Below are 72,089 nucleotides of genomic sequence, written 5' to 3' on the forward strand. Positions count from 1 at the left end.
GGCACCTACTTCAGTTGGACGGGACACTTAAAAGTGCTGTAGGGAATCAACCAATGACCACCTACAGAAAATGTCCGGCCTTGAAAGATGTGCTTTGCAGCAACATGGTAAAGGATAAAGAAGATACTAAGGGAGTAAAAGGCTTCTTTACCTGTCGCTCGTGCAAAGCCTGTAAAAACAGTGTTAACAGGAAAGAAATAACCCTATCCAAAAATAACAAACCTTTCAGGATTCAAAAACATTTGACGTGCAAATCTGACCATTGTGTCTACGCACTGCAATGTCCATGCCCCTTGACGTACATTGGAAGTACAAAACACCCATGCAAAAAACGTGTACTAGAATATCTAAAAGATATTTTCTTTCCCTACTCTCCCGGACGTGCTCTGCGTTCCAGCAACACCATGTTGCTACATGTACCTAAAATTACCAAAGCGAGAAAGGGTGGCCGAGCACCCTCTCTTAAAGGCCCCTTGTTGTGGAATTCCCTCCCACCTCAGCTGAGACAAATTTCCAACCTCTTTTCCTTTAGGAAGAAACTAAAAACTCACCTGTTCACACAAGATTAATTTGGCCTTTCTCTCTGTCACCCCCCTCATTAAAGTTTGTCCAACTTATACGGAAGCTACGCGCGGAGATACCCCTTCGGGGCTGATTTCAGGCGCGCTATAAGACTATAAATAAATAAATAAATAAATAGAACACATGAGGGCCATAACCAATGAGGACAAAAATTACCCCATTGCAAAACACTTTAAAGACTTCCATGGCAAGAATCTAAGTTTATTCAAGTTTTGTGCTTTGGACAGGGTCTCACCATCGGAGCGTGGTGGTGATAGACTCAGACAATTAAGACAACTTGAATCAAGGTTCATAATTAAATACGACACTGTGCAACCTCTGGGGTTGAATAAGGACGAGGAGTTAGCTGTCCACCTAACTTAGGAGCCCATCTAAACGCATTCACCCTACTGTAATACTCTAATGAAGGAATCCCTTATAAATCATTAACTTGAAGCTGTCTTCGAAGTTGTTTTAAATATTTGTGTATACTTTAAAGTGACTATACTTTTTTATGTTTGTAGGAGACACACATGTCGCCGCACAGTGAGGATGTGAAACCACTGGTTGCTGCTGATTTAATTTGATGGAATCACAGGAAAATGCATCTTGTTTACTTAAGAAAAACTTTTTGAGTTTAAGGACACTTTAATGGAAGTATTGTGGGGCCTTCATGCCCACTGGGGCTCAACTTAGCGTATCGAATCAATGCCCACTGGGGCGGAATTGTAAAGCAAAAAGCATCTGAGCAAGGCATACTTGCCCACTTGGGCTAAAATAGATAGCTAGAGACTTGGCTAATCGGAACTGAACGTTTTTGGCACTCAAATGTAACAAATTTACTAATTGTAAATAGTTACAACACTTTGTTTATGATTTTCAGGATTTAAGTTGTCCTTATAAGTTTTGTACATATACGATGTATATTACGCTTGTGGTCGGAAACACATTCAAATATGGCCGCCAAACTGTGGTATAACAAACACTTGTGTGAGGACGAGTAGTCCTACGTTTATGTTGTTTAAATGTAACTTTACTTTAAAAACTGTGATGGGAAAAAACACTGTTACCCGTGACCAAGGTGCGGCTGCACCGAAACGCGTCGGGTGTTGCTTGACATTCTGTGTTGAAATAAAACTTCATGCAAAAAGGATCTGGGCTCGAGTCAACTTCTTTGAAGGTAAAGTTGTTTTGTGGAAATAGTACGAGGGTCGCCTCCTCACTCGAGCCCGCCGCCGCGTGTGGCTGGGAGACTGGCGGACTTTTGTTGATCAAATATATATATATATATATATATATATATATATATAAAAATCCACTCTCCACGCCATATCTCCGGCGCTCACCGCAAATGAGAGAAACGGACACCTTGTTTCAATCAGCAGCCGCTGGTAAATTTCTTTATTTATATTTTAAGTGCATTGCGGTGCTGAATACCAAACGCGTTTCGGCGATTCCGGTCGCCTTGCTCGCTGGTAATTCGTGCAAAAAACCCTCCACATATTTAAATTGTAAACTACCCAGTGATTGGTCGCAATCAAAAAGTAAACATAGACAAAGTACTTCATAACACAAATCGACTATAAGGACGTATCTTTGTAAGAAACAGACTTTACAAATAAACAGTACTCATTCATTTTTTGATCTTCACTATCATTTGTACTCAAGTCACACAATGAATACATTTATATAAATGAACTTATATAAATATAGAACTCATGATAAAATGAATCATTTCATTTTCTGTGCAAATACGCATATGTGTGGCTTACTGCTTATTAAGACAAAGATACAATATTATCCATTTAGTATTCAATTCCTATGTTTAAAATCACTCAGATCGCGCTCACCCTGTCATGTGCAAAGTGCAATCTTTAAAGTGCTACCAGTAAATGCTATTTCATATAGTGCAAACAGTTGATCTCCCAGCCGGGAGTTTAACAACCAACATACACTAAGTCAAAATTGATGTATTTACAAAAAAAAGGGGAGGGAATCAGGGAAATTGGGCAAATAAAAAATTTCATTGGCTTGGTTAATATCTGTACAAATACTTTTCAACTTATGGCATCCGATTTTCCAGTTCATAATTCTATGTTTCTCTACTAAACCTCGACTTGTGATTGTTCTTACACCTCAATAGAGTTCAAATTACCCTCTTATTCTATTTCATGGGATAAACATGTTAGCCAAAACTTAACTTGCAAAGGGGCCTATATTTATCTGTACATATTATGCAATATGTTATACTGTTGTGTTAAACCCATCCATTCTTTACACAGTTTCCAGCAACCTGGTACTTTGCATAAAACAATAAATAGATACAAAAACATTCAGTACAGATAAAATCCAGATTAAAAGCCTTACTACAAATCTATCCTGCTTAAAATTGATATAACAGGCTGGTATTTCATAACTTCATTTTCCTATTAGAATGTGAATTTCGTTGTGTAAAGACTAGTTAAAACGAGATATACAGTTTGTTCGCTCTTTACAAGAAATGGTACAGGTCTTCACAAATATTAAGGCCCCGCGGGCTCTTAGTATCCAAATTTACTATGTAGCTCGTTTCTAGGCGACAAAGTTGTTTTTCTCTGTTGCCTCCCCTTTTGGTATTTGGAACACTGTCTATGACAAAATATCTGAGCACGTTTAAGTTGTTGCCATGTTCTGTTTTGACATGCCTAGCTACCGGGTACGTAGGGTCAGAGTTTACTGTAGCCCTTAGATGTTGTAATATTCTTGCTTGTACTGGTAGCTTCGTGCTCCCGACATATTTTAATCCGCATGTACAGGTTAACACGTGCACCGCGTATTCAGTTTTACATGTGAATTGTCCTTTTATCTTAATTGGACGTTCTGAAAATGCATTTGTGTACTCTGCGGTATTAATACCAAATTTGCACGCCCGGCATGAGCTGCATTTAAAAAAACCATTCCGAGAGGGAAACCAGTTTGCTTTATTGTATACTTCAGGGCAGGTTTTGACTAAATCCGACCTCATAGAATGAGCTTTTCTAAAAGTAAAGTTGGGTTTATGCACATAGATTTCATTGAGAACGCTGTCAGTCATCACTATAGGCCATTCTCTATTCATTATCCTTCTGATGCTCTGTGATTGTCTGCTGTAGGTGGATACAAATCTACAGGATTTAACTGAACTTTCCTTATCTACAATCTCATTAAGTGGAATGGTATCTGCTTGGGTGGTAGTGTCTTGTTTCCTCTCCAATAATGTACTTCTCCCTACCATATTGGCCTTGAGTAGGGCTTTGTTCAGATTTTTCTCACTGTAGCCTCTCTCTACTAGCCTCTGTTTTGCTATTGAGATTGCCTCCTCGTAAGCGACATCTGTACTACAGGCTCTCTTAATTCTTAGAAATTCACCATAAGGTAAACTTGCTATGGTGTGGTGCGGGTGAAAGCTACTTGCGTGGAGTAGGGTATTCCCTGCTGTGGGTTTTTGAAACAGGCTGGTTTCAATATTATTCTCCCTAATAGAAACCAAAATGTCAAGGAAGCTGATGGAAGTGGAATCTATATGATGGGTAAATTCCAGATTTAGGGCCTCATTAGGATCGCGGACGGACTTGCGTCCGTCCGCGACCCCAGAGCAGGAGGGAACCTCCGCATGGCATGCGGAGTTCCCTCCTGTGCAATTAGGATGTGACCGCCACCCTGGCGGTCACATCCTCTATTTTTAACATTGCGGCGGGTGCGGCTTCAAGCTGCACCCGCGGCAATGTTAAAAATGCACGCATTGCATTTGCATGCAGTAAGAGGCAGGCACTGCGCGGTGCCTGCCGCTTTCTGCATGCAAATGCAGGGGGGTACCATAGGTACCCCCCATGTGCACCCCCAACCCCCTTCACCTAGGGAGCCCGCAACGGGCCACCGCAGGGAAGTTCCGTATGCTTTTCCACGGCGGAAAACCCGCCGCGGAAAAGCATAATTTACAGGCCATCCTAATATGGTGGACGGTGTCTGGAAGACACCGTCACCATATTAGAGCTTTTCCGCCGCGGTTGTAAGCCGACCGCGGTGGAAAAGCTGCGGACGGAAACCAGGACCCACCAGCCATCCTAATGTGGCGGTGGGTCTTTGGTCAGTCCGCTACGGTTTTTCCGCATCCTCTGGGACGGCGGTGGCTTCCGCCGGCCCCGAGGATGCGGAAAAACCGCAATCATAATGACCCCCTTAGTGTGTTAATATTGATAGTGTCAACAAACGTTTCTGCTTCCAATACCGTACCCTTCCAGACGATAAAAATGTCGTCTATATATCTCCACATTTGTATAACATGTCTATCAAACATAGCTTTATGTTCCCCCTTTAGGACATGCTCCTCCCACCAGCCAACATGTAAACATGCATAGCTGGGGGAGAAGCATGCCCCCATAGCTACACCTTGTTTTTGTCTATATACTTTTCCGTCAAAAAGGAACCTGTTATTGTGGAGGCACCAGTGAATCATTTTCAATAACATTTTGTTATGGCTATAACAATCAACATTGCGCAGTTTCAGATAATGTTCTACTTCCGCCAGGCCATCATTGTGCCTGATACTTGTATAAAGAGATTTGATATCCAATATCAACAGCAGATACTCATTTTCCCAGTGCACTTCCTTCAGTTTGACCAGAAAGTCACGGGAATCCTGTATATATGAGGGCAACCTTGTAACAAAGTCCTGTAGGAAAAAGTCTACATATTGCGAAGTCTTTTCAAAGGTACTATTTATGGCTGAGATTATTGGACGTCCTTGTAGAGGGTCAATACCTTTATGTACCTTTGGGATGAGGTAAAAGGTGGGCAAAGTGGGGTGAACATTTAATAGAAACTTATTTTCATCCTTTGTGATTAACCCCTCTCTTACCCACTTATTCAGTTATTTTTTATATTCCTCATTTACTTTGTGGACAGCTGCTCCATTTGACATTTCATAGCATTCCTCATCATTTAGATGCCTAAATTCTTCATCTCTATATACCTTTTTGTCCCAAAGGACAATATTTCCTCCTTTGTCCGCTTTGTTGATGACAACAGTGCCATTGTTCTTCAGTTTGTCCATAAGTTGAAAGTATCTTTTGTCTTTATCCTTGTTTTTTAATTTGATGGTGCACGTTTTTTTATGGAGTATTTTCAGTTCATCAATAACCCTTTCGTGGTAAACGTCTATTGCGTCCCTTGGCATTACCGGGACGAAGGTGGAAGGTGCTTTAAATGGACTGTGACCTCCCCTCCTCATCTGGATATTTTCTTCTTCCAATAACTCTTGAGTACTGGGGATACTGTCTTCCGATTCCTCCATTCTCAAATTATGCAATGTCCGCACTAGGGGGATTTCTTTAACTGCAATAGTTGTTGATACGCTAGATTTTTGCGCTACCACCCGTGATTCCACCCCGCCAGGGTTTTTGATGGCAAAGTATTTACTCAATTTCAGTTTTCTTATGAATTTGTAGACATCTACCCTTGTTTTAATGAAGTTAAAATTGCTTTCAGGGCAATAACTTAAACCCAATGCTAATAATTGTTTTTCAGCTTCATTGAGTTCTATATTAGTGAGGTTGACAATTGTCCGGTCTACATTGGTGTTCTTTTTTACTTCTTCCAATTGCGTCTTCTCTGCTGCCAGTTTCCGCGTCCTCTTGTTGCATTTCCTGCGTTGGCGGCGGCTCCTGTTCCTTTCGGTGTTTGTGGGTTTGGTTTTTGTTGATAACGCGGTCTTAGGGACTGGATTCTTTGTTCCCTGATGTCTTCCAGTTCCTCCGCGTAAGATAAAGGGCCCAACAATTTACTTGCTTGTCCTGTGCTTCCTCTATCGGAATCCTCATCACTGGAGATTAGACTTCCTTCTGAGCTGGCATTCTCTGGTAAGGCTGTTGATGTAGATGCCTGATTAGTCTTATCACCGCCACCTTGTGCAGCAGGGGCCATTTTATTCAATTTTTGCAGTTTCACCTGATCATACTTTCTCGCAAATGTGAACACCTGACCCCTGTCATAATCGTTCTTGTCCCTGGCAAATGTCCACACTTTTCTTTTTTTGATAGTGTCTTCCAATTTATTTACCTTCCGTGCATATCTTTTAAAAGTTTATCTACAGTTTCTTTATTATTGGTATCAGTGAGGGCATTCACTTCTTCTTGCAATCTTTTGATTTCCTTAAGGTCAGCTTCTCTGTCTATACGTGCATATTCTATCAACAGACATACCAGGCGCATCGATGCATCCAGATTAGATTCTGCCCACTCTTTCAATAACATTGGGTTAGGCTTTTCGAAGCTGGGTGCTAGGATTATGCGAAGTCCCCGGGGTATACGGCCTGCTTCATGATATTTTTCTAACGATGTAGCCTCCCACCATTTGGTGACCTCGCTCTTATGGTGTTTTTCTAATTGCTTTAGCACATTTTTAAGGTTCGGATTTTGGTCCTCTTTATTCGAAATTGCCCCTTCATTTGATTCCACTGTAGGTAAATTACCAAACAAATCCTCTGCCGCTTTTTCCCTGTCTCCGTCGGAAAATTCCATTCTTGCACAGCAATGTGTTTTTACACTTTGGTTAATTTAAAGACTCCCCCGCTGTACCCGCGCGGGAAACCGCTGACTGCTCGATACCTTCCCTCCTGCTCTAAATAGTGTCGTTATCACGTTTTGCGGAAAGAACAAATCACTGTTCGGTGTAGCCAGCACCTCCTCGTCTCGTCCTCCGACTCGCCGGGCTGTGTTGGTCGACCAAATCCTCGAGCCGCTTTCCACAATTTCCTTCAATCCAAGCAGGGGGCTGTGTAGCAGCCTAAAATCGTTTGCCTTAGTCCACAAGCCCGAGCCTCTGATGAAGTAGAGATACGAAACGCGTCAGGCTGGACTTCTATGCTGTTGCTGAAATTTGCATCCATTTCACTGCTGCTTCCAACAAGGTTATTAAAAGGCTGAACGTTACCTTGCTTGTGGGCCCCTCCTTTCCTGCAGGCAAACTTGTTGGTATTTTGGCGGCATGCCTGAGCCATGGAGGGAGCCCTGGGGCTGTGCTAGCCCACCATGGAGATGCCTTAACAGCGCCACCGAGAAGGAGCAAGGGGCCACTGTTGGTAGATAAAGGACAGCTGCGTTTTGTGATGTGATGCAGCACACCCCACTGTGGATTAATTTTGACAATTTGTGTGCTCAAGGGCAGGCTACCCACTGGGGAGGACAGGTAACTACAAATACCAGGATGCCATCTGGCTGGTCACGCCCTCTGAGGCGGGAGTTATAATGCTGTGTAGCTGCCTAAAATCGTCTGCCTTTGAACACAAGCCCGAGCCTCTGATGAAGTAGAGATACGAAACGCGTCAGGCTGGTCTTCTATGCTGTTGCTGAAATTTGCATCCATTTCACTGCTGCTTCCAACAAGGTTATTAAAAGGCTGAAATATATATATATATATATATATATATATATATATATATATATATATATATATATATATATATATATATATATATATATATATAATGTGAGCAAGACGGTTGTATCCGTCGAAACGCGTCAATCTAAGCACCTAAGAAAAAAAACTTGTTTCTGAACAAGACCCCACGGAGTCAGCGCCTGTTTACTGAAGTAAAAGGACAGGATTGGAGAAAATATATATAATATATGTATATATATATATGCCCTTTCTGGATGAGATGAGAGTGCAGCATTAATTATGCAAAAAAGGAAGCAGAGAAACCTGGATAATTCTTATGATCTACATGGAGAGCAGATCTGCTCACAAATGTCGTTTTTTCTAGCAGAGTTCTGTGTGGATCAGACACACTGCAATGCTTGTCATGAACAGCTCTGTTGAACTGTAGTGGGGCACAAGCTAATAGAACTGGGCAATGCAGAAGAAATCTGATGGTGTTGTTGTTATCTTCCCTATCTCCTCTATGGCTGGAGAGCATAATTTGATCATTTAGTTAATAGTGGGTGACCTGTTTGGTCTTCGTTTGCACCAGATGGGGAGTGATTTTCATTAACAGCGGATAGGCAATGCAAATACCATCTTCATCACAGGCCGGTGATATTTCAGTAGTGACATTGGTGGATGTGACCAAAATAGTTGAGCGGATCTTGGTGCACTTTAGAACTTGTTGGACAATTCTGTGTTGGTGTGCATTCAAAAGGACGGTCTTGATCCATCAAGGATGGGAAAACACAGAAGTGGTAAGGGGGCCATTAGGGATTGGCTTTGCACTTTGAGCCTTCCGGCCTTTGTACTAGAGTTCTCAAGAGAGCACCACAAGGAACAATTTCACTTTTTCTTGCTTTCATATCAAGCAGTCCCCATGTCAGTCTCTTAAATGACTTTATAATACTTTTTGCTACTTTTTGTTAAAAGACAATCGCCCTGGGATGGTCAGTTGGATAGTTTGAACATTTTAGCTGAAGTGTCATTCAGGGAGTTGCCTGTGCTGTGAAACTGAAGGAGGGGCAGACAACTAAGCAAGCATTCTTGCCAGGATGCCTGCTTCTTTGAAAGAAATGTAAATGCTCATAACTGGCTAATGTGCAAATGTAAAGGGGGTCTGGAAGCTGGTTTTGGTTTTAATTAATGGAATCACCTGAAGCTTCTTGATGACACACACTTATTCTTTTTGACAAGTATTGTAAGGGAGCTAACAGCTAAGCTGTGAAGTGTTTGCTTTTAAAAGACAGTTATATTTAAAAAATTGCTTTCCGAAGTCATACTCTTATTCTTTATGAGAGGTATTGTAAGGGAGCTTCGGTTAAGCTGTGAAGTGTATGAGTTTAAAAGTTGATTATAAAAAGGTTGCACTATGTACAGTCTGGGTATTACTAACATCTATATTTTGGAATTACTTTTACATCTTAACCGTTTTTGGGCATTTTGTAGCAGCCTATCTTATACTGTGTGTAATGCAAGTTTAAAATAATGGCTTACATGTTCACAGTGCTCTCTGCCACAGACTGGGACCTTGTAGCACTACACATAAACAAATTGACATTCTTCAACACCAATCAGGATTGAGGGGCACATTTATCATAGAGTTGAGTCTCCCTTGTGCCAGGCAATGGGGAGCAAGAGCGACAAATCTCTAAAGTTTGATTCATCAAACCACCTAAGACCACCTTGCATGGCCTTGCGTGGTTTGATAAATCCAGAGTAACACAATGCAGCGCAAATAGCTGCATTGCATTAATCAGCCCCAGGGAGGCGTTTTATAGGTCGAGAGTGGGTGCTCCCACGCAACACCCATGGAAGTTGGTGCATTTCTGGATTTACAATCAGTGGTAAACCTGGGAATGCGTCCAAAATGCTATGTCTCCCCAGGTGAGGAGAAATATCTTTATTTCTCCTTGTTTTTCCTCTTCTAATGTGTGCTACATTCTGCAGCACACATAGAAAGAGGAAATTACCTCAAAGGAGTGTTTTTGAGCAGAGAGTTGTCAATTCCTGCAGAAAAACAATCCAGTTTACAGCACAGTCCCTTTGCACCATGGCGCAAGAGTGCCTGCATTGGCTCTAGGTAGCACATTGTGCGCCAGCTCTGGGAAATGACAGGAATGCTGCGCTACGTGATTTCTTAATAAATATGCCCCTAAATTCTGTGGCTCTTTGGTGCTGCGCATTTATTAATAGAGGTTTTATAATGTACAATAGTGTATTCCCCACTGATTATCATAAGTTGCCTTTCATTTCTATGTAGACTGTGCATTATATGTAGTCACCTTAAGGTGAAAGACGCCAAAAGTTACAGAATATTTCATTTTTGAGCCATGCCTTTGACCATATCCTCACCCCCACACTCACTCACCCCACCCCCGTTGCACACAGTATCACAGTTTCCATACATTTTTATGCACTTCGACCATTGGTTTCGTATGACTTTCCTAAGACTTGCTAATTCTCTCCTGTTGTGACTTCTCACAATAGCCTTATTTATATGCATGTTTTTATGCATTATCAGTGCTGTTTAGAATCTTACCAACCAGCTACTTTTTGCCTTTTGTAATGATTCCTAATTGTGAATAAACCTTTATAAGTTTTATTTTGACTATTGTATTGTGAAGATTTTCTTTATTTGTACTAGGGCCCCGGTCCTTTGGGACTCACACGGCCCGATCCTATGCATTGGCCTTTTGAATTTATTAGTGCAAAGTTCTAACACCATCACTTCATACTTTAGCTACCACACTCAACATGACATCTAACATCTAATACTGCATCATTGTATATTGCTCACCAGATAGGATATTGACCTCCTTTTACCGTCTCCATGCCCAGTCTTTGACTAAAGGTTGGTGGCATCTAATAGATAGTCATGTGATATTGGTGTTTTTGCTCGCGCCAAAAGGTAGGGGGGCTGCTTAGAACATCATTGAAGAGAGCATGAGCAGATGGGGTGCGCTCACTGGGGTTCTGCTCTGCATGTGTTGACTCAAGAAAGTAGGATGATTTGGGAGATGATAAAGACTGAGATGGCTGTCTCCTCTATCCTTTGGATCTCCTATGGATCGCTTCTGTACATGATACATTGTAATCAGGTTGATGTGTGTCTGGTGTAGATCCAGATACTGTCAATGAAGCACAGAAGCATCACTTGTGCTCACCTGGCTGTATCTTGCGAGACTGGGTAGATCAGTTTGTGGCCTTCATAGAAATAAGTTATTTTCAATTACTGTTACCACAGATGTGGCCTCAACTAACACCTAAACAAGGAAAATATGCTAAGTGCCAATCCTCTACGATTAGCTCTGGCAAATGAGGGCTGAAGCCCAGCAACAGGTACCTATCTGGCTGAAAGACTTTTTTTTTTTAAAACCTTTATTTGACATTTTCAACCAGATACAGACACGGGCCTACAACCCCCAGGGCTGGCCGCTAAGCAATTGCAACACAATACTACGATCAAAACTTCAGACCCAGCCTCCCGGGGAGCATAGTCGCTACATCCACAATGCGTACTGGTTGGAAGACATATCAAATTGGAAACAGGATACAAAATGTTTCATTTTATAATATAAGATAGAAGGGTCAGGTGCCATACAATATCTCAAGCTACGAAGTGGGGGCGAGCAAATTAGCAGTGTGTCCACAGTTAATTGGTGTCATGTAGGTCAGTGGCGTTTAGGCAGACGACACCCGGATAAAAAAGCATACGATTACTGTTCGCGCCAACATTTATGCCCGCCCGGTGGCCCCGAAACATCGCGAGAGTTGAGGTACAGACGTGAAAGCAAAGATGGACCAAACAATGAACCCACTACACTGACCCGGAAAAGGAGAAAAGAAAAGGCCAAAGAGAGATAAGAAGGAAAAAAAAAGGCCATAGAAACAAATAAAAAACAAAACACCCATCCCCCAACCCCCCACCCTGCACCCCTGCAGATGACTACGGCCTACCCCCCTAGCAGCGTGCCTGTCGCCCAAAAACCAAAACCCGAAATATAGAAGAAACAGGGAAAAAAGGAAAAGAAATTAAGCCCCACCCGAAGAGGGGAAATGGAGGAGGGCTTTATTCAACGCACTCCCGGTCTCTCGCCCCCATCCTAACCAACCCCGCCCCGGACTCCGTTAATTCAATAAAACAATCCCGTAAACCATATTACCACAATGAACAACCCAGACAACAATCTCAGCCTTGGCCCCGTCGATGAAATTCGCTGAGTCCGTAAGGGGAAGAAAGCCCTGTCCTCAAAATGTCGAATGGTACACAAAAGTTGGCAGAACAGGGGTCCACAGATGAAAAAAGAATGGCAGGTCCCAAATTAATCGGCTGGTACCAGAGATGCCCTTCCCCGTCTCCGAAGCCAGGCTTTATCCCATCTGCCATCTTGATAGACCGACTGGGGAGGGGGGTCGACACAGTCCAAAACAGTTCACAGTACCAATTAAAAGGAACCAAAGTGGGGACAGCATGTAAATGTTCCGACAGTTGCAAAACCGGGGATTCCAATGGATTAATTGAGTCACCAAGCACAGTACTTTCGGGTAACTCCACTGCGATAGGGGCAAATACAGCTTCCAGCGCCGGGTCTAAGTACGCCACAGGGGCGTCAATCGAAAGGCGAGCTGGCCGCCGGGTCTCGGGCGTCAAGTCAGAATCCAGTCTCAATCCTTTGATTCCATCCGCCGCCAACAACAGGCTGCAGGTCTGAGCTTTAACTGTCTCCTGCAGTGCCACAAGGGCCTCTAGCACCGTCCGCAATGACGGGCCACTTTGAGCCTGCTCCGTCAGCCTCCATTTTTCCGTCTGGCATGGTGGTCCCCACGGAGAGGCGCCTTCTCCGGGGAAAGATTAGGCGGAGCAGGAATGAGCCATGAGGGACAGACTGTTAGCGTGCAGTAGCGCGTAGTGAGATTCCAGCCCAAGGGGCACCGGCGATATGGAAGCCGGACCCCCGGTCTGGGACCCCCGCAACACAGCACCGTGCGTCACTCGTCACCTCACCTCCTATAGAGCACCAGGCAGCAGATGGTAGCAGAGCAATCCCAAAATTCCGAATGTTCCAGAGACCGGACCCAACCGCATTCAACAGTCCGTTGTTGTTCAACTCGGACCCGGCTAGGCCAGTACTCGAGACCCCGGCTTCTCGGCTGTGTTAGGCCTCAAATCGGTCCTCGACGTTACTCCGCTCCACAATGTCGGAGAAACTTCGGGATCACATCATCGGAGTGCAAATCGGGTCACACACACGGATCCGGGGCAGGAAATCAGGATAAGTGGCAGGATAGTAGAGCGTAGGACGGAGGTCAGCAGAGCCGGGAGACTATGCGGCCATCTTGGTTGGTGTCGTAGCTCCTCCCGAATTCCCAATTCTTGATAAAAAAATGGGATGTTTGCCTTCATCTTGAAGTCAATTATATCATTATGAGGTGTTTACTGCTAAAATCCTGAGCTGAACTTTGAGGAATCCTGCACACAGAACAAGGTGGAACTGCAAGAAGAGCATCAAGATTGGTTGACCTCCCCTGAGTCAATACCAGATGCAATTGACTTAGGAAAAAGCTGTGTTTGTGCTGCCTGGGGAATCCTTGGCCTAGCATGGTGTTCCGTCAATACCAAAGAATGTTTTGACTGCCCTGCTTGACTCTAAGTATGACTTACTTGAGAGTGAAGATCTTGCTCAACGTACACCAAGAGAGAATGAAGAGGAGATCCTTTGTGTCTTTTACCAAGAGTGAAAGGAAGGAGGTGTTGAATCTCCATGGTTCGACACAGTGACATGCAACTTTACCAAAGTTCTCTTACTTACTCCAAATGAAATATTGATGACCTAGTCATGAATTGTCAGACCCATCCAACGCTGAACATCTCTCCACTCTCTGGAGGTTCCACCCCAATTCCACTACAAGGAATATGGTGTGTCCTAACAGCCAAGGACTCAGGTGTAAAGGGTCAAATTTGCAGGGCGCTTCTTCTGACCGTGAGCTTGCTGCATACCACACCTGTTTACCGCAGATTGAATTAGTTTACGACACACTGGCATAATCTGGTGTAATTCCTGGCATATCATGTTATGCAGAATAACTGAAATTATGCCAAGCCATGTAATTTCAAGTTTAATAGAGTAAAAAATCCTATCATGGGAACAAGACAAATTAACAGAACGTGAGCAGCTGATGTCCACAACAATTATTATTATAATATTTGTGCTAATGACTTGAGCATGCTTTCAGCCTAAAAGAAAGCGCTAGGGGCCCGATGTAGGTAAATCCCATTTACCGATTTAGAAATACCGAATCTTACCGATTCGGTATTTCAAAATCGGTAAATGGGATGTAGGTCCCAACATCTGGATTCGTTACCGAATCCTTAACAATTCTCTAATTACCGATTCGGTAAATACCGAATCGGTAATGCCCATTCATTCCTATGGGCTTTGAAGTCCATAGGAATGATTAGGCATTACCGATTCAGTATTTACCGAATCGGTAATCAAAGAATTCACAAGGGTGCAGGGGGTGTCACTTTGACACCCTCTAGCACCCCCAAAACGGGCATGTGTGCAATGTGGCACACAGACATGCCCTAAGGCTGTCTGTCACATGGCACATGTGTACATGCACAGATGTGCATGTACACAGGAATCTGTATTTTAACATGGATTTGTATTCCATAGTAAAATACCGATTCTGTAAGCCATGTGCCAAAGGTAAATTTTCTACCTACATTGCTTTTTCGGTAATTTTAACGAATCAGTAAATATTACCGAATCGGTAATTATTTTACCGATTCGGTACATATTACCGAATCGGTAAATATACCGATTCGGTAATGATACCGATTCGGTAAAATTACCGAAAATGTGCCCCTACATCTCGGTAGCCCTTTACCGATCGGAAACGGCAGAAAATCGGTATTTTCGGCCGATTCGGATCGGTAAAGGGCTACCTACATCGGGCCCTAAATGCTGGGTTTGTGTTCCACTTAATGTTTACAAACTTTTTCATAACTATGCTAAAGGAAACTATGCATAGTTTGCACACGCCTAGATTTAATCTCTTAATGACTGCAAAAATGTTCCCTGAACTGTAAGCCTTTACCGGTGTGGTTGTACACTGGGATGAGTGAATGTATGTCACAAAGAGTACTAACAAAACATAGGGCCCACCTGCATCCCACATTGAAGTGTGATGACCAAATGTACTATGGTGCTAAATGAAACATTGCTCCAATGCTGTAAAACCTTTAAATGTGAATAAAAGTCATGTAGCTTTATTTAAAGTTATAACCCAGCCTGGACATTATAAAGATTCTATACCATTCTAGTGATAACTGTGCCTGGGCATTCAACCCACAGCGCCCTTCACTAGTTATCCATTGCTGCTCTTCTAAACAAACCTTTAGAGAATTAAAGACTAAAAGGTATAACCTTGGAAGTTAGTGAGTTCTCATTAGTAAATAGTTTCTGAGGGTCTATGGACAACCATCAATACTTGCTAAAAGGGCTGTCTATTTGTTCATAAGTTCCATAGCCCCTGGTGGGCAGGTATGACATACTAGATGAATTGTTGGAGTTCCCAGTCTATCCACCAATTTAGAGGCGGGAGAACCTTTGTATTTCCGCCTGCAAAACCTTACACAAGCTGCCCATGGAGTTCAGGACGTACATCTGAGTATCCACCCATTAATACTTATCAAGGTACTTTTTTTTCTTTTCTTGACCCCATTAAAAGCCTGGAGATCCCGAAAAGAAACAAATACAAAATGACCCTACCCTGGAAGAAGACTCCAATGGTGTCAGGGTCCAAAGTTTTTTATTTTTGAAAAAAACAACCAAGCTTGCTGAGGAGCAGCATGAAACATGATCACTGTTCTGCAAACTTTCAATGAAACCACCATGACAGCAGCTCCTCAGAAGGTTTGGAGATCTCTGCCAGGCAGGTGGAGTCTTTAACTATGGCAGTCTGTAATCTCCCAGGGCAGTGAAGTACATCTCTTCGCTGCCCAGCCAGGGTCCATATGACCCCCTAAGTCGCTATTTGAAAACAAATCCTTTTTTCACTGTGCACATTTCCAGTGCTACAGAAAGCCTTTTTAACTCTCCATAGAATTAAATTCAGAAATGTAAAATGATCAAAGGTCTCTGTTAATGTGTGCAAAATCAATGTTTATCCAAGCATAATTGTCTTTCAAATGTAGTGATGAAATACTTATTTGTCTCATACCACTGGGAAACTGCACCCGGGAAGTTATGTGTGGATGGAAAGGTCATGGTCCAACAGAAGGGTTGGTGAGACGTATGGGCCAGGTTTACATGTGAGTGACCACATACTAACATGTTTGAGAACTAGCGTGTTTATTTATCTCTCAGTAGCATCCTTAGGACCAGATGTATCAAAAGTTTTTACCCAGTCTGTGTCTATGGGAAAATGTGTTCATACATGTGGGGCCCGATTCACAGAATGAACTTAAGACTAAATCCTAAACTTACTACTATTTTGGTATTCACAGAATGCACTTACTACTTTTGGTATTCACAGAATGAACTTACTACTTTCGGTATTCACAGAATGAACTTACTATTTTTGGTATTCATAGAATATACTTACGACTACTAACTTTACGTCCGCACCCGGGTCGTAATTTCCGCCTCCGGGCCGTAATTTACAGCCCTGCAGCGGGATTTAGGATTCCGGGCCGGAATTTACAGCTCTATGTCAGAATTTCTGATTTTAAGCCGGAATTTCCGATTCTGGGCTGGAAGATATGAATTTTGGCAGTTGGTCATATTAGCCACGGGTAAACGCCTGTCCAAGTGCCTACCATCCCCCACCATGGATCAGCTGGCACACTGCAGCCAATCGTAGCCAATGGCTCCATTTTGCCATGATGAATGTTGCAAGTGCCTACCATCCCCCACCACGCTCCAGCTGAAGCCAATTAATACTAACTGACCAGCACCACAAAACACATAAAAGCAGCATACATTGAAGGAACAGGTTTGGTCACAACGCTCACACTGCCAGAGAAAAATGGAACTAATGAGGAGAAAGAGGAACTTCACTGCAGAGGAGACCACCATGCTTGTGGAGTTCATAGTCAGGCACCACAAACGCCTATATGGACTCCCACCCTATTGCACCAGTGGGACACAGAAGGCAGCCCTATGGCAGCAATTAGCCACTGCTGTCTCAGCATTGGGGGAGGAGAGGCGCACAGTACAGGACATCAAGAAAAAGTGTCAGGATGAAAGGCAGAGGGTGAAGGAGAAGTACTTCAGAATTGAATTAAGCAAGATCCTCCCTGCTACATACCCTGGACCCCGCATCTGTCTTTCCCGACTGGAGGAGGATATCCTTATCACAATCCACCCCCACTTGGTCCATGGGCTGCCTGTCATTGAGGTCCGCTACGTGGTACCAGGTAAATGGAATGAAAAGAAAAAGTGCATGAAAAGATTGTCTGTGTTGCACTGTCATTGTGAGTAAGGAACTTGTCCAAAGTGTATATAAAAATATAGTCAGTCAGAGACTCATGTGTCACCCTCTGTATGTAGCACCACAAGTCCCAGAATCCTTTGCATTAGAAATGGCTAATCCCTCTCCCACTTTCTTTTGAAAACATGGGCACAGTACTGCTGCCGTACATACACAACCCTGCTGAGTAGCAATTGACAAATATTAGCAGGGAAGCGCCAGTACCAATGTGACATGCAATTCAACCCTTGCGCAACCAGGGATGCGTCGCATTTACATTGCTGTGCACTGTGGTGCAGGAATAGACATATGTGTGTTGCATCTGATGGTGTTTAGGGGGGTGCTTTGCTACAGTCATGTCGCAAGTGCGATGCAACTCCAACAATGCCCATGGACCGCACAGTCTTAACGTGCTGAGCCACTTCTTACGTCTGCTTCAAGCAGGCATAATGTTGCGTCGCAGCGGCCTCTGAAAAGTGACTCTATGAAATCTTGTAGATTTCACTGCATCACTTTTATGGGGCATATGCCAAATGAATGCCCACCCTGCTTACATCAAAGCTGACGCAGGTTCAATCTTGTGCAGGGTCTCACAACGTGACGCTTCACCATAGATGCGTCACGTTGCGAATAATTCAAAATGTGTCGTCTGTTATACACCACCGCTGTGTCACAGAAGTGACCTAACAGCAGTGTAAATCTTTTTCAAGGGGCATATAAAACTGCCACAAATTCTCCAAGAAGTACATCTCCCTGTGCCAGCCTAAATCACAAAGCAGAAGGTGAGAGAATCATCAGATCAAAATATGTCATACACATATTCTGATGTCCATTTCTCACTCTGCCATGCCATTACAAGCCCCAACACACAACTGCTCCTACCTGCCCCGTCTGCCGCAGTACTTCACATCACTGTTAGCACGCAGAAGACATGGGGAAATCCCTGAAAAGTTCCACAAGCACATTTCCCATTTGGTTACTTTTCTCTCTTCTCACCCATTGACACATCCAGCCAGAGCACAGACAACTGCAGTAGCAGAGGTCACCGCATCTACTCGGAGGAATTGACGACGTACAGAGGAAGGCATTACAACCTCACTAGCTGGTAAGTCAAACTGGCCAGGAGATGGTCAAAATGCATACAAATAGTGCCCACCTATGAAAGTCAAACAGAGATGCAAAAAGTGCTTCATTACAATTGGAGTTGTCAATGGACATTCACCATTACCATATGACATTTGTGAACATGTGAACAGCGAAAGACAAAATATAACATGTCTTGGCTCATCATACCTTTGTAATTGTGGTACATAACATGTATTTCACCAACAGTCCCAGACCGGGGAATCCAATCCTATAATCGAGTGTCAAAGGGGTGTGCCCACTATATTGTAATAGTGTCTGTAGACCTAATCAAGAAATCCTATTTACACAGATATGGTAATGATAAGAAGCAGTGAGATACCCGTCTCAGTAGTATTGGCAATGCATCCACTGTCCAACTTCACATCTTTCCAATATACATTAAATTGCACAGTCCACACAGCTGGTCATGTACTTCTTACATTGGATGGATTATTTCTTGGGCATCAACAAAACACGATAGTGGACCTTAACTCTGGATTCGTAAAACCTTAACTCTGGATTCGTAGGCATGTAATTGTGATACAGGTTGCATCTAGGTAGTGGGCCCATTCTAAGTCATATGTGGGAGCACTCATGACATTATGTATGACACACTTCTGCAACAGTGGTGCCCACAACTGCTTGTGCTCGTCCTTTGTGCCACAAATTGAGTGCATCACATCTGGCAGCAGAAATGTAAAGTTACAAAACACACTTATCATTGTAGGTACAATGCGGTCCTACCAGAATCAAAGACACACACTGACTTCTGCTACAAGGTTGGACGTGACATCTGTGCAGGGACCACACACTGTTCCGGTGCTGGGCCAAGGTAAGTCAACCCTAGAATAAATCTGGCAGAATGCTCATTAATTGGGCCTTTCACCTCCACCGTATGTTGTATGTGTTGTACAACACTGTTGTCCTGCATCACAATATGCTCATATATGGCATTTGAACACATGGCAGATCTGGCCCTGGTGGCAAATGAGAGGCTGACACAAAATGTATGCCAAGTGACTGCAGAATGGACATACAATAGAACAATGTGTCATATGAACTGACCAAAACACAACAGGCTTGCAATTCAATGATAGAACAAATCTCTAGCAAATTATACATGGTTAAATCAAAATGAAATTGGTATGGCTGAGGCACACACTGATGCCATTTGTGTTTCTTTGAGATGGGTGTAGGGGCTGCTAAGGTGAGTCTTCATGCAGTTACACCTGCAAAATGAATTGGCTGAAGAGCAACACGATAATCCAGTGCAGGCGGGAAGCCTCAAAGCTTCTCACTTCATCTGCCATGTGTGATCATAAACAAATGTTGTTTTCTGCTTGCCTCCTCTTCTACTGTATTCACATGTATAGGTGAGTGTTTGACATATGAGGTTTGGATGTCTGCTGCACAAGACACCCTCCGTTGTCAGCTAAGTAGTACCATGATGTTGGAAATAGAGTATGGGAACAGAGGACACTCAAAGGATGGACATAAGAAATCTGTGTTCTCTCATTCACAAATGAGCTTTGTGACCTCATTTATAGGGAAGCACAAATGAGCAACATCATGTCCCTGACTACTGCACATCTCACACATGAACCCCTTTCTGACTTGTCAACATACAATATTACACTCATGAAAAATGTTAGTCTTCATGGTAAAGGTGAAATCAGTGTAATGCGGATGAGTCCGGGTCATTTATCCCCTTCCTTGAAATATCAGTAACCTTTTCATACAAGTTTGTCAGCTGATGTGTCATCTTATTGATGTCAGTGCTGCATGGAGGTAACAGCTGGCAAATGCTGCATGTGAGCAGGTGCCCAAATGTAAAGTCCATGTGGTTAACATGCTGCACATTGTCCAGGATTATCCGCAAATGGTTATTGAGAATGACATGTTGGCTCAGAGCTACAATCTGTTGTACTAAAATATGGACATGTATGTTTCATCACAGCTGCTGACAGGATGATACCACTGCAGCAGACAACATCCGGGGAATGCATGACATCCTGGCTGCAGCAGTGAAACCCTAGCGGACCTGTCCTTCAGGTAATTCTGGCATGAGGTGTGTCACTAGCTTAGATTACTAAACCATGACAGAGATTAAGATCCCCTTCTGCATGGAATCAACAGTTGTTTGTTTACAAAGTGAAATACAAATCAGGAGTGTCACATTTGCCTGTCTGTCAATTGGTGATGCAGATTATTGAGAATGTTGTCTTTACCCTCTACAGCTATGTCTACAACATCTATGAGGAGACAGGTTCAGTAGGATTATGTCTGCAGCAAGTCATGCTCAAGAGGAGGAGGAAGATCATGAGGACGTTGACTTTGGGGATGATGATGACTATATATCCATCCACTCCGTGGATGACCATTCTGATGTCATGGCATCACATCTTCCACCAAGCAACGTTCGTCAGCCTCCTCCCAAACAAACAATTCCCTGTCCCCAGCATAGATCAAACCAGCCACCACTCCAAAACATCCAATCACAGACATCACTCCCTCACAGCCCTCATGTCCAGGTCCGACATGGTGGTCCCCCTACCCGCTCTTCCCTACAGTGTAACCCTGCCATTCTCTCCACCATCTGTGGGAAGTACTAGCCCTGTTGTGGTGCAGGTATCCCCTGTGCACCATTCTCCTGCCCACAGCTTCCACCTGCCACCCCCCCTGTTGTTGGGCCTGCTCATCACATCCATGGCAGACACCTGGAGAGGGGGCCTGCACCTGGCGATGGTGGCCAGTGGGAGCAGGACTTCTTCCAACAGCAGGCAGATGTGAAGCAGGACATTCATGCCATAGAGGCTACCCTGTCATACATGTCTGGGTCCCTGCAGGACATGGTCCAATTCCCTCAGGTGGTGGACAGGGTGAGCCAAGCTTTGATAGGATGGATAGAACTTGGCAGGACATGTCCAGGAATATGACTGATCTGATATTCGACCACGGGAAAGAGAGTGCAAGATACCATGCCTTGGCCATGAAGATTATCGAGGGCATGGTGAGAGTGACCCAAAGTCTCTCTTCACGACCAACGCAGGGAGGGGAGCCATACTATCTGCCTGGAGGACAGCACATCTACACACATGTACCACCAACTGCACAGCACCACAGCAAAGGTACACAAACACACCAGCACCCTGAACAGGCACTCCCACCACCTGCAAACCACCACCAACCTCTGTACAGTCACTCCCACCACCTGTACAACCAGCACCAGCCTCTGTACAGTTACTCCCACCACCTGCACAACCTGCATCAACCTCTGTGCTGTCACTCCCACCACCTGCACAACCAGCACCAACCTCTGTACAGTCACTCCCACCACCTGCACAACCAGCACCAACCTCTGCACAGTCACTTCCACCACCTGCACAACCACCGCCAACCTCTGTACAATCACTCCCACCACCTGGACAACCAGCCCTGTTCCAGGCACACACACCAAAAGTGCAGACACCATCTGTACCTGCACTTGTAGATCGCCCTGTACAACACCAACATACACATAGGCGACAAGCTCAACCTGACCCCTCACAGCGATCATCAACCCCAAAATTGCAGAGTCACAAGCACGATCGCCAGTGACATTCACATGGTCAATTTGTCTTGGAGTCCTTTTGTGTCTAGTGAAAATAAACATCTACAAAAGTAAGATTCTGCTGTGTTTCATGTCCTGTCTAAGATGTAGGCAGGTGTGTGTGTGTGAGACACAGTTACAAGTGTAACCCATCATTGCAACAAGCTATTGTGTGCATAGCATATGACTCAACAAATATGTGTCCATATTTGGAAACAGACATTCAAAATGAAGTCAAACAAGTTAAACTAAGTCGATTTCCTCAAAGATTTTAATGTGGGAACAGAAAATAACCATCCGTTTGGAAGAGGGAAAGGAAAACAAATGATGATCTTAATGCAGAAGGAGAAGGGAACTTGGATTGGGGAGGGGCAAAAAAAATATAATACATCAGGGAGCGTCAGGGAAACCAGTCTATTTATAAGGGGAAAATGAAATCTTTGTCCACAACAACGTCTCAGTCAAAAAGTCAAGTGTCCTTCTGGTCATCCTCCAGGACCACAATGTCCAGAACCTCAGTGTCCGATGCAGGCACACGGCTGGCTGGTGCAGGAACAGGTACCACATGGGATCGTGACACATGAGGAGTACGGGGGAAACAGTGTGGGGCAACGGACAGGGGGAGACATTGACGTTAGTATGGATGGGATTTTGGAGACAACTGATGACATGGCTGTGGCCAGGGAATTGATGTTAGTGACGAGGTTGTCCAGAGATCGGAGAATGTCCGCTCGCATCGTACGTATCTCTAGACACACTTGTAGCATGATGCGAGCGGACATGTCTGTTTGACCCTCAACCATCCAACTCAAGTCCCCTGGCACAGCCACTGGAGGAACAACACCAGGAGGGTCCTGGGGGGGACAGGAGGATTGTGGTGCCTCAGCTCCGGAGAAGATGTTGTGTTCGGCTTGGCAGCTACGAGAAGGGGGGACAGGTTGCATGGGATACAGCTGGAGACCCCAATGGCATGGGGGACTCTGTAGGTAGGGAGGGGCTGGTGACAGGCCCAGATTGAGTGTTGGCCTGCCCTGGGGACACCTCTTCAAGAGCCACTGGTGAAGAGTGTGAGGGAGAGTAGCTCTCCACCACATTATGATCAGAGATGTCAGGTCTTTCCCCCCACCTTCAATGTCCACAGCCTCCACCCGGGACTTAGCACCAGAGAGCTGTTCTTCCTCATTCCGGGTTGGCTCAATCCCCTTGCCTCCTGATGTTGAGGGTCCCTTCTCCTCCTCTTCTTCCTCGCTGGTGGAAAGAGTTTGTAGCCGCCAGCGAACTGATGGCCTCCTTCTCCGGACTTGTTCCTGCAGTTCTTTTATATCACCAGCTGCGCCTGCTGAAAAGTAAGCAAAATCCTGATGTGGTGGTTGTTTCATGCAGGACGAGACACATACATAGATGAGCCAAGTTCAGAATTTGTTTTCCTCTGATCACACTCTACAGTCATCAGGGGTAGATTTACGGCTTCTGTCACATCTCTGCTAATCAGCAGAGATGTGCCAGAAGATCCCACCTGTGCGCCACCACTGATGCACCGCATTTACAATGCGGCGCTGTGTGGCTCTCAGATGGGCAGATGCGTGACGCTTCCCCGGCCGAAATGCGGCGCATTGCTGGAGTTGCATCGCATGCGCAATACAGCTACAGCAAGGCTCAGGGGTGCCCTATTTCTAACATGGTGCGTCAATCATTACGCCTGCTTCAAGCAGGCGTAGGGTTTTGACGCAGCACGGCCCTAAAAGTGACTGAGTGAAATCTTGTAGATTTCACTCTGCCACTTTTAGGAGGCGTTCCTCCGCCAGACTGCACCCCCCTACGCCACAACGCCTACATGTGGTGCAGGGCTTTACAACATGGCGCATCTCCCAGATGCTTCACGTTGTAATTACCCCGCAGCATGGCGCTAGCTTTGCGCCGCCGCTGCGTCACAAAAGTGACGCAACGGCGGTGTAAAAGAGACACAAGGGGCTAGTAAATCTGTCCCTCAGTATTTATGAACTTACATTACATGTATGTACACTGTCATTTACTGAATTGAGTCTGACATGGACATCTCAGGTGTATTTCTGTGGTTTACGCAACTGTATTGGCCTACCCTCAACCTTGGCATTCTTGTGATCTGTGTGTCCTGTCACTGCTACATGTGCCAGTTCCAAAACCAGTCCACCAAAGGAAAACATGAAGAGTCCAGATTTAGTCCACATAGGGTCTGGGCTACTTATCTAGCTACATTGTGGGTCTAGCCTTTTGCCATACCCACACATCATCGGACAATCCAATGCCACATATTAGCTTTGTTGACTTAAAAGATAGTGCAGTACACCGGTGAACAGTGGTGGGTGGTTGTGATAGCCACCTTACATTTGAAATGTCATACAGGCCACTGAGGGTGAGACATCTGTCAGTGGACACACCTTGTAAATGTAGGAACACTTAAGAGGGATGCAAGGATCTCAAATTCTGTCTTGAATCCATGGCACATGATGATCTGTCTCAATTGGAACCCAGCTCTACATGTGCAATGCAAATCACAACATCCAATACCCTATGGCCTGCCATGCGCACACTGGGCAGTCTCTGTACCCTAGCTCATCCAATGCACTCATCAGTTATGATTTCCTTGGTTCAGTGGTAGTGGTCCTGGCAGAGCAGAATTCAATATGAATGCACAAGTGTGGCTCATTTACCCAGTTGTCATGAAGAAACTACAACTCCCAAAATGCACTCTGCCCTGTACAGTCCATATGCCACAGTGTGCCTTTCTATTAATCTTGGTGATTGCTGCGTGGACACGGAATTGGTGAATGGAGGCATGGGACACACAATGGTACAGCACTGTTTCTCTCACATCATACTCCCAGACACATATTGCATATGATGCACTTACTAGGTCCCTGCTGCAAATGCTCCTCCAGCTCAGCATGGAGGGTCGACCAAGCTGCTCTCAGGACCCTCCTGTACAGTGGGGAGAGGCAAGGACGATGCACATGGTGCTGGGAAGAAAGGCCCACCTGCTCCGTAGCCTTGTGGCGGGACCAGCACTTTAGGTCCTCCCAGCGCTGGCAGCATGCCCTAGCACTCCTGATGTAGACTCCCACTGTACTGCAGCGCCCACCGACGTTTCCGGACCGTAATATCCAAAGATAAACTGGAACACATCATTTCATACAGGCAATGTTATACAGTAAGTGGGAGACAGGACCTACATCACAGGAAGTAGTTGGCAGCCATTTTATGTCCATTCTGATCCATCCACAATCAGTAATCAAATCCTTTGCCATCCTGCTGTTCTGTTGTAGAAAAAACTGAATTGACAGTGCAGGTGAGAATCATGAATATGTAACAAAAGGGGGAACAGACCATTTAATGACATTTCTGCACGGACAGGGGGGCTGACACAACAGCAAACCCCAGTTTCATGTTCTCCTACTTTGCATTACGGTAAATGTAGTCCATATTGAGTGCTCATTCTCTGAATTGTGTGATGTGTTACGTAACATTGGTGTGGAGCAGTGTGGATATATCACAGACACATGGGGGCAGATATACAAGCCCTGTATGCTACATTTGTGCCGCAGTTGTGTCACTTTTGAGATGCAGCGGCAGCACAAAGCCAGCGCCATGCTGCGGGGTATTTTCAATGTGACGCATCTGGGAGATTTGTCATGTTGTAAAGCCCTGCGCCACAGTTGGGCGTTCCGCCACAGGGAGGGGGCTTTCCGGCGCAGGAACGCCTCCTAAAAGTGGCTGAGTGAAATCTACTCAGTCACTTTTAGGGCCATGCTGCGTCAAAACCCTGTGCCTGCTTGGAGCAGGCGTCGGGATTGACGCAGCATGTTAGGCATAGGGTCACCCCGAGCCTTGCTGGAGCTGCGTCGCGCTTACGACTACTTGAGCCCAAATGTCTTTTACCTCGTCTTCTAAGCCATTGTAGAATGGAGAAGCACTGTTGGTTCACCTATATCACCTCCTAATTATTGGAAATATCTGATATGAGGTACTATGTCCATTCTTTAGAGTCAGGCGAACAGAGTACTCCATCATAACCGCGGCAGAGCACTCTGTCAGACTAATGATATGAGAGCCTGAGGGTCCAAAACCCGAAAATAACACAATGACTCCACGCCCTAGGAGACAACTATTAGAGTGGCAGGGTTCTTATTTTTTTAATTTTAAAAAAACAAAGTCCCACTTTGAGTGCTTTTTTGTCAATGTTTGCTGATCAGCTAAATAAAAAGTGCCCAAATGGTTTTTGACACACAATTTTCCACACAGCATCTGCCTTTATTCTCAGCAGAATATAAGCATCCTTCAATTCAAGTCTAGTAAAAATAATCGTCTTCCATGGAGCTGACTCCATAATAGCCTAGACAGGAGTCATATATCCATCTATGATCATGATTTGACCCAGCCTTTCACTCTAAAGAACCCTCACAGCTCCTCCATGCATAGGCTGTTCATGAGACAATCAGTTCGCTGAAATCTCCAACTGACCAAACGAAGAGATTCGGGAGCCCCTTGTGCATACTTACAAAGCATGGTGCACATGAGATTACTTCCCTAGTGTCAACATTAATCTTTGATGTCATTTCTGTTGCAAATCATCTATTCATGAGTAAGGACCCAGTGTGGTTCTATGCCTTTTTAGCACTTGCATGTTGTTTGTGTGGAAACTAGGAGGGGGAAAATGTGTAATTTCCTCCATGTTGGGGTGCTTTGTTTATGTTTGTGTGTCTTTATGTGTTGAATAGTATGAGTTGTGCTTATGGGTTTATGTTAACCTAAATACTTTATGTTTTAATGTCTATGTGAAAATAAACTAAACAATGGTACAATCATACCTCGAGCCACAGTTTCACCCTCAAACTACCACACGCAACACTGCTAATTTTTTTCATGACATTTCACATTCTAAGTCATGCGGCAAGTGTTCTGCATTACTGTATGTGAGTTACTCACCAGCAGAACATTTGACTCTGCTCTTCAAAGCGTATTAAACTAATTTTACCATCTTCATGCCCAGGTGATGGCTAATGATAGGTGGCAGCTGATGGACAGTCACGAGACAGGCCTTTTTGCTTGCTGTTTAGACCATGATTGTGGTGTACACAAGGGGCTGGGGTGCACTGACTTGGGGTTCCCTGTGCATATGTACACACAAGAAAGTAGGATGATCCGTGAGACTGAAAGAATGAGATGGCTGTCTCCTCTGTCTCTTGGTTCTCCTTGCACTGACCACTTCTCTACACTGTCCATTGTAATCACATCGATGGGTGTCCAGTGTAGGTCCATTTTCTGTCAATTGAACATAGAAGTATCTTTACTGCGTACGTGACTGGATCTCCCGAGATTGGGCAAGGCAGCCTGTGTCCTGCAAGGAAATATCACATGTACAATGGATGTTACCATGAGAATGCCACTACTAACACCGGAGCAAAAACAATACACTGAGCTTCATTCCTCTGTGGTTAGCTCTGGCAGTGTTGCATGGCCCACGTTTAGTCTCCGTTTTAGATTCCCCTTTTTAAGTTGACGTTTCTTTCTCCTAGTGACTTTTTACACACTTTCCTGCTAATGTGTGAATGTGCTGTATGAACGTTTCTGTAGTTTGGACAGTTTGTTCCACGGTAGTACAGTTAGAATGCAATGCCAGTGTTTTCCTTTCTTTCTGTTCTTTTTAGGAGAAAACTTATTTTAGCTAGTCGATAGCAAAGGAGCTGCTCTGTGCCTCTGCCACAGTGCGATAAGACAGTACCTTATTATATAAACAACTTCTGTTCTAAGGCTCAGGGAGAGGAGCATCATAATTCTCATGGTACCGCTGTGAACTGTGACTTAGATGCAGCCCAGTTGAGCCCGGCCTTCATCCTGCGAAGTAAGATAGCTTGTACACTTATACCGGCTTCTCGACCTCTAAGACCAAGGTATGGGGGTTAGACTATCCAAACTGATCTGGCAGAAGGGTACTCTTTGCTATGCTCTCTTTTGCATAGTATTAGACACAGATATGAGTATGGTAACTTTAGTAACAATTAAAATGACTGAATCGTTCATATTGTTTATCATTCGAATAATGCTGATTACAACAACATGTCTCATCTTTTTTTTAATAATCGAAGTTCATGCTTTCTTTGCAATAATACAATTATTTCAATACATTTTTGAAAATGCATTGTATCTTTCTTGTGTGTACCTTTGCCCTGCAAAATTGTCCAAAAAAAGGGATAGGTCTGTTTGTTATATCCTGCTCTTCCTCTCTCTTTGTCCCTCCTTAGTGTTGGTGCCTGCTTGTCTATGTGATGTCTCTGTGATGTCATCCAGGATTCTACCTGTTGCTGTTCAAGGGATTTATCAGTTACCTGGAGGCTGAGCAGGAAGTTATCTGCTCCCGGTGGGGTTTCTTACCATATTACATTCCTACTTGAATGCTGTACCTGACTATCTAATTCCAAGAATAAATATACTACATGTACATTACAACAAGGACCCTTCATCTTTATTTTACTGAATTCAACACTGGCGACGAGGTAAAAAAGGACCCATTTAAAAGAAAAAGAACTTCATTGAATTTAAAAAGGACATCATTGCAGCCAAAGACAAGAAGAGAAACGTTTAAAGTTACTTTCCTGCTTCTGGGTACCCCACCGGTGTCTGGTTCCAACGGACAGTCTCAACCCAGAGCATTGGAATAACCTTTGCTGAAGTAATACTACTACTAAATCATCTGGCACTAGAGCAAACTTAAAGGTCTCCCTGTTTTCATCTAGTGAGTCAGCGTTTTACGTGAGTACCGTTGCTGCTGCTGTCTGTCCTAGGTGTGCCTGTGCTACTTCTGCAACCTCCTGTTTAAATGAAAGTGTGCTTGTGCTATTTCTGGAATCTGCTGTTTAAAAGATTGTCAGCTCACTTTGTGACTTCAGTTTATTGCCTGTGCAACTTGTGCCAACCTGCTGTTTAAAGGTCTCCTGTTTACAAAAGCGCTACTTACTGGGACCGTTACATCCTACAATTAAAATTAAAGTCTGCCTGCATCAATCTGTGTGAACTCCGTGTTTCGGTACTGTGGAGGTTGTGCACTAGCAGTTTGAGTGAAGAGACGGCTATGCTACTTTGTTATTTGGCTTACCGTGTGGCCTACGCCGAGACCTGATGCCTATTTCTGCCAACCACCTCAGCATACTCTGCAAACTGTGCTGGAATTCATATGCCAGCGCTTGGCTCTACACCATTTGGGAGTCTGTCTACATTCCTGACTTCGAGAATTGGAACTTGATCTGCACACCATTAACTTCTGACATTACACTACGTTTTTGGATCTACAACCCGGGTGAGAAATCGCACACCGGTGTTTGCTGCTTCATGATTTATTTATTTATTTTCCTTGGAAAAAAAGGGTGTTTTCCAACAAGGTACTGTTTGATTTTCTTTACATTTTCCCATGGAGATTTCTACAGAGCTGTTTGTGTCTCCCTTCATTCAAATGACAACGGTGACTACTTTTATTATTTTGATTTGTTATGTTTAAGATGTTGTGAACAATTTTGCATATTTCCTAATTTATGCAATGTGTAGTTTGCGCTGTAATTTACCCTTGAGTGCATTTCTTCTAAGTACTGTGGTGTGCTAAATATTGATTTATATGCTCAATGCTTAGAATTCTCTTTCTAGGTTATGTATGTATGCTGTTACATGTTCTTTTCTGTGTGAATTTGCAAGTGATGCATTTTGAAATAATTTATTCTATTATTGCCTACTTTACTGGAGCCACATTAGTGCTCAACCTTTGTTGAGGTGCTCATTTGCTTTCATTTTGGTGATGATTTGTAGGCGTTATGCTTATTGGGGTCATTTATGTGCTCAACTATGTTGAGGTGCTCCAGTTTGTTTTCATTCTTAGTGATGATGAGATAGAGTGATGCTCAATTTTGATGTTTATTTCTGTTATGAACCACTTTATAGTGCTCTATTGTTAGAGGTGTTCGTGTGCTTGCTATTAGAAGCCATAGAGGCTCAATTTTATTGTCATTTCAGATGAACCACTTATAGTGCTCTATGGTTAGAGGAGTTCATCTATTTACTGTCAGGAGTCGCAGGGCTCAGTTTTATTGGTGATTTTCTGTTACTTACTGTGAGGAGCTGCATGGGCTCAGTTTTATTCTACTGATAGAGAAGTTGTGCATTTTCTGTGAAGAGCCGTTTTGTCATGAACCACTTTTACTGTGCTCTATGTTTAGAGGAGTTCATGTATTTACTTTGAGGAGTTGGGCTCATTTTTATTGTACTTTATTTTAGAGGAATAGAAAATATTCGAATTTGAGGAGTTGATATTTCATTTTCTATCTACGGTACTGAGCCATACTGTACCTTTGCTCATTTGTATTGAGATGTTCAGTTTTCATTTCATTTAAGCTTACATTCTTTTGTTAGCTTACGGTGCTTGTACAACCTTTGTACCTGCGCCCCTTTGATACTCTTATTTCCATCATGTTGAAGAGGGTGTTTATTTCTGGTGCATTTATGTTCTTTCTTTCTTCTGCCTTTCTGCTTCTGCCTTCTTCTGTTTCATCTTATTCATTTTTTCAATTAAAGGAGGGAGGTGTGTTATATCCTGCTCTTCCTCTCTCTTTGTCCCTCCTTAGTGTTGGTGCCTGCTTGTCTATGTGATGTCTCTGTGATGTCATCCAGGATTCTACCTGTTGCTGTTCAAGGGATTTATCAGTTACCTGGAGGCTGAGCAGGAAGTTATCTGCTCCCGGTGGGGTTTCTTACCATATTACATTCCTACTTGAATGCTGTACCTGACTATCTAATTCCAAGAATAAATATACTACATGTACATTACAACAAGGACCCTTCATCTTTATTTTACTGAATTCAACACTGTTTCCATGGATTCCTTGGGAATCAGAGTGTCATGTTTGAGGTTGCCAATAACATCTGTTACCTTGATCAGTTTAGGGGTTGGATGTGGTACTGTGAGCTAGCTGAAACACACCAACACTTGCTGATGGTGTATGTGGACATGAACTAGCTGAAACACACCAACAATTACTGATGGTATATGTGGACTAAGTCTCTCTATTAAAAAAGTTTGTGTTGGTCTAATACACAATCCTGTTAGATTTGTAGGAACCATATTAGAGGAAAAGAGATCGGAAGCCCATCAACAAGCACCTGACTTGCTGACAGATTTTCCAGTAGAATTCACAATTCTTTATAAAATAATAGGATGTCTGCATTCATCTTGACACCATAGACAATGAAAGCTTTATTGGGTGTTTATGACTAAAATCCTGAATTGAACTTTGAGGAAATAAATACACAGAATATGGGACATGAAGATTGGTTGACCTTTCATGAGTCAAAACCAGATGCAATTTACTGAGGACATTGTGTCTGTTTGCTGCCTGGAGGGTCCTTGTCCTAAGCATATGGGTTTGCCAATACGACTGCCCATGCTGCCCAGTCTGACTCCAGGATTGACTTGATGAAAGTGGAGCTCTTCTCCTACTCGCACCAAGGGAGAATGAAGTGGGGAAACTCTGTGTCTTCCAGCAAGCTTGAAGGGGAAGAGCTGCTTCAGCTCCAGGGTTCCGCACAGTGACATGTGACTTTCCCAAAGTTCTTTTCCTTAATCCAAATGTAATTTTAATGTCCTAGTCATGCCTTGTCCATGTTTCTGCAAAACCTGACCCATCCACCCATAAACACTTCTCTATATTACTGAGGTCCCAACCCAATTCCAGTGCAAGCACAATGGTGTGCCTAAAAAGCCGAAGAACCAGGTGTTAAGTACCAAGTTTATGGGAGCCCTTTTTTCTGACCATTAGAGTGCTGCACGCTACTCCCGTTCAACGCAGATTTAATCGTGCCCAGGCAAATTTTTTGACACGCTGGCTTAACTTCTGACCTTTTGCAGTGTGCTTGGTACACAAAATTAGCCAAATTATGCCATATTGTGTAATTTCAAGTTTATTGAAGTAGAAATCCTATCACAGGAGCATGTGAACAATGCAAATGAACAGAACATGAGTGGCTGCTGTTCGTAGCAATTTTTTTATTTTTTTTGCTATGAACTTAAGGATGCATTTCAAACTAAAATATGGCGCTAAATAGTGGGTTTGCATTTCTGGTTGAAATGTTTGACATGCTGGCGTAATCTGGGGTAATTTCTGGCATTTCGCATTATGCTTATTTGGAGAAATTCCCCAAATGATGCCGTTATACCACGCTGTGTAATTTCAAGTCTGTTTAGGCAACATTATATCACTGGGGCACATGAACAGAAAGAGAGTGGCTGTTGTTTTGAGCAATTATGTGTTTTTGGTAAGGACTTGAAGATGCATTTCACACTAAAATATGGCGCTAAATGCTAGGTTTACATTTCAGGTCATTTTCACAGAATTTTGCTTAACTTCACCAAAGGAAATTATGCTTTTTTTCCACACATCTATATTTAATCTTTTAATACCTGCACAGAGTGTTCTGTACTACACCTCTTCATCGGTGTAGTTATATACTGGGATGGCTGAATGTCACAGATCATTGTAATACACATAAGGTCCCCTGCACCCCGCATCTAAGTGTATTGAACAGATTTACTGTGGGGCTAGGTGAAATATTTCTTCTTAAACTGTGAATAAAGTCATATAGCTTTACAAGAAGCAATAAAACTGCCTGGACATAAAAAAAATGTAATCCAGTATTTGTAAAGCACACAGCTACCCGGAGGCATCCCGGCGCTGGGGGCCATTGGGAAGAATGAGCGAGCTATTGCCCAGAGTCACATGGGGCTGGGCTGACCTGTTGCTTGTGCCGGGGATCGAACTGTGAGCCCCAGCGTCCGGTGTCAGTCGCCCTGGCCACTCCATAATTATTGTACACCATTCCAATATTAACTGTACCTGGGAATTCAACCCACTCAACCCTTCCCTAGTTAGTCATGGCCACTTATCTTAACTGCCTGCATGAGAGCTAAAGCCTAAAATGAAGAACCTAGGAAGTTACTGAGTTCTCAATAGTAAGTGGTTTCTAGGGTTGCATGAAGAACTAGCAATACTTGTTGGGATTGTACATGTGCTCTCATGTGCTTTCACGAGCCGTGTCACAGGCGTACAGCTTGTCTGGGCGCTCGTGACAAGACTGTGTATGTGGGTATGTTGTTATGTTTCAAACATGTAGAATGTGGCACTGTTAGGCGATGTTCTTGTTATGGCATTACTAACTGGAACGGCAGGAACGGCAAGACTGTATGACCTGAATAAACTTGGTCTGCTTTGAAACTTCTCTCCACGTTATTTCCGACTTTCCTACAATACTTGTTGCAGAGACTGGCTAGTTTCTCGTAAGCTCAAGTGACCCAGGTGGACTGGCATGACATAGCAAACTAACTGGCAGGATACCCTTCATGCCACACTGATGGTCCATCCACTTAGACTCCCATGAGAAGTCTGGTGCTCTTGCACAGAAAAAACTAAAAATGACTCTATACTCTGAGAGAATGCTCCGATGGTCACAAGTTTTTTGTTTCTGTAAAACAAAAACGTGTGCTGAGCGGCCACATAAAACATGGCAGCCGATGCGTGAAGTTTCAATGTTTTCAGAGAAACCGCCATGGGGCAGTTCCTGGAGGCATAGAGAGCTCCACCAGACGGGTGCAGTCTTCAAATATGGCAGACTGTGGTCAGATCTACCAAGGCTGTTGATTACATCTGTCCCCTGCTCTGGAGGAACTGAGTACAGCCACCAAGGGTCTAAATGATCCCCTAAGTCGCTATGAAACCAAATCCTTTTTATGGTGCATATCTTAAATGTTATAGAATATCTACTAAATAAACTGTACAATTAAATCCAGAAATGTAAAATGATCAATCAGCAGCCTGCCTTGATGTGTGCACAATCAATGTTGATCCAAGCACAATTGCCTTTTGAATACACTGATGAAAGACTTCTTTGTCTCTCTAAGATACATATCTCCTGGGAAATTGCTCAAGGCAATGTGTGCATGGATCTCAAACTTAATGACTAACAGAAGGGTTGGTGAGATGCTTGGGCTAAGTCTACATTTGGTCTTAAGATGACTGGGCTAGGTTTACATTTGGTCTTAAGATGACTCAATATAGTGCTGCGCAGCCCTTTTGCAAGTCATCTTAGCCAGTGTACCAGTTTAAATCATAGAAGTAAACAAAGACTTCATCTCCCTGAATGCGTTTATTTGTTAAAGGAAACCTCAGGACAGGAAACCTGGAGTAGAATTCACAAAGAAAGAAGTAAATCTGGACTTTTTGATTTAAACCTATGTGCAAGTGTAGATTTATGATTTTCTGGAATTCCCAAACATTCCCAGGTATACGCATGGAAAGCTGGGCCAGAAATCCATTCCCCTACACTCCCAGCAATTCTGGGTTGATCCGTTCTTCTTCCTACCATAGAAGACAAGTTATTCGAGACCTTGGCTGCAGTATATCTGATCCTTTGAGGGGAACGAAAGGAGTTTGTTACTTCTGACAAACAGCCATGTTCGGGCATTCTCAAACTTCCAAGCATACATGCCTTGGAACACACACTTCCCACTCCTTGAGTGGGATTTATGGGTACAGAGAACTTTGCAAACATGGCCGAGATCACGCCACATGTTAATGGACTTACGTCCACCAGAATATTTTTTTTGCAAATTCCTGGCAGGTGTTAAATTTAGTTGTAAACATACATTCATGATCCAATTTACCTTTGCAAATGGACTCCGTGGTGTTCAGCGCTCATGGACTGATCCAACAAAGCCTTCCCTTATGCGACCCCAGTTGTTTGATCACTGCTGCTTCAGGGATATTTCAATTCAACTGTGTTTCTGTTCCTCAGAGATCCGACTGATAAAACCAGACAAAAGGGCTTGTTTATATTTTGGTACGAATCCATTTCTTTTTTCTGTATTTTGTAAGGCGTTACACAAGGGACTGGACAGCAGTAGGGAACTAGACGAAATAATGAAAATACAAAATGAACTCAAAATATTAGGAGTGGTTAAAAAGATGATTAAAAGTGTCATAGAGAGGTTTATGTAATTTGTGATACCCCGGGATTTAGAAGTTATTGGATGCAATTATCATCTATTTTGAATTTTGTGCTAAAATTGTGGCATAGAATGCCAATTTTTGTCCTCTGCATATCCCGATATCTTCAGTGCATTTTTTCCTTAGTATAGTTCAGCAGGTTTGACCTGCCAAAATGCACACCCAGAAAAACGTGCGGGTCCGCAGATTTGCGCGCTTGGTAATTACCTGGTAAAGTAAACCCCACATAATTTGTAATTCTGATTCCTTCGTAGGTGAGGGGCTGCACAAGGATCAGAATTGTGCGAAGCACTAGTTATCGGCCCATAAAAAGCTTAGGGCCATAGTTATGAAAACTGTTGCTTCACTGCGTCAAAACAGCAATGCAAGTTTTCACTGTGCCCTTCTTGCGACACAATGGATGCGCCCTATTTAATGTGCGTGTTAGACCGGTCTGGCTTCTTGCGTAGTCCCTCCAATTTATTATTTATTTTGTCCCCTTTTTGCCCCTCATACCCTTAATAATTTTTGTCCACTAACTTTTTCTAGGTGTTGGTCAAGGGGATAGGTGTTCTTTTCCCCCCTCATAGTTTTTCACCTCAGGCCCAGAGGCCTGTTCTGATAGGAATAGTTGGAACCACAAAATGGTGGCTACCAACTGCCCTAACTGCCACACCCAGAACTTGCCCATAGACTAGTATAGGGCGTTCCAGAACCTTCTGGTCCATTCTGGACCACTGAGGGTCAGCCTATATAAGGCGGAATGCTGGGCAGCCATTTTGTCTGTCAGTGAGGAGCAGCTAGAGTGAAGGCTGAGGTCTGGTAGGGGTAGGAACCTGAAGGGTGGATTGCTCTACAAGGGTAGCCCTCTGTCAAGGCTTTTCCACCTCCCATCTCCTGTTGTCCTAGCCAAGTTAGTTCTTCCTGCTGATCCTGGACAGATAGGTGTAGGGGTTAAATCCAGTAGTCTTGGGAGCTGAGAAGGACCCTGCCCTGGGAGCTGAAGTAAGAGTTCCCTGGTGCCCCTAAGTCTGTCCAGTAAGGAGGGTTAGGGGATTAGTGCTGAAAAAGAGCTCTGTGGCTCTACTCTAAAGGAGCCCCCCCCCCTTTTTACCCCCCTCCTCTCTAAAGTGTGAAAAGGAAGCACTTCCTCTGAACAATTTCAAGAATTCCTTACCACTGACTGGCCCTGTGGTGTGTGGCAAGCCTCTTAGCCTGTTAGGTGGGAAGCAAGGGGCTAGGAACTCGTTCTCTTGAGTAAAACAGGAGCGGGACCCCTGGGGCACCGATCGCGCTCTGTGGCAGCGTTTTCCCCGAGGTGAGACGAGTTGGTATGTTGACTGACTCTTGAGCGCTACCGCGCATGATCCCAGCTGAGCCGGGTGGCTGGCACAGGAGGGGCCTAGGGTCGAGCAGGCCTAGGAGAGTAGTGTCCTTCCTGAGAGCAGGTGCAGTGGGAGGCGGCCTCGACGCGAGTGCTACCGCGCATGACCGCGAGTGTATTGTCCCCGCTGATCGACGCTGAGGAGGAGCGCCGGGTGCCCCCCGCAGCCTGAGAAGGTGTCCCGCCTTTTCCCTCTGCTCGCGCGCCACACGGAGGAGCTGGCCCGAGCAAGGAGGGATAGTTAAGGGGCCCAGTAGCGGTGGGGGAATTCCGCTTGATCTGTGCTTCTCCGCCTGTGTGCCTCAGGGAGCAGTTAGCTCGAGAAGGGCGGATGAGCCTGAGGAGCTGAAGAGTCTTGCCAGCGCTGGGCTCCCAGGAACTGCCGAGTGACTTCCCCATTGTCTGGCGCTGATAAGCTTCACCTGACGAATCGTCTATAAGTAAGGAGATAATCTGAAGGGGGAAGGTGGCGCTTGAGCCTGCAAGGTGTGGATTTAAACTTTGGTGGTTCTCCGTCAACTGTGGTTAATGAGGAGGGGGAGTAGACTGAAAAATCAACCTATCAAGAGTGTGCTGGAAATACTAAAGATATGAGGAAAGTTACAAGTCCCTCTTAGAGCTTACTGGTGACAACATAGAACTTGGGCATTTTCTACGCTCTTCACTGTGTATGCCCTCACTTTGTGGAAGAGGTACAGATAAGGGAGGTAAAGGTTTAGGCATTAAAGTAAAAACAAAGCCAGTGATGTTGGAAACTTATGTAATGGAAAATACTATTGATGTTGATTTTTAATGCCAGTTAAAACTGCTAAAAAGATTTCTATTAATTTCATGACATCTGCATTTGCATGTACTGAGTTGTAGTTTTTCCCAAGACTCAAGCGGATTGTTATTTCACCTGACTGATTGTAAAGTACTGAACTGTGGATTCTAAGTATAAGAGAACAGAGTGTATTATTTTTATAAACCAGTACATATTTTTCTAACAAAGTGGTGTAGTGTCCTTTTTAAGTGTTATTGCGTGGATTTACTGCTGGGTGGTCTGCAACCTTCACACTTGTGCCTCTAGAATTGCATGTCTTACCCCTAGGCCAGGCTACCCTAGGTGACCTGACATCCCAGGTTCCAACAGATTGGTGCCTAGCGGTGGGATTCTGACTTGGTTGCAGCTACTCAATAGTAATTCAACGCAATACACTGGCCTACATCAGGAGTTTTCTCCTTGCGGCCCTCCTAATTTGAATTTTGTTTTTTCCAAATTTGTTTCTGGTGGTGGGTGGAGGTTAACCTCAGGTCACACTTCTTGGTTTTCCCCCGAGTGCTTGTTTATTCCATAGGAAAAGATGGAGTTAAATTTGGAAGAGCTAGAATCCTACACTGTGACCCAACTCAAGGAATGGTGTCAGCAACAGGGGGTATTCTTTAAAAAAGGTGCCAGGAAAGGCGAGTTGCTGACAAGCATAAGGGCATGGGAGGAAGCTCATTCAGGGGAGGAACCGGACACAGAAGGGAGTGACAGGGACACTGTCCTTGAGACTGCGATGTTGTACCAAGCTGGAGGGGGGAATCTGCTGACAGGTCCCAGGACACCTTCGAGGGTGGGCAGCAGCGTCTGAGAGAGGGGTTTAACTGACGCCGAGCTAGAGGATAGAAGGGAGGAGAGGAGAATGAGGTTGGAATTAGCTAGAATGGATATGGAAAGGGAGGACAAGAGGTTAGCCCATGAGCGAACCATAAAGGAGATGGACCTACAAGCTTTAACCCTAAGGTCTCCCAATCCAGATAATGGTGGCAGCGAAACTAAGGTGAATACCAGGGAACCCAGACCCTATCTACCCAAAGATGTCATTGCCAGTTACACCACAGGTGATGACATTGCCAAATGGTTAGCCGCATACGAAGTTTCTTTAAGGGCTCACGGGATCTTAGAAACTCACTGGGGGGGTGGGCTGTATAAATACATGCCACCTGCTGGCAGAGACACTGTGTTGGCTCTGGAGCAGGATGAGCAAACCCACTACCCTACAATGAAGGTGGCACTGGTGAAGAAGTTTGGACTTACCCCTAAAAGATACAGACAGAAATCCAGGGGAAGTCACAAACTGAATACCCAGAATTGGGTAGATTTCTTAGACTACGCCAAGAAAGCTTTGGAGGGTTGGGTCAAGGGCAGCGAGGTGAAGGATTATGAGGGGCTGTACAATCTATTTTTGAAAGAACACCTCCTCGAGAAATGTTTTCCCGAGCTGCGCCAACACCTGGTGGACAGCAAGCTGACTAATCCCCGGAAGCTTGCAGAGGAGGCGGATACCTGGGCAAGTACCCAGGTGTCCTTAAAGGGGACTGGAGGGGATTCTCAAAAAGCCGGACAGGGCGCCCCCCAGAAGAAGGAGGGGGGAGATAAAAAGAAGGAGTTCTCCAAAGGTCCCCAAAATAATTTCCAAGGAAAGGGAGCAGGTTTCACCCCTAGGGCAAACCCGCCCAGAAACCCTAATCCTGGCCAAAGCCAGCAGCCAAGGGTTCTCCACTGTTTTGAATGTGGTGGTGTTGGACATTATAAGGGAGATGTCAGATGCCCAAAGAGACCACCCCCTCCCACCGGAGGAAAACCACCGGGAGTAGCTAGAGTAGCGCTCAGGAGGAGTTGCCCTTAGATAAGGGGGGTGAGTGGGCGGGTGTCACCTTAGTGTCCCTGGGAGAACGGGAGATGGTTCCAAAGATCCAGGTGCCCCCAAATACTGCAAAGTATGGGCAGTGGGTCACCATCAATGGCCAGAGAGGGGAGGCTCTGAGAGATACAGGAGCCAGTATGACTATGGTGAGAAGTCAACTGGTGTCTCCAGAGCAGGTGGTTCCCCATGTACTCCACCCCGCCACGATGGCTGACGGCAGAATGGGCCACTATCCAGTGGCTGAGGTTCCCTTTGAGTGGGAGGGGGTTGCAGGTTCACTTCGAGTTGCCGTAAGCCCTGCCGTGCCAGTCGATTGTCTGTTGGGGAATGACATGGAGCACAACACTTGGAGAGAGGTGGAATACCGGACGCATTCTGCGATGCTGGGTACACCTGACTGGGCCTGTGTGAGCACACGGTCTGCGACTGCCCGGAGAGGGAGTTCGCCTGGGTTGGAGCCTGGAACAATGGCCCAACCCGCTGCTAAAAAGGGACAGACCTGGAGACAGGGAGCGCCTGCTCCGGCTTCCACACCCCATGTGACAGATCGGCCACCTGCGGTGGTGGACCAGGAGTCCGTGGAGGGGGAAGTAGACTCTCTGGAGGATTTACCCATCCCTGCTGAGTGGCATGTGGAGGGAGGTCCTACCAGAGAGGAATTCTGTAAGGGGCAAAGGGAGTGCCCCACCCTTGAGGGACTGAGGCGACAGGCTGAAGCCCAAGCAGCAGGTGATGTTACGGGACATTACCATATTTACTGGGAGGATGGACTCCTCTACAGTGAACCCAAGGTACCCTTGCCTGGTTCATCAAGGGCCTTGGTAGTCCCGCAACAATACCGAGCCTTTCTGCTAGAATTGGCTCATGCTATACACCTCTGGCAGGACACTTAGGCCAGGACAAGACCTTTGCTCGGCTTGTCCTCCACGTTTACTGGCCTCAGATGAAAGTGGCGTCCAACACTTATTGTCGGACATGTGTAACCTGCCAGGCCAGTGGGAAAACAGGGGTGAAGCTGAAGGCTCCCCTGGAACCACTTCCGGTCGTTAGCACACCCTTTGAGAGGGTGGGCATCGACATTGTAGGGCCTTTAGATCCACCAACCACAGCTGGTCACAGGTTCATCCTGGTCCTGGTGGATCATGCCACACGGTACCCAGAGGCAATTCCTCTGAGGACAGTCACTGCACCTGTAGTGGCTAGAGCCCTAATGGGGATCTTTACCCGAGTGGGATTCCCCAAGGAAGTTGTGTCCGACAGGGGGGCCAACTTCATGTCAGCTTACATGCGGGCAATGTGGAAGGAGTGTGGAGTGACCTACCGGTTCACCACTCCTTATCACCCCCAGTCAAATGGACTGGTTGAGAGGTTCAATAAAACCTTGAAGGGCATGATCAGGAGTCTGCCCGAAAGCCTGCGGAGGAAATGGGACGTCCTCCTACCCTGTTTGCTCTTTTCTTACAGGGAAGTGCCACAGAAGGGAGTGGGCTTCAGCCCCTTTGAGCTTCTGTATGGGCACCCTGTACGCGGACCTCTCAGCCTGGTGAAGGATGGTTGGGAGAAGTCTCCCAGGAACCCCCCCCCCAGGATGTGGTGAGCTACATGCTGGCCTTCAGGAGCCAAATGGTGAAGTTGTGGAAGCAGGCTTCCGACAACTTGGAGGCCAGCCAGGCAGTTATGAAAGAGTGGTATGACCACAATGCTCACCAGGTGGAATTGGAGCCTGGCCAGAAAGTGTGGGTGATGGAGCCTGGAGAGCTTAGCGCCCTCCAGGATCGCTGGACAGGCCCCTTCGAAGTGTTGGAGAAGAAGGGTAAGGCCACATACCTGGTGGACCTTAAGACCCCTCGACAGCCCCTACGGGTGCTGCATGCCAACCGTCTCAAACCCCACCATGAGAGGCCCGAAGTCATGTTGTTGATGGTGACTGATGGGGAAGAGGAAGCGGAAAGCGAACCTCTTCCAGATCTATTCTCGTCTCAAGAGAAGGATGGGTCAGTGGAGGGAGTGATTCTCTCTCCCACTCTAACTCCTGAGCAACGGGAGGACTGCCGCCAGATCCTGGAGCAGTACTCTACGTTGTTCTCCCTTGTCCCGGGAAGGACTCACCTGTGTACCCATGATGTGGACACAGGGGACAGCCCACCAGTGAAGTCGAAGACCTACCGGCTGTCCGACAAGGTGAAGGCTAGCATCCATGGAGAGGTTGCCAAGATGCTAGAGCTGGGAGTTATTGAACCTTCTAACAGCCCTTGGTCCAGTCCGGTGGTGCTCGTGCCAAAAGCCGCGCCACCAGGCACCACACCCGAACTGGGGTTCTGTGTGGATTACCGAGGACTGAACTCAGTCACAAAGACTGATGCTCATCCGATCCCTAGGGCGGATTAATTAATTGACCGGCTAGGAGCTGCCCAATATCTGAGTACCTTTGAGCTCACTTCGGGGTACTGGCAGATCTCCTTGACAGATGGAGCAAAGGAAAGGTCAGCCTTCTCCACGCCTGAGGGACACTTCCAGTTTTGTGTGATGCCCTTTGGGCTTAAAAATGCCCCTGCCACATTTCAGCGGCTGGTGAACCAGGTCCTCTCTGGAATGGAGAGTTTCTCTGCTGCTTACCTGGATGACATTGCTGTCTTCAGTAGCAGTTGGGAGGACCATTTGCAGCATTTGCAAGCAGTTCTCCAGGCCCTGAAACAAGCTGGATTGACAATCAAGGCCAGCAAATGCCAAATTGGGCAGGGGTCGGTTGTGTACCTTGGACACTTGGTGGGTAGGGGGACTGTGCAGCCCCTGCAGGCGAAGATTGAGGCAATCATGGCCTGGGAACCCCCCAAGACACAGACTGAGGTCCGAGCTTTCCGGGGCCTCACAGGCTACTACCGTCGCTTTGTGAAGGGGTATGGCACTATTGTAGCGCCCCTCACAGAGCTCACCTCAAAGAAACAACCTCGACGGGTAGTTTGGACGGAAGCTTGTCAGCAAGCTTTTGAGAAATTGAAGCAGGCGATGTGTGCAGCACCGGTCCTGAAGGCCCCAGACTTCTCCAAGGAGTTCATTGTCCAAACAGATGCATCAGAACATGGCATTGGGGCAGTGTTATCGCAACTAAATGAAGAGGGCCTGGATCAGCCTGTAGTCTTCTTATCCAGGAGACTGCTTCCCCGGGAACAGAAGTGGAGTGCAATTGAGAGGGAAGCTTTTGCGGTGGTGTGGGCTCTAAAGAAGTTGCGGCCATACCTCTTTGGCTCGCACTTCCTGGTTCAGACTGACCACCGACCCCTTCGTTGGCTGATGCAAATGAAGGGGGAAAATCCCAAGCTGTCGAGGTGGTCTATCTCCCTACAGGGAATGGACTTCCGGGTGGAACATCGGCCTGGAGTGGACCACGCCAATGCAGACGGTCTCTCCAGGTATTTCCGCCTTAGTGATGAGGACTCCCAAGGGGTTGGGTAGTTCTCCCCGCTTTCAGCTGGGGGGGGACGCCTGTTAGACCTGTCTGGCTTCTTGCGTAGTCCCTCCAATTTATTATTTATTTTGTCCCCTTTTTGCCCCTCATACCCTTAATAATTTTTGTCCACTAACTTTTTCTAGGTGTTGGTCAAGGGGATAGGTGTTCTTTTCCCCCCTCATAGTTTTTCACCTCAGGCCCAGAGGCCTGTTCTGATAGGAATAGTTGGAACCACAAAATGGTGGCTACCAACTGCCCTAACTGCCACACCCAGAACTTGCCCATAGACTAGTATAGGGCGTTCCAGAACCTTCTGGTCCATTCTGGACCACTGAGGGTCAGCCTATATAAGGCGGAATGCTGGGCAGCCATTTTGTCTGTCAGTGAGGAGCAGCTAGAGTGAAGGCTGAGGTCTGGTAGGGGTAGGAACCTGAAGGGTGGATTGCTCTACAAGGGTAGCCCTCTGTCAAGGCTTTTCCACCTCCCATCTCCTGTTGTCCTAGCCAAGTTAGTTCTTCCTGCTGATCCTGGACAGATAGGTGTAGGGGTTAAATCCAGTAGTCTTGGGAGCTGAGAAGGACCCTGCCCTGGGAGCTGAAGTAAGAGTTCCCTGGTGCCCCTAAGTCTGTCCAGTAAGGAGGGTTAGGGGATTAGTGCTGAAAAAGAGCTCTGTGGCTCTACTCTAAAGGAGCCCCCCCCCCTTTTTACCCCCCTCCTCTCTAAAGTGTGAAAAGGAAGCACTTCCTCTGAACAATTTCAAGAATTCCTTACCACTGACTGGCCCTGTGGTGTGTGGCAAGCCTCTTAGCCTGTTAGGTGGGAAGCAAGGGGCTAGGAACTCGTTCTCTTGAGTAAAACAGGAGCGGGACCCCTGGGGCACCGATCGCGCTCTGTGGCAGCGTTTTCCCCGAGGTGAGACGAGTTGGTATGTTGACTGACTCTTGAGCGCTACCGCGCATGATCCCAGCTGAGCCGGGTGGCTGGCACAGGAGGGGCCTAGGGTCGAGCAGGCCTAGGAGAGTAGTGTCCTTCCTGAGAGCAGGCGCAGTGGGAGGCGGCCTCGACGCGAGTGCTACCGCGCATGACCGCGAGTGTATTGTCCCCGCCGATCGACGCTGAGGAGGAGCGCCGGGTGCCCCCCGCAGCCTGAGAAGGTGTCCCGCCTTTTCCCTCTGCTCGCGCGCCACACGGAGGAGCTGGCCCGAGCAAGGAGGGATAGTTAAGGGGCCCAGTAGCGGTGGGGGAATTCCGCTTGATCTGTGCTTCTCCGCCTGTGTGCCTCAGGGAGCAGTTAGCTCGAGAAGGGCGGATGAGCCTGAGGAGCTGAAGAGTCTTGCCAGCGCTGGGCTCCCAGGAACTGCCGAGTGACTTCCCCATTGTCTGGCGCTGATAAGCTTCACCTGACGAATCGTCTATAAGTAAGGAGATAATCTGAAGGGGGAAGGTGGCGCTTGAGCCTGCAAGGTGTGGATTTAAACTTTGGTGGTTCTCCGTCAACTGTGGTTAATGAGGAGGGGGAGTAGACTGAAAAATCAACATATCAAGAGTGTGCTGGAAATACTAAAGATATGAGGAAAGTTACAAGTCCCTCTTAGAGCTTACTGGTGACAACATAGAACTTGGGCATTTTCTACGCTCTTCACTGTGTATGCCCTCACTTTGTGGAAGAGGTACAGATAAGGGAGGTAAAGGTTTAGGCATTAAAGTAAAAACAAAGCCAGTGATGTTGGAAACTTATGTAATGGAAAATACTATTGATGTTGATTTTTAATGCCAGTTAAAACTGCTAAAAAGATTTCTATTAATTTCATGACATCTGCATTTGCATGTACTGAGTTGTAGTTTTTCCCAAGACTCAAGCGGATTGTTATTTCACCTGACTGATTGTAAAGTACTGAACTGTGGATTCTAAGTATAAGAGAACAGAGTGTATTATTTTTATAAACCAGTACATATTTTTCTAACAAAGTGGTGTAGTGTCCTTTTTAAGTGTTATTGCGTGGATTTACTGCTGGGTGGTCTGCAACCTTCACACTTGTGCCTCTAGAATTGCATGTCTTACCCCTAGGCCAGGCTACCCTAGGTGACCTGAGATCCCAGGTTCCAACAGTGCGGCACTCAATGTTGCAAGGGGTTACAGATACATCAGTATTTCTGACGTATTTTTAGGCGCAGTAATGACTCATTGCTGGAGTGTGTCGTAAAAGTGACGCAATGCCAGCGGTGGGTCATTACACATGGGCAAGTCCCATGGTCAATGTGCCTGCATCAGTCTTATGCCTGCTGAGAGGCAGGCATAAGATTTTGATGCAGTGGTGTCCTAGAAGTTGCGCAGTGAAATCTGATAGGTTTCACTGCACAACTTCTAGGAGGCTTTTTGCAGGAGAACTCCCACCCTGCAAACATTATTCCTGACGAAGGTATAATGTAGCGCAGAGGTTTACAAAGTGACACATCTGCCTAGATGTGTCACTTTGTAAATAGGGCGCAACATGATGCATTTTTTACGCCGTCGTTGCGTCTCTAACAATGATGCAACAGAGGCGCAAAAGTGTCACAAGGCCTCATAAATAAGCCCCTTGGAATTCTGAACAGAAGCACATCTGTGTAGCTACAGGTGGGTGATTAGGGTGTTACACCACCAATATGAAGGTATTCTTGGCCTGTTAGTTGAGTCAGGGGGCCCTGAGTCAGGTCAGCTATGCCTGTTCAAGGTATTCTTGTCATGCACCAAGAATAATAGACAAAAGAGTGACCTTTGAAGTAAAACAGGAGAGAGAGAGGGAGATCTTATCTGGTGGCTGAATTTTTCAAAATGTGAAACCAGATAATGTTGAATAAATACTGCTTCTCTGCTTGTCCAAACCATGTGATGCTAGGCAATATTTCACTGCCTTTTTCTTTATTATCACATATGTGAGCACTTTTAAGTACCTGAGATCAGGATGTGTGCTATACAAACACAAACACCAATCCGGCTTCCGAGCAGATCACAGGATGGAATCAGCCATGACACACTTTATTGATGGTGCACTACAAATACTTGATCAGAACGGTACATGCCTACTTATCCTACTAGACCTTTCCTCAGCCTTCGATACGGTCAAACACAAAAACTTGATAGATCTGTTGAACCACAGAATGGGTCTATCAGGATCAGTGCTTAACTTATTAATGGAACCACTCACCGATCTGCTACAAGCGTCCAACGTGCACTTTCACATGTACGCTGACGATACCCACCTTTACCTTAAGATCAACACCCTTGAAGACATTAATTTGCTTAACACTACGCTTAAGACCACCCAAACATGGCTGGCAGAGAACCACCTCAAATTGAACACTCTAAAAACTGAATTCCACCTAATTGCCCCACCCACCAAAGTCCCCATAATGCACGATTGGGTCAAACACCTTACAGCACTCAACGTTCAACCAACCATTGTGGATTCTGCGAAATCATTGGGTATAACACTTAACTGCAACCTTAATATGCAGAAACACATTAGCAACACAACGAAGGGAGCAAACTTTCAGATCAATACCCTAAGGAAGCTAAAACCCTTCCTGCCCGCCAATGACTTCAAGATGGCGGTTCAAGCTCCAGTTTTACCTCGACTGGACTATGCAAGTGTCTCTCTATGCGGACTCCCCAAAGCTACTACAGCTCCCCTAAGAGCCTCCACTAATGCGACAGCGAGACTAATCACTGGCTTGAAAAGAAGGGCCCACATCTCCCCTGACCTTAAATCTTTAAACTGGCTGCCATTTGACGCCAGAATTCACCTGAAAATAGCGTACATGATGCATAAGGCCATACATCACAATGCACCCTGCTATCTCACACAGAAACTCACAATATCCGGTGGGATAAGATCCACAAGCAGTGCGAAAAACCTACTACTGAAGCCACAAAGATTCAACAAGAAAAAAACATATAAACGATCCTTCTCAAGAATGGAGCCCAGGAAATGGAATGCCCTACCCCCAGAAACAAGACTGAACTCCTCCACTGCATCTTTCAAATTGGAAGTAAAAGACATTCTTATGGCAAAATTCACTTAAAGACAGACCTAGGATTCCGTGAGAACATTTGTACCCGATATCCAACTGTCAACCTAATCATTCTATTTGCCATTACCATGACTCATCAGGTCTCTCCTGTTCTGCACCTTATTGCTTTGCTTTAAGTTTGCTCAATGATGTTATTAATATTTGACTTACTTATCTTTATTGTATTATCATGACTCCTCAGGTCTCTCCTGTTCTGCCTCTTACTGCTTTGCTTTACGTTTGCTCAATGATGTTATATATATTTGACTTACCTATCTTTAATGTACTATATAATTAACCTCACTTACTGTAAAGTGCTCTGATACCCTTCAAGGGTCTTGTCCGCGCTCTATAAAACTTTCAAAATAAATAAATACATAAATATAATATTGCGCCATCGATCATAAGAATCTAGGCTCCGTTGAGGATTTGCATGACTACTGACTTACATCTTGGTTCACTAATGGCATTGTCATTGTGCGGGGCTGGTGTTTAATTTTACTACGTTTATGTTGGACAATAGTCCATGCACGAGCAAAGCCATGAAAACATTTGCCATGTATATCGCCCAACAAACACATTGTCAAAATATTGTACAGTCTCTTCAAAATTCAAAAAAGGTGTATTTCTTTAATATGCTTAAGTATTTCACCATAGAACATTAGATTATATCACTGCATACAACAAAAATCCATATTTGATGGATCGTGGGAACCTAGCCTGTAGAGAAAGTTCTTAGGTTCTCCCAAATTTTGGGTTCGCCTTGCCAGAAAATAAAAAAAAAATTCTTGAGTCCCCTCACTCACCCAGGGTTGCCCCTAGGTGACATGCTTTATCATTGGGGCCATCCCAAGCATCTACCGCTTGGGGCATGCTGCGACTTGCGAAGGATACGTAGGAGCACTGATTACGTGAAACTATGTGTGGTGCAGTGTATAGTGGAGTGGTGATTGGTGCTAATTAAAAATACCTAGCTAGTAAGCTCATTTTTTTTATTCCTGCTCCTAGTTGGCATGGTAAAAAGGGGGTAGATAAAGGAAAAATAACTGTTATGTGGTTAAAGTCCCTAATATCCTGTAGACATGTTTCAAGGTGTCCCCTACACCTCTTCTTCAGGACAACATGAGGGCCAGCCCCCTGTATGCCACTCCTGTGAATGAACCAAAATTAAGGTAGAAAAGTTAGAAAACCCACCTAGGGTGTGTGTCTATCAATTATACATACGGTTAACGCTGTTTCCATAGTATCTGTATTTGGGAGAGAAATGTAGATTGTAGGTTAATACATAGCATATAGCGCTGCGAGGCCTTTGGGTGGTTATGCGCTATATAAATGGAATTTTCAATTCAATTCAATTCAATTCAATACATAATGCCTGCCCATTTGGTCAGGCCACGTTTTCTAGGCAATGTTTGGTAAATAGTAGTTAGTGCCTATGTAATATAAAAACAATGGTGCGTGTTCTGGTGCTCCTAAAACAAATAAACAAATAGCCACAAACAGTGTGATATACTCCATTTGTGTCTGTTCCTGATGTTCCTGTTCAAAGGATTTTGTTTAAAACATATCGTACATACACTCTTTTTCACTGGACACTACAACTGACAGACACAACATGCAACATTTAACATTAATTTCCGGTTTTTGGGGAGGAAAACATACTTTTTAGTGAGCAATATTATGCCCCATGGTCTGCCGGGGTGGAGGGGCCTGTAGACTCTGTTGGTGCAAGGGAAGAGAAAATAGGCAAGAGGTGTAATTTGCCGTGGTTTTAATTGAAAAACCCGGCAGTAGAAGAAGCGTGTCATACTAAGGTAGGTCATAGCGGTATTGAAAAACTCCCAAACGATGTACCTGTTTAAGAAAAAATAAGTACTGAGTAGGTTGCTAAAGCGTTATTACTAGTCTCGCCCAAATATTGTTACCAATACAAGTAAGGCTCAGGCTTCGACCGCGTTTATGTGTGTCTGAGTCCCGTGCCCTTTTCCAGATTTAATGTTTGCTCTGCGTCTTATTTAAAAGAAAAACACTGGTTTGGGAGAAAAAATAACATGCTGCCACTACCACAATGAACCCTTACTTGTCTTGGCAGACCTCCGTCTATTGAACCTGCTGAGTCCCCGGCTCGACCGCATCTTAGCGTGTTGGAGCCTGTGGGCCATTTTAAGTATTAGAATTCGCCCCGTCACTGTCCTCCCCGTGTTGCTAAAAGACTAGTGCGCGTCTTTAGCGGAAGTAAAAAGTAAAAACGCCACGTAATGGAGACCATTATTTCCACGTAGGTGTTCGTGGGGTAATCAAACTTTAACGAAGGTTTAAACTGGTGCCCGTTATTTAAAGTTTTTTATCACACGATGATAAGCATGCCACCGGGTTAATTGGGGATTTGTTTGCTTCACCGGTGCCGGGTCTCAAACCCTCTATTGCCTATGAAACTGGTGGCCATTTTGAATTGGGCATAGGTGCTAGCCTTTGCTATTCAGTAACAAGGGGGGTGCATCTGTATTTTCAGGCTATTTTATTGGCCACAATGAACACAGTATGTCTTAAACATAGCTATCAGTACTAGTGTTGATCCTTTTTATAAAAAGTTATAAATGGGCTGATGTTCTCTGTTTCAGTTTGCCCTTAGGAAGAACAGGCACAAAGTTTTTAATCCTGGAACACATAAAACATTGTGACAATTTGGAACAAGCACTGTTTGAAAAAGAACAGAGGAGGGTTTTTAAATTCCGCACAGACATTGTTGGGCTCAACAAAAACATCCCCTCGGAACAGTTCTTGAAATAATGCCTGGTACAAATATAAACACACCTTATTCTCCCAAATAGCCTGAACTCAGCAGAAGGGCAAAGACGACGTGCATATATTATCCAACATTATTTCTGAGGTAAGCAATAAAGAGACATAACACCGAAATGGCGAACACAAAAGTATTTATTAACATGAGCCCATGTATCAATGTGTAGCCACACAAAGGTTTGTGCAAATCATAACTGTGATTGCATTGAGGTATAAAGTTAAATGAGAAATTCCATGCACTGGATAGCAATCACTAGAATGGCATTGACCATGGTTACCTCACCATGGCCAAACAAAGGAGGACATGCCTGGCTAGTGCCTCCTGCCACGCATCCCCAGACGCCTTTAGCCTGCCTCGGCTACATCACCCTGCTGTGTACCGGAGGTTGTTGTGCTGCGCGAACTGCGCCTCCTGGCAGTGGTCACTGGCACCGACAGGCTGCTAAGGCTGAATGACCTCACTCCCCTCCTCCCCTGTCAAGTTGATGCCACCAACAGTCCCTGCCTGAATAGGTTCCACAGCAGTGGTCACCTGTCCTAGGGCCCTGCCAACATCCCCACAGAAATGGCCCATATTGATTTGCATGGCCACGGAGATCGTGCCAGCAGCACAGTGGTGTTGCAGAGCTTGTCATTGGCCCTTGTGTAGGCTGACATGCAAATCATGCTTTGTCGATGCCTTCTCCTCTTTGTACTCTGTCCCGCAAGCAACGCCCGGGTGAGCTCCTGCAGGCTTGAGTTTGTCTGCCTATTCCCCTCAACAACCGCTGTGGTCAGCTCAAGCACACTGTCTGTCATTATGCTGATGTACTTTGCAAGTGGAAATCTGTAGGTGTATTGAGCCCATGTGTCTTCCCTGCAGGCGCTGCACGCGTAACATCTGGGACTCGACGCCCCCAAAAACATTCGGAGCCTGATCTTCATGTGCAGCAAAACGGGCCTTTGACCTGCGCAGCCGTCCACGTTGGACCTGTGCCTGTGGTGTGGGTGGTGTTGCCACACAAGGCTGGCTGGTTTTTGTAGTGGGTGCAGGAGACAGATCGGATTTCATTGGCTGCAGTGTAGGGATCTGGGCCCTGCATTTTGTGGGTGCCGGTGGTGGGCATGCTGGTGCAACTGGAGTCTCCACAACAGTCTCAGTAGGTGTCTCCGAGATGTGGAGGCAAACACTATCTTCAGAGTCTGCCTCAGCTGCATTTGTGATGTGAAACAGTGCAATGTTATTTTTTTGTCATTCTTACTATTGTGTTACAGTTTTGCATACTGGGCTCACAATAAATTACTGACTGCAAACACTGACTGCAATGCAGTGTTGGCGTGTTTTGCTTGCCATTGTTGGGTTGGAATGCCCACTTGACTGACATGCCTATAACTCCCATGATGCATTGGGTGTATGAGAGAAAACATGGACTGGAGTCTGACCTGTACGCTGTGTTTTGGCTGGGTGTAAGTGCACGAATAGAGATTACGTAGAAGTTAATGGTTGCATGCATCTTACCTTGTGGGGTACTTGCTGCGCCAGATGTGTCCAGCTTGGTGACTCCAACCACTGCCTCAGGCTGAATTGTCGACTCCACCAGGTCCTCCAGGGCTGTGTTGTTGGGTACAGTAGATGGGCCCCCTCCTGTGCCACTTGCCTCCTTCTGCCTTTCGGCAGTGCGCTCCTTGGCACGGCTCCGCAGGTTGTACCACTGCTTTTTTAGGCCATCGATGCTGCGGTGTGTGACACCCACAGCATTCACCTTGGTCTTAATGCACAGCCATATCCTTCTTTTTTCAGCCTCTGGGACTTTGAGAGACATTTTCCCAAAGAGCTTGTCTTGGCTCTTGCAGACCTCCTCAATAAGGTTTTCCAGTTCTCTCTCACTAAATTTCATCTTCCTCTTTCTGGGCGTGGCACTATCCCCTGATGCTGTTTTGTCCATCCTGGGGCACAGAGAGTTGTAGGAAGCAGACTTGGGTGTGTCTCAGCTCAGCTCCAGTACTCTTCCTCCTCCTCTGACCTCCTCTGGGCACTGAATGAAGCATGAGCTGGATGACTTCCTGGTTGTGATCAAAAAAGTGGATGATTTGAGCACTGCGTATTTGTATCGAAGTTGATAGTGAACTGACTGTGCTCCAAGGACACCCCTTTTATGTTTAATATGTTGGCAATTACCGTTTAAATAACACTTGTGGTGGGCGTTCCAGTAGTAGTACTAATTACCATTGTTTCAACCCACAGATCCCTTGATAAAGGCGCCGACGCGCGCCGAAATGCATTGGGAGGCCAAGGGCGGCCAGTGAAATGTTTAATACATCGCGATTATCAGATTGAGAATCATTTGACTATGACGTTTGATGTGAAGTAACATTATGGATTTCGTCATGCATTTTGGATTATCAATAAATTGAATCATCCTTATGGATATCTGAAAAACTGTCTTAAAAATTCTTGCTGGCTTCTCAGCACACACTTGTGCCCAGGGTTACAAGTTGATTAGGAACTTGTTCGTACCTGTTGTTCCTGGTTGTGATGTCATCAGCCTGCTTCCTATGTGACACGCTTTTAGTGAAATAGCAATTAGCGATTTCGCTAATTGCGATTTTGCTTTTTGCGAAATCGCAAATAGTATTTTGCCGTTTTAGCGCGTCGCATTTGTGTTCTCGCAAATCGTATTAGTGTTTTTTGTGAATCGTTTTTTTTTCGCTAACGGCTTCATGCATTGCGGATAGCGATTTCTAGATTGCGATTCCTTATTTTTTGCAATTTAGGAGTCGCTATCTTTGAGTTTGATGCATGTGCCTGAATATCCTGTGGGAAAGAATGAGCAAGGAAACATTTATAGTGTGAAAATATGAACTGAAACGTTTTTAGTGACTTCCTCTCTCAAAAGAATGACCCTTTTCATTTTACATAACACTTAATGCTGGGGTTCACCCTCTTTTTAAAGGCTACTAACATAATGTGATGACTTGGACTTGGGGCAGCCAGGGTTAGAGGGCAGCTCTCTAGGTTCCACAGTGGCAACAAGAGACACTTGATAAACAAGTAATGAGTGTCAGAGGGACAGGAAATGAGGCCAGAAGACAGGGAGGTTTAGAAAAGACAGAGAAAAAGAGATAGAGATAAGCTGTGGCAATGAAATGAAACGAAGGAAGATGAGGAGAAATACAGACACACGCTTTAATTAGGCTTACTACAAATTTTTAAAGCTGTGCAGCGTGTAAATAACTGATATCACAGTCATCCAAGTGCAGTCATTTAATAATCATCAGAATGATAAAATGCTGAGACTGTGCAGTCAGGATTCAAGCATGTGGCTGGCTTGCACACATATTACTACAACAGATGCATTAATCCACTGAGATCCCACACTTGCTAGATTGCAAGGATCACAAGGGAAGTAACATCCAGAAAAAGACAGAATCAGTCAGAGTGAATGGCAAAGACAGGCAAAGAAACAAAGACCGTCATTCTGAGCCTGTCTCTGAAGTAGAGCCACTCTGAACAATACTGAGTTTTACCAGGTGCGAAAGCGCCCCCGGTAATGCCCCGCACTTTTTTCCTCGCAGATTTTTCTCATGATAAAAAGAGGAGGTAAACATGCACAGAAAAGTTCCCAAAATAGGGAACCATATGCAGTAAAAGACTTGTTACTCCAGGGCCCGCATGCTTTTTCCAATTCAGGGAACAGAAACTCATGAAAGGCAGTAACTGCAGTGGATATACTGGCTTGAATTGGTAACTTCAGGTCAACTCAGACTAGGCCCCTGATTTAGATCTTGGTGGATGAGTTACTACGTTACAATGGTGATGGATATCCCATCCCATTGGATATAATAGGATATATATTTCAGCGGACGGGATATCCTTCATCATTGTGACAGAGTACCCCTTGTGCCAAGATACAAATCAGGCCCAAGGTAAGACACATGGGGGAGGTGTCAGTGAGAGGAATAAAATGGCAAATTAACAGTCATTTCTAGTTGCTCAGAATTCATGAATTGGGTGGAAACCAGTGTTTTTGACAATCAAAATTCAGAGTAATGCTGTAATTCTGCATGTACCACGTGAGAAATTGCCTGAGGGTTTTCTAAAGTCATATTTGCTTGATCCAGCTTGGCAAAAAGTGTCTCCTAAAATGACCTTCTAATATCACATTAACTAAACAAATCAGTTCAGTAGTACAGGATCCACTGGGAGTTCCAATTCTATATTGGACGGATCACTGAAATAATATAGACTGCCAAAATATCGACCTGCAAAAATATCGTTGCCAAAATATCGACAGACAAAATATCGACTTTCTATCTACAAACAGGTAAGTACAAAAATATCGAGTACAAAATATCGTTAACAATAATATAGATGTAAAAAATATCGACTTTATTAAAAACAGTGTTAAATTAAATTAATATTAAATTTAAATGACTAAAATATACTTAAAAATACTTAAATTAAATTATAATAATTAAATAATAAATGAAAATAATAAAAAAAAATTTACAATCTTATTTGTTGACCCTGAACCCTAAAATATACCCCTTTACCCAAAAACCTAAAACTGACCCTGAACCCTAAAAATACCCCTTTACCCAAAAACTAAAAACTGACCCTGAACCCTAAAAATGCCCCTTTACCCAAAAAACTGAAAACTGACCCTGAACCCTAAAAATGCCCCTTTACCCAAAAACTGAAAACTGACCCTGAACCCTAAAAATGCCCCTTTACCCAAAAACTGAAAACTGACCCTGAACCCTAAAAATGCCCCTTTACCCAAAAACTGAAAACTGACCCTGAACCCTAAAAATACCCCTTTACCCAAAAACTGAAAACTGACCCTGAACCCTAAAAATGCCCCTTTACCCAAAAACTGAAAACTGACCCTGAACCCTAAAAATACCCCTTTACCCAAAAACTGAAAACTGACCCTGAACCCTAAAAATACTCCTTTACCCAAAATTTATCAATATTATTTAATTACCAATTAATTATTAATTAACAATAACAATAAAGTAAATATATTAGCACATTAGCTGTAATTATTTTAATAATTAATATTATTTTTTCCCAATTAATTACTTAAGAATAACACAAAATTATATATATTAAAATGTACTCTAATTAATGTAATTAACTAATTACAATTAATCAATTACCAATTAATTACTAATTCAAAATATGTACAAAATTATATTAATTAATTAACTAATTATTATAAATTATCAATTAATTATTAATTATAAATATTTACAAACATATATTAATTAATTAATTATTATTAAATTACTTCCCACCCTATTCCCCTATAAACCCACAACCCGCTACAGAATTACATAACGCAATTATTAAAAAAACAAATTCCATTTAATAAAATATTTTATAACATTAATACACACTTTTCACACATATTATTACATAAAAATACACTATAAAATATTATATATTATTAAAAATTCGATATTTTTGCTATCTATATTTTAAACAGTCGATATTACTTCACTTACCTGAAAAACGATATTTTTGTAGTCGATATTATGTCCAGTCGATATTTTGTCCAGTCTATATTTAAAACTCGATATAATGTCCAGTCGATATTTTGGAGTCGATATTTTGTCTGTTCACCATATTGGACATCTTGAATTTTTTCTTAATGGCTCTCTCAGAAATTGCTGATGCTTGATGTATCTGTAATATCAGTGGGGAAATTACCACATCATGAATGTGGTTGGAATGAGGCCCGAGACCATCATTATAAGGGGCCATTTCCATCCCCCACAGGGTCAGGCACCTTTTGCCAACATTTTCCGTTTATTGTCCACGAAGAGTCAGAGGAAAACAATGCCATCAACATTCACTTGTTCAAGTTCCACCCATGACGAGGTGAGGGATGAAAAATAAAATACAAATTAATACAAACGCACACAACACCAGGAAACTGCACTGTCCCTGCCAGCGTACCTGGTGGTCTGACCAGCCTCCAAGCAAAGTCTCTGTCACTGATCAATCCCAGAAAACCCAGGGTAGTGCTGAAAGGTCCAGGACCAGTGGGTCAGTGCACCCGCCAGCCTGTCCCATGCCAGATACTCACTACCCCATCAAGGGGAAAACCAGTTAAGTAGCCAAATTTGTCAGGCATCCCCTTTGTTTTCTGTGGAAATTTCCACTACAAGGCGAGAAGGTTACAGGCAAGTCGCCCTCCCCCTGCCTCACCAGCACTTACTTGCCCCCATGAGGCATTTGTTTCCAGTTATCAGCCAATCAGGCGTTAAATAATTAAACCCCTGCTGGAGTTAGCCTTATCTTTTGGGTCATAAACAAATAGAAAAGACACCAAAGTGCCAGCTATATTTGTGAGATGTTTGAGGATCTAAATTTCCATTCAACCCTCATGTGCAGATGAAAGAGCTTAGCGGGCCACCCTGTGGCATTGCAAAAATAAAGTAATGCATGGAAGTATATGCATAAATGGCCTGTTGTTCAAGCCTGACATTCCGTGACCTCTCAATGGATGCGCTGTGTGACCCACTAGGATCCACCCTCTTGGCGATCCAGCCCCTGACCTGAAACATCAGACCTTTGTGTCCTATAAGATATGCTTCCTTATAGAACTGAATGCCAACAGTCCCAATGAGTAGGTATCCTTCCCTGTGCTTTAGGAACCCAGATATCTCATCATGTAATTTGGTTGAACCATCATCCAATTGAGAAACTAAGTGGATGAGTACAGAATAGCTTTGTTTATAGCATATTCCATATAAATGATGAATGTAAGGCACAGACTATGCTGGTCTTTGGCTTTATTTGTGGCAGGGCCCGTATTTATTCATTTCAACCTTGTGATACTATCAATGAACTCCTCTTTTGTCTATGATTGATGCAGTTTAAAGAATTCAACTAGTGTATTCACCTGATGGAGGACCCACCAGTCCAAGCAGCTGGTCCCTGCCGGGGCACCCAGTGATAATGTAGGCACCAGAGGCAGGGCTAGAAGGCCAAGACCACCAGCAGGTCAGCCCCCCCTAAACAGTCCCATACCCAAAAAACCTCTCTGTTAAAGGGTTCCGATGATAAACTTGAGGGCACTCTAGCATCTGAGTACCATTCCTAAGCCAAGACCCAGGGAGCCATTTAGTGCCTTGTCCCTGCTCGGGCACCCCATGACAATTTGGCCACATCTCAAGAAACATCATGGGCACCCAAGGTAAGGCTAGAAGGCCAGGACCACTGGCAAGTCAGTCTCCCATCTAATCAGTCCCATACATAATCACATATGGTGGTTGACGACCCTGGTTTTTGGAGAATCTCATAAATATATTATTAATTGAAGGCGGAATATGAGAAAATTATGCAGTTACTGCACCTTAAGACTTTGTGAAATTGCCTACTACCTACTAAGGAATAACAGAACCAGTCATAGCGACTGGCATTTTATTTAGCACCCAGAAGCTTATGAAGTAGCAGAATGAGGGCCAACACTGGTAAAAAGCAGTCTTTCCACATGCGTTTCCAGGAATGGCAGATACTCCTATGCAGGGTCGGATTGGGAAGACGGGCAGGTGGGGATTAGAGATGTGACTCATGGTCACCTGTAGGCTGTTTTTTTAGAGTCTCTGAAAACTGGACCAAGACACTGACTTTCTTCCCCAGTCCTTGCCAGGCCACTTTAATGTTGCTCCAGTTTCATAGGCACTCCCTTGCAATGCTGTATATTGGGCCTGAGGGACAGGTGTTATTTTGGCCTTTGGGGCATTCTAACCTTGGCACCCTCTTTTGTGTGGCCTGTCCTGTCAGAAACAGAGGCATCCCTGCTGGGCCATTACGTTTAGGCCATGGTGGGTACAGTGGTGACTATTCCCAGGAAGCAGCAGTGGGGAGGGGAGGGTGGAAGAAGGAGGACCTTCAAAAAAGTCGCTTACCTGCCGGCCGGCTGGCCAGCCACTGTCTCACCTCCGTCCTCTCTGTCCTCTTCCTTGCTTTTTCTCTGCAAACAGGAAACACCCGGGCTCTCAGGCTCCCCATAGCTACAATGCATCATTGTGATTGGTCTGAGCGCGTGGTTTGGCGCTCAGCCACTGAATGGGAGCCTTGGCATGTTCTCCACCCAGGCTATAATGTAGCCTGGGTGGAGAACATACAAAGTGCACACTTACATAGTGCCCACCACTCCTCCCCCTGCTCTGAGTGCAAAGCAGATCTGCCCTGCCCACCAAGACGCTGCAGCTGGAACAAATAAAATGAAAATAACAGAGTTAATATTTTATTTTTCCTTTTTTTTTCACTGCAAAAAAAGCAGTGGGGCGACACTCCTCAGCCCTAGCAGAGGAGCTGCCACTGAGTGGGTGTGGGGAGAGTAGGAGTATGCACGGGCCTTGCTGGGGAGTGCAGGTGATTTTGTGCCGTTGGGCAATTCCCACCCAAAAGCAGCAGCTGTGTGTTTTTCTTGATCTTGACCCTTCCCCTCCCAGGCCATCATCCTGAGACTATAGTGAACTGGGGAGGAGGTGAGTAAGAAAAGGGGCTACCTAGGGGCCAGGTGTTGTCCCCTCAGTCCCAGTATCTTTTAGGTGTTTGCATAAGTCTCAATCTCAGAGGATAAAAACATTGGATGTAGCTTATGCTCAGAGCTGCTGAGGTTGGAACTAGGTTCAAGTCCTGGCATCAGTTTAACATCCTGGGATTCTGGGCAAATGATTTAATCGGATCACTGAAACAATATCGATGTCAAAAATTTTGAGATACCAAAATTTTGAGTAAAAAATATAGAATGCCAAAATATCGACTTCCTATCTCCAAACAGGTAAGTACTAAAATACTTAAATAACATCAAAACTAATAGATAATTATTATAATAAAAAACATTAAAACATATATAAATATATATATATATAAACATAGTATTATTTAAAAAAAAATACAATATATTTACCATAGGATAGCGAGAGGGTTAAATTTACTATTACCACTCCAGTGAGAGCAACAGTAGAAAAAACATTGGATAGCAAAGCAGTAAACATTACTATTCCCACTCCAGTGAGTGCAACAGTAGGGAAAACGTTGGATAGCGGGAGGGTAAGAATTACTATTCCCACTCCAGTTAGTGCAACAGTAGGGAACGCATTGGATAGCGTAGGGGTAAAAATTACTATTCCCACTCCAGAGAGTGCAACAGTAGGGAAAACGTTGGATAGCGTAGGGGTAAAAATTACTATTCCAACTCCAGTGAGTGCAACTGTGGTAAAATCGATTACCTATACTTAATTTGCTATCAATAATCAATAAGAATAACTCAGTAAAATAAGAGGCAAAATCCGGGATATTGAGGTAAACTCAAAAGGGTTTTATTCCTGTAAAAGGAATTGGGTTATTGGCTCGAGCCAAGGTGGCATAACCATTCCATCACCACACAGGGTTCAGGAAGGGAAGACAGACAACATATTGTTTACAGAAACACATATATATAGTCAATGCATTACAATGTATGAGCATATAGTAGGCGTAACAGCTGGAAAAGTAGAGATAAAACATGGAAACGTCATTAAACGTCATTAAAAAGGCGGTATAATAGGCGTGCATGAAGGCGTACACTAGAAACGTCATTGATCATGAGGTCACAAAATGGGTGGATACATAAGAGAAATCTTGCAATGTCAGCAGAAATATAAGGCAGAGATGCGCGCGCAGCAGCTTGACGTGTGTCTGACGTATAACCAGAAGGTGAAAGGACTTGACATTTAGCACTACAAGTGTAGACATAAGTCTGGGGTGTCAGATCAACCTAATCCCAAATCGTATCTGGTATCGCATGTTTAAGGAACAGTAGTGTCTGGAAGGGAAAAGGTCTCTCGGACGGAGACTACTCTATACTGTCTGCATGTATGCGTCTACGTGTTGGCATGCAGGGTGAGGGGGCATGGGCCTACCATGGCAACGGACACTAGAATTACTTGCACGGAGACAGAAGAACCGGGCCCTCTGCTCCTGCAGCTGGGAGGATGTTTACTTGAGCTACGAGACAGGAATGTGTTTTCGAGGAGTGGAGCAGATAATTCGAAGGTTGAAGACGGTCTTGGCAGGCAGAGGTTAGGCTATGCGCCGGAGCCGCGCAAGGAGTAAGGTGGGGGCCACTGGTACGGAGGTAGCCTGGGCCGAGGCCCTCGGAGTCAGAAAGCAGGAAAGAACTCGAAAAAGGCTCAATGGCATATTCTGGGCCTACTTCGCCAGAGCTGAAAAACGTGTAAAGTGTACCACAAAAAGACGGTGGCACAGCATATATAGAAACTGAATATTCAATCCGTTCATGGCGGATCTGAAAGAGGACAAGTTAAAGATGGACGCAAATGTATTTGCGTCTTCGTAGCTGGCACAGGAGGAAAATAACATGCACTGTAAGCTGGTACATGGAGACGGTGGGGTACTCGCTGGGGAACACTACTCGACCAAAAACTATATTTCCTCATTCCCTCCTTGTTCCCCACGGACCCTTCATGAAACATCGATTCTCATTAATTGATCGACTTGTTCACTTAACATCAATTGCTCTTCTTGCTTTATGCGCTTTGAATGGGAATCTGAACGTGGAACACATGAAGTGGCACACAGGCCGCAAATTGCCGGTCCGCATTGGATACACAGGCAACAACTAAATACTACGAGAAAACCAATACCTAGGAGGGATAGGATCTTCCACCCCCAGGCTGACAACGTTGTCCAGAACCAACCGGACCAAGTCCAGGTGCCTGGAGTCTGGTGAATTAAACTTGCAATCTTATGGAGACGTGTAATAGCTTTGTACACGGATGGCGCGTTATTAGGGATGAAAATACAGCAGCTTGACCCGATGACCTTACAGGCTCCACCCCTATCTGCCAAGATGACGTCAATAACAAGGCGGTTCTGAAGAACAACAACCCGCATAGCGGACTGCTCCTCCGTTAAGTTACCTAGAGCTGAAGCGGTCTCAAGTACCACTGCTTCGAGGGTTCTGGTCAATCTACGGATTAGTTTACTATTTGAAACAGTACCTAGATAGGGGAAGAAACCTTTATTGAAATCTGTATATTGTTCCCATGTAGTTTCTTTATAATTGACAAGCGGGAGATCTCGTTGATATCGATGCTTGATCAGATTGGTGTTTCTATGATAGTCGGGAGGGGCTAGAAAAACAGGTGGCAGAAGGAATGCAATATAACAGGTGCCATCCCAGTCTAAAGGCAAACGGACATATGCGGTATGACCACAAACAAAATAGGAATGACGTAGAGCCCTGAACGTGGATCTACCATGATCAGTAAATTCGACTACAGTGGTACATTTACTATGACCTACATGTACAGAACCATTCTTGCGGACACATAGTTCACCAGTAATAGGCAAGACTGCCATAGCAGGTAGAACAGGAGCAGCTTCGGATTCGACAGATAAAATCATGAAAGTGACTGTGTAATTTCCTAACCCATATACTTCGTTTTCTAGATCAGTTCCAGTGTCAACGGGGAGTCCCTCCTTGTCAGGGTAGCATACCTTAAGCAGGACTAAGTTCAGGTCACCCCAAACCCAGTTACCTTCATAAATAGCAGCAGTAGAAACTAGGGAATTGAGCATTTTAAACCATGCGGCACATGTGCCATTGTGAGTGAACGGGTACGGAAAAAGGGGCAAAACACCCTTGTTTTCTTGGTAAGGAGGGAGTCGACCACATATCCAGCAATTAGTAGCATTGGTAGCCTGATGGGAATGATGTAACATACTAATGAAAGTGTTGTTGCGCAGCGCAAGTCTATATGATAATTCATGAGGCGGGAGTTCACTAAAAGAATGTTCAGTGGTAGCATTATAAGTAGCACGCTTGAATATAGGGTAGTATATATGCAGTAGAATACCAGCAGTGATAACCAGCAAACATAGGAAAAACATAACAAGTAGTGTCACTATACAGCGACTACGAAGTGATTTGCAATACGCCTTTTTCTTATGTTGTCTTTGTCTATCTGTCTCTCTATCGCGATCTAGGGGATACATGTCAGAAACTAATTTAACCGATTCACCTAGGGGAGGACTTAAACAATTAAACTGTCTGACTTGCTAGATCGTAACTTTTGTCTGTAAATTTCTGAAGCAGTTTTCTCAACCAAAGGGAGTTTCGTGTCAGTTTGTGGAGGAGGGCAGGGCTTAGTGTCCAAGTCCGAAGGAAGTCCAAAGTATTTTTTAATATGGCTGGAATGCAGCCATCCCTTCCTGCCCTCTATCTTAACAGCTGTCCTTGTTGTAAGCAGAACCAACTTCGGCGATTTCCAGCGGGGCTCCAGCGGACTCTTCCGATCAAAATTCCTCACGTATACGAAATCGCCAGGAACCACCTCATGGGGCTTCGTCTCGGTATTGTCGGGAAAGGCTGCAGCTACCTGTGAACGACAAGATTGTAGTGCAGACATCAAGGAGGCAAGGTAATCTGTCAGCATAAGACAATCAACATCAGTAATTTTACGCGGGATGGGCGTCCCCCACATATTCGGTGGCCTGCCGAAGACCACTTCATACGGGGATAGTCCAGTACGGGAATGGGCCACCATCCTCATATAGAAGAGGGCGACCGGCAGGGCAACTATCCAGTCTATACCTTTGTCTCTACAGATCTTGGAAAGTCGGATTTTCAATGTTTGATTATGGCGCTCCACGAGACCTGCTGCCTCGGGATGCCGGACACAATGGAACTTCCACTGGTAACCTAACAGAAGTGTAATGTGTTTCACAAGTTCGGATGAGAATGGCTGACCATTATCTGAGTACACGATACGGGGCAAACCATACCGCGGGAAGTATTCACGAACCAACTGCTTGGCAGTGGTCGGAGCAGTATAATCGGGAACTGGGTATGCCTCTACCCATCGGGAAAGAGCACACACGACTACGAGAACATACTTGAATCCTCGACACCGTTCCATCTGGATATAATCCATCTGGAGGACTTCAAAAGGGTGGTCGGGAGGCTGAAATCCACCTTGCTCTACGGGGATGCTTTTACCTGGATTGAACTGACCACAAATCATGCAAGTACGCACTTTCTGTTTGGCTGCTGCCCGTAAGTTTTTATTGGACCATATGTGTTGTATACTGTCTAGCATTGCTTTCTCACCAAGGTGTGCAGGACTATGTATTGTATTAATGATGATTTGTACCATAGAATCGGGGAGAAACCATGTAGATTTCCCCTTCGTCATCCATCCCTGGTCTGTTTGGACCCCTCCTAGTCTAGTCCATTCCTTAATTTCATCTGGTGTTGCATGTGACTGTATGTCGATCACATCATGTGCGGGATCCCTAATTGTCATGCAGTGTGCTGGTACCTCTATTTGTGTCTGATCAGTTACATGAGTTCGGTTCTGAGCAGTTTGCTTTGCTGTTCGGTCTGCCAGGTCGTTACCCTGGGAAATGACATCAGTAACCTTAGTGTGTGCTTTGCATTTCATGATAGAGATTGCAGTAGGTAGATGTATTGCGTCTAACAGAGCTTGAATGAGGGGACCATGTTGGATGTTGGCACCGTGAGAAGTTAAGTAACCTCTCTCTTGCCAGAGGACTCCAAAGTCGTGAACGACTCCGAATGCATAACGTGAATCAGTATATATGTTGACTCTCTTATTTCGGGCTTGAATACATGCTTGTGTCAGAGCAATAAGCTCTGCTGCTTGGGCTGACAAAGTGTCAATACAATTTGTTTCGATGACTTCCGTGTCTGTCGTGACGGCGTAGGCTGCCACTAATTCACCTGTCTTTGTTCTCATACATGAACCATCCACATAAAGTGTCAGGTCTGAATCTGGTAACGGAACGTCTGTCAAGTCTTGTCTGGGTTTTGTTGTGATAGTAATAACTTCAATGCAATCATGTGCCAATGGATCTACTCCATCTACTGGCAATAACGTGGCAGGATTCAATGTGCTGCAGCGTCTGATTTCGATGTGTGGCTGAAACAATGTCAATTCATAGCCTGTCAATCTTGCTATGGTCAGGTGTTGGGTTTGAGTCCGATTCAAGAGGACTTCTACAGAATGTGGAACCTGTACTGTCAATGGATGTCCTAACACAATGGAATCACTCTGTCTGATTGCTAAAGCTGTAGCTGCAACTGATTTCAAACATGCTGGAAGGGCTTGTGCAACTGGGTCTAATGTACTGGAAAAATAAGCACAAGGCTTATGTGAACCTGCTTGTTCCTGGGTGAGGACTGACAATGCAGTACCATCACGTTCTGTAACAAAAAGTGTAAAAGGCTTACTGTAACATGGTGTTGCTAAAACAGGTGCTTGACATAAGGCTTTCTTTAAGTCTTCAAAAGCTTGTGTATGTTCCTGAGTCCAAGGGAGGACAGACGAAGTCGCTGCCTCCTGTGTTGTTAACTGAATGAGTGGTTTTGCTAGAAATGCATATTGGGGAATCCATTGTCTGCAGTATGAAGTTAGGCCTATAAAGGCCCGCACTTCCTTTTGTGTTCTGGGTGGTGACATGTTAACAATTAACTGAATGCGATCAGGTGTGAGCTGTCTCCCCACTTTGGACAGCAAGTGACCCAGGTACACAACTTGCTGAACACAGAATTGCAGCTTCGAAGGGGACACCTTATGTCCCTTGTCAGCCAGGAAGTTCAAAACAATCAGGGATGCATTTTCACATTCTGGTTCGCTTCGAGCGGTGATCAGCAGATCATCGACATACTGAAGCAGAGCAGTGTGAACTGGCATATGGATACTGTCTAGTTGTTTCTTCAATGCTTGGCTATAGATGCTGGGGCTTTCTGTGAATCCTTGAGGTGCACGGGCAAATTTAAAAGATCGTCCATTTAAACTGAATCCGAACAGAAATTGGCTCTCCGGATCAATAGGGACACTGAAGAAAGCATTCTTGAGATCGATTACAGTAAAGAACGCTGCTTCGGAATCAATAGCTGTCAGTAACGAAGAGATATCTGGAACCACAGGGTACTGTGGTACAATACATTTGTTCAATTCGCGCAGATCAATAACTAATCGATAAACAGGTGGAGCATTTGGGTCAGTACGTTTAAGAACAGGAATGATAGGAGAATTACATACATTAGAGTCGGTTTCCACAACCACTCCTTGTGCGATGAGCTCGTCAATGATTTTCAGTAAAGCCACTACAGCATCTGGGGGTAACTTGTATTGTCGAATTCGTGGTAATACCACTCCTGCTTTAAGTGTGACTCGATACGGGGTAATGTGCATGCAACCTACATCAGTGGGGCCCTGCGCCCACAGGTGGGCAGGGACGTTCTGTAGTCGGGGATCCATATCTCTCAATACATAATGGCCTTTGAAATCTCGCAAAAATAATCGTACTCCCTCGGGAGAACAACAAATAATAGCTCCTAAAGCTTTCAATGTTTTTATGCCTAATAGATTTTCCGGACATGATTTCGTGAGCAATAAATCTGTAGTCCGTGTCAGAGGACCTACTGCAAGAGGGAGGGGTTGTGATACTTCGTTAATAATTGGTTTTCCTGAAAATCCGAGGGACACGTTCTGTGAGCCTGAGAGGGGTGCCCCTGGTACTTCATTGTGACTTATCGTGGTCCTGCTTGCCCCTGTATCAATGAGAAACTTTCTGTCTTTCCCTAAAACTTGACTATTTACATAAGGACCACTCTGATCTACAGGTACTTCAATAAGGGGCAAGCGGAATTCACTCTCTAGGCTGTTTCATGTGTATCGCTGGTAATCAGGGTAGTCGTTCTGTGCATACTGATACATTTGCTGTGTCGTGGTTTGTGTTGCAGTAATGGGCTGTTGCTGAGGTATCGCTACTGTCTGTGAAGGAGCTGGCATGGGTGCGATCTGCTGTGTATTCTGGGGTACTTGTTGTGAAGTCTGATCTTGTCTAGGAGGACGTGGTCTCTCTTTGGTCTTGCCCGTGGCAATATTATGTTTCAAAACGGCACATTCATTTATATAATGACCTGGCTGCTTGCAATAATTACATACACCTTTTACGGGAACTGACGAATTACTAGATTGGTTCGCACCCTTTTTCTGACCATCAGCAGGAACTGACTGAGCAACTAACATTTTCATTTTCGTATCCTTCATACGTCTCTGTTCGTGTTCTTGTTCTTCTCTAAGTCTATTCTGGTGATACTGTAACATTTGTAACATTTGCGAAGGGGTGTTAGCTTGCCAAGTGCTTTCTACTTTCAGTACTCTATTCTTGACCTGGGGTAGGGAATTCTCGACTAATTTCGTTACAAAAAGATGTGGATATGACTCGCTACTTGCTTTCAGACCGCTGTTAATACCAAAACATTTCTCAAATCGTGTATAAAAATCACTAGTGTCTTCATCAGGTTTCTGTTTGCATGCTGAAATCGCACCCCAATCTTCCTTTTTCGTACTCAATAAACGTGGCAACACTTGTACTAATAAACCTGGTAACAGTTTAACTTTATCTCCAAGCCCTAGGCCTGGCACTCGGGTATTCTCTTCATCCTCTAATGCAGCCCAATCAATCTTTGCATCACCCACCTCCCACTCTTTTTCTTTGAGTTTTTCATATATGCCTGGAGGCAGTAATACTTTCAGTATTTTCATGAGGTCGGGATAAGTGTAATCGCCCATTAATAACATATCCTTTATTTCGCGGTGAAAACCTGCAGGGTCTTTATCGTGACTGGGTACTATTTTCTTCATTTCCAATAATTCCATTTTAGTCACAGGAGTATACACGAATACGCGTCTAAGCGTGTGGTCTGCATTCTGTACGGGGTGCACTTCTCGCAACGGATTCTGTCTATCCATGTAATACATGGTCTTTCGTTCCATAACGGGTGCTGCGTTAATCTGTGGACATAAGAACGTACTATACTTGTGGCGGTGTTCTAGAATTGCTTTAATTGGATCAGTACTTAAACCTTTCCATCTGTTCGTGACCAGTTCTATCAGTATATCGCGCAGGGGACCTGGATCAGAATGTTGGCTTTTATATAATAAAAGGAGATGCTGTATCATGTACATACCAGCTAAACGCTGTTCACTCGGTGTCAAGTTCAGAAACGTATGCGCTAACACATCATCACCATATTTCTCAGAGTTGTCAGCCCATTGTACGGCTGACCTGGCTAGTTCTTGTTCATCCATAGAGTCAAGTGCATGATACCCCATGCGCTCTTGAAGTACTCGGTCAGTGGCTTGAAATAAGTGTTCGGGCGTTTTAGGATTACACATGGCTTCCTGATATATCCTCTTACATTCTGGGCGTACTAGACGCACTGGACTTTTAAACGGTCTTCCTTTACCTACATACGCGACCCTATCTCTGACTGGCAACTGTGCTTGTACTGGTGTCTCTGGTTCTTCCTCTGCCTCCTCCTCTGAGGATTCTTGTTTATCTGCATCTGTTTCTGGTGCAGCCTGTCTTTTCTCGTGCATCTTAGTAATTGAAGTTCTGATTCTTCGGTACATGTTCTCTATACTAGCTTCTTTATCATGCTGTCCATCGGCTATATGTCGGCCCCACTTGTGGAGTGCTTTCAAATCTTCCGGGTTCGCACCCGGCCTATCTGCTTCTCGAATAAAACAGTTTATAAGAAACCGTAATAACTTGGCTTTAGTATCCACTTTCTGATGATCCATGGCCTCTTTAATGCTTTCAGGCCCTACTCCCGTCTGCACAAACTTATATATTCGATCCATATGTTCTGTCATTTCAGGTAATGACATTAGGAAGTTCGTGACTCGTCGTAAACGTACTGATGCAAGTAACATGTCTACATCATTCTTTTTACCAGGTACAGGATCATATCTACAATCTGCAAGGCGATCTCCATAAAATGTAATATCTGTTCTAGGTGTACGCTGTTGAGCTATTTCTCTAAGACTCAGGCGCTGGTTCGGTGGCGGAGTCTGGTAACCTGCCCCTCCGGCCGCACCTCCTGAGGCACCGGCTCCGAAAGGGTTAGTCAGATCTGTATCAAGGGAAGCAGGAGGAAGTTGATCAGGAGGAGGAAGCCGGGGAGGAGTAGCTTGTCGGGGAGGAAGAGCATAAGGATTCTGACCATTAGGCGCAGGCCCTGGCGCAGGCAAGGGCGCAGGCAATGGGGTATCAACATAGGTGGGAGCAACATCATCTAAGTAGGAAGAAAGGAAAACGTCCTTTGCTGTCCTCGGATGTGTCTTAGTCGGGGGTAATGGGGGTGGTAGGTCCTTCGGTACTTCCGGAGAGGCCTTAGGCAGGCCTTTTGATAGGATGGGGAACATGCCATTCATAAGCGTATTACGCTGTCTGTCTACTTGTTCTAATTTTACTCTGATACCTTCCTCAACTAATGCGTCTTCTCGGGCCTTGTCGGGTTCCTCCTTACTCTTTTCTTCTAGTCTGTGTGCTTTTTCTGTGCGTCTATGCGACTCTTTACGCCATAACTCGATGGCATCTTTCTGTGACTGTCTGGCTTTCTTTTTCCATAATGCTTCTTCTACTCTCATGATGCAATCTGCATCCCATGTCCCTGCAGCGGGCCATCTCTGATTCTCTGACAATTCTTTAGTGTAGTCTACCCATAAGTCGAGGAATAAAACAGCATCTAGGCCATGTTTATGGTACATAAAGTACCCTGGAGTGTCCCTAGGTGGAATGGGAACAGCTTCTTCTAGAACCCCCTTACGGGTTTTTATTTGTCTTAGTTTAGAGAACAACGGCATTCTGAAATCTGGCTACTTGGTTCTTACTCAGATATGAACACACTATACATAAGACACGTCTGAGCACAACAATGACAATCGAACATTCACTCATACCACGACATCTGAATGACACATTAAAATATTTCAAAAACGAACCACATTAATAGATAACAGTGACAACAGGATGTACCGCTAAACGGCACGGATACACCTTATACCGGTGCAGACTAGATATACTGCTATACAGTACAGATACACTGCTAAACAGTGCAGAACAGGCTCGTGTACCCGAACCCGACTAGACCGGCACAAACTAATGCGCACGTCAGGATGCGTCCCTAGCAACGGTACTCACCAGGAAGCACGGAAACAGAAGGCCTCGGAAACTCTGGACTGGACACGGACTGGATTCGGACTCGACGCCTCGACGCGGATACTTCGGAACTTCGGAACCTGGCGGGCCTCGGTATACCTCGGATCTTGCTCTCTCAGCTAGGCTCGGGTTGGGATCCTCCGCACTCCTCACCGCCTCGTCTGGGTGTCGATCGCAGCCTCAGTCACCTCCGTTGGCCTGAGGGAGATACAGGAAATCCTGCGGGTACGCGTAATTGTCCGTCCGGCTGTGGCAGGGGGCTAGGCCTGCAACGCACCGCCGGCGCGTGGGGTGGGGGAGGCGTCCCTATTCGGGCGCCAGTAACTGTGGTAAAATCGATTACCTATACTTAATTTGCTATCAATAATCAATAAGAATAACTCAGTAAAATAAGAGGCAAAATCCGGGATATTGAGGTAAACTCAAAAGGGTTTTATTCCTGTAAAAGGAATTGGGTTATTGGCTCGAGCCAAGGTGGCATAACCATTCCATCACCACACAGGGTTCAGGAAGGGAAGACAGACAACATATTGTTTACAGAAACACATATATATAGTCAATGCATTACAATGTATGAGCATATAGTAGGCGTAACAGCTGGAAAAGTAGAGATAAAACATGGAAACGTCATTAAACGTCATTAAAAAGGCGGTATAATAGGCGTGCATGAAGGCGTACACTAGAAACGTCATTGATCATGAGGTCACAAAATGGGTGGATACATAAGAGAAATCTTGCAATGTCAGCAGAAATATAAGGCAGAGATGCGCGCGCAGCAGCTTGACGTGTGTCTGACGTATAACCAGAAGGTGAAAGGACTTGACATTTAGCACTACAAGTGTAGACATAAGTCTGGGGTGTCAGATCAACCTAATCCCAAATCGTATCTGGTATCGCATGTTTAAGGAACAGTAGTGTCTGGAAGGGAAAAGGTCTCTCGGACGGAGACTACTCTATACTGTCTGCATGTATGCGTCTACGTGTTGGCATGCAGGGTGAGGGGGCATGGGCCTACCATGGCAACGGACACTAGAATTACTTGCACGGAGACAGAAGAACCGGGCCCTATGCTCCTGCAGCTGGGAGGATGTTTACTTGAGCTACGAGACAGGAATGTGTTTTCGAGGAGTGGAGCAGATAATTCGAAGGTTGAAGACGGTCTTGGCAGGCAGAGGTTAGGCTATGCGCCGGAGCCGCGCAAGGAGTAAGGTGGGGGCCACTGGTACGGAGGTAGCCTGGGCCGAGGCCCTCGGAGTCAGAAAGCAGGAAAGAACTCGAAAAAGGCTCAATGGCATATTCTGGGCCTACTTCGCCAGAGCTGAAAAACGTGTAAAGTGTACCACAAAAAGACGGTGGCACAGCATATATAGAAACTGAATATTCAATCCGTTCATGGCGGATCTGAAAGAGGACAAGTTAAAGATGGACGCAAATGTATTTGCGTCTTCGTAGCTGGCACAGGAGGAAAATAACATGCACTGTAAGCTGGTACATGGAGACGGTGGGGTACTCGCTGGGGAACACTACTCGACCAAAAACTATATTTCCTCACAACAGTAGGAAAAGCGTTGGATAGCGTAGGGGTAAAAATTACTATTCCCACTCCAGTGAGTGCAACAGTAGGAAAAGCGTTGGATAGCGTAGGGGTAAAAATTACTAGTCCCACTCCAGAGAGTGCAACAGTAGGGAAAGCGCTGGATAGCGTAGGGGTAAAAATTACTATTCCCACTCCAGTGAGTGCAACAGTAGGGAAAGCGTTGGATAGCGGGAGGGTAGAAAATACTATTCCCACTCCAGAGAGTGCAACAGTAGGGAAAGCGTTGGATAGCGTAGGGGTAAAAATTACTTTTTCCACTCCAGTAAGTGCAATAGTAGGGAAAGTGTTGGATAGTGTTGGGGTTTAAATTACTATTCCCACTCCAGTGAGTGCAACAGTAGAGAAAGCGTTGGATAGCATAGGGATAAAATGTACTATTCCCAATCCAGAGAGTGCAGCAGTTGGGAAAGCGTTGGATAGCGTAGGGGTAAAAATTACTATTCCCACTCCAGTGAGTGCAACAGTAGAGAAAGAGTTGGATAGCGGAAGGGTAGAAATTACCATTCCCACTCCAGAAAGTGAAACAGTAGAGAAACCTTTGCATAGCGTAGGGGTAAAAATTACTATTTCCACTCCAGTGAGTGCAACAGTAGGGAAAGCGTTGGATAGCGTAGAGGTTTAAATTACTATTCCCACTCCAGTGAGTGCAACAGTAGGGAACGCGTTGGATAGCGGGAAGGTTAAATTTACTATTCCCACTCCACTGAGTGCAACAGTAGGGAAAGTGTTGGATAGTGGGAGGTTAAAATTTACTATTCTAACTCCAGAGAGTGCAAAAGTAGGTAAAACGTTGGATAGCGTAGGGGGTAAAAATTACTATTCCCACTCCAGTGAGTGCAACAGTAGGGAAAGCGTTGGATAACGTAGGGGTAAAAATTACTATTCCCACTCCTGAGAGTGCAACAGTAGGGAAAGCGTTGGATAGCGTAGGGGTAAAAATTACTATTCCCACTCCAGTGAGTGCAACAGTAGGGAAATCGTTGGATAACGGGACGGTAGAAATTACTATTCCCACGCCAGTGAGTGCAACAGTAGGGAAAGTAAATACTTCATATATAAATACAAATAACATAAATATTAATACCAATTACAAATTAATTTAAATAATTAACACTTTTATATATTATATTAATTAATCAATTAAAAATACATATACAAATTAATTATTATTAATAATTACCTACTAATACAAATAATTTACCAATTAACAATCAATTAATTAACATTTTAAAATTAAATAAAAATTAGGTAAAAAAATAAAAATTTAAGAAATGTAATTACGTACAATTAAATTACTACCCACCCTATTCCCCTATAAACCCACAACCCACTACATAAAATAAATTAATAAAAGTAACATAATTAACAATTAATCAATTATTTAAAATTAATTAACAATTATATTTTAATTAATTACCAATTAATAATTAATTAACAATTAATTCAAAATAAATACCAATAAATACATTAAAATATTTAACTAATTATAATTAAATTACTTCCCACCCTATTCCCCTCTAAACCCACAATCCGCTACAAAAAATAAATAACTAAAATTAACATATTTATCAAATAATCAATTAAAGTAAAATACCAATTATATTTGAATTAATTACCAACCAATAATTAATTAACAATACATTCAAAATAAATAACAATAAATAAATTAAAATATTTAATTAATTATAATTAAATTACTTCCCCCATTCCCCTATAAACCCACAGCCCACTACAGAAAATAAATTACAAAACTTAACATATTCATCAATTAATCAATTAAAATAATTTACCAATTATATTTTAATTAATTACCAATTAATTACCAATTAATTCAAAATAAG

General features: G+C 44.5%; 1 protein-coding gene across 1 annotated transcript; it reads right to left on the reverse strand.

Moving 5' to 3' along the window:
- Window positions 1-27,456: 27,456 nt before the first annotated feature.
- On the reverse strand, window positions 27,457-51,528 carry LOC147672020 (nuclear apoptosis-inducing factor 1-like). Its single transcript, XM_086948046.1, has 2 exons — window positions 51,102-51,528; window positions 27,457-27,566 (listed from the first exon to the last, which is right to left on the reverse strand). The coding sequence occupies exons 1-2, from the start codon at window positions 51,526-51,528 to the stop codon at window positions 27,457-27,459; spliced, it is 537 nt and encodes a 178-aa protein (XP_086804172.1).
- Window positions 51,529-72,089: the final 20,561 nt, after the last annotated feature.

This window comes from Lissotriton vulgaris, unplaced genomic scaffold (genome assembly GCF_964263255.1).
Source record: "Lissotriton vulgaris unplaced genomic scaffold, aLisVul1.2 SCAFFOLD_1840, whole genome shotgun sequence".
Lineage (NCBI taxonomy): Eukaryota > Metazoa > Chordata > Amphibia > Caudata > Salamandridae > Lissotriton > Lissotriton vulgaris.

Excerpts from the sequence above, each read along its gene's own strand:
- LOC147672020 (XM_086948046.1), bottom strand. The coding sequence starts at position 51,528 with ATGGACAAAACAGCATCAGGGGATAGTGCCACGCCCAGAAAGAGGAAG. Across the intron at positions 27,567-51,101 it reads CGCAGCAAGTACCCCACAAG|GACACAGGCTGCCTTGCCCA; the intron begins GTAAGATGCATG and ends ATTTCCTTGCAG.